A 72089-nucleotide genomic window follows, 5' to 3' on the forward strand; every position below is an offset into this window, starting at 1 on the left:
CATATTTCACTTTCAATAGATATGCGTTATTAGACTATCACAATTCTATTCCAGTTTTTACAAATATTGAGTATTTTTTTAAAGCAATGCAATTTGTATGATTTACTGTGGATTGGTTTGCCTACTTGGAAGTATGATTTACTTTGGATTGGTCTTCATACCTAAATAGCGAATTTTGATTATTATAAAAGCGGGTAAGACAAAATAAAGGGAATATTATACATTTTCCAATTCATCTTCAAATGAATTTTTGAAAATGTGGTAGTGCTGTTCAAATGTAAGTATATTAATGTTTATTTTTTAGAGTGCATGGATCATAAATGAACAATGAATTGAGAGAAATATGACAGTTTGCATAACAATCAATTCTTTATTAAATTTTATGTGGGGGCAAAAAACTACATCCTATAATATTTTACTACAAACATCAATTAGTCTAGATTCCAATAGAGTGTAATGTAATTTAATTTTTATTTTTAAATTTTAATTGTTAACTTTTTTCTATTTTAGCATACACTTCTGTTAATAATTTTTTTTTATAAATGATAAGTTATTTAATATCTGACAGTTGAAATATAAATTCAAAATATTAGTTAACGGTTTCAAATTTTAATTTTTTTTTGTGTTGGCACACCTATTACAACGAAAGTTTTTTTTCGTTAAAATGGTTTGAATATTGAATATTTAATAGAATGTTGGTTTTTGTATTGGGTAAAATTATGAGTGTTGTATATCGTATATTATATACATAGTACTATACATAACACAATAATTCTGGGTTTTTGTATAATAATTTTCACGTTTTATATAGAAACTTGAAAATATTTACGCACATATCTGCAATGTACCTAATTGTAAATAAATTAATTTTTGATATAATTTTTTTTAACACTATTAAGAAATTCAAAATAAAATTCACTCACATTTATCATCTCCTTTTAAACGATAACTTTGTGCTCTATTATTGTATAATGTTGGCCTTTGTGATCCATATTCAATTGCATTATTAAATAATTCTAAGGATTTATCTATTTTACCATCTTCAGCTAATTTTACAGCTTCAATTTCTAATGTTTTTGATTTTTCAATTTCAGGTGTATTCTCTTCAATTGGATCAATAATATCATCTGTTATTTCGGCATTAAAAATTCCTATTGGACCAACTTCACCACCGATTTGATAAGGATTAAAAACAGAATCAAGAACTTCTTTATCTTTTTTACTTAATTGATCATATATTTTAGAATTTGACATTTTAAAGAAAACAAAAACTAACAGTACAAAAAATTAAATATTTGCAAAATTGTAATGGTGTACTGGTCTTGAATGATCAGAACATTCTGATCATAGGTGAATATTTTATTTAAAATTAATTTTCGCTTTGATAATTTTATTAAGATTGCAAATACCTACATAGATAAACTGGTTTAACTTGTGTTTTAATTTAATTTTATTTTGAATCTTTTAAAATTAATTTGCATTTTGAGAAGTGAAAAAGTTGACTGTGGCATTTTGTTTATATTTTTGTTTTCCGAGTTAGATTAGAGCTTTCGTATTTTCGTTCTCGTAAAACAAACTGATTATGAACAGGTATGTGCCATGAATATACATATAGCATATACCTGTTCATATAAATATACTTTTGAAATATAAAAATTTAAATTAAATATTGCAAATTAATTTCAAATACATATATGTAGTTATGTATGGATGTAGATACAGATTTTCCTATACCTTCTTATGTAGTTTGGTAATTTTGAAAGATTTATTCTATTGTAATATCAATACGGGGCAGGATGATCCGGAAGATCAGAACTGGTGTTTAAGCTCTCGTTAAACGATTTCTTGGATAGTATTTTAGAAAAAAAATTGTTTGTGTGGTGGAGGCATAGGCCAGACTCGGTCGTCTAAGAGTAATTTTCGACGCTTAAAGAAAATTAGATTGACAGAAAAATTTGTCTTTTGGTCGATTTTCATTATGCTTGCAACTCTTTCATCTTTTTTAATAGTCTTCTAGTTTGTACTATTTTTCTTGCTTAATTTACATTAATATTTTAATAATAACGAACCTGTTAAATAGTCTCCCTATTACCATTAGACGTGAGGTTGATGACAAAATATGCAAACAATACTTTTTTTACAGCAATCTACAGATTCCTGCCTTACCCATCCTTTTGAGATGGATCATCGAGAGGCACTGTCCAGTTAGTACATCCGCCAAAATCCTAAAATCTTGACGACCAAGTGTGGTCAGTTTCTGTCTCTCCGACCCCAAAGAAAGACGCAAATTTTTTAAGACAACAACATAGCTAAAGTTATGTTGTTGTACCTGTTCAGGACGCCAAGGATATCAACGCATTTGGATTTCACTACATCAGAGGAAAGGGTCCCAGGAACTGCCCTGCTGACCGACATAATAAAAATCCTGCTCCTCCTGAGGGTCCTTATGATGCACTTCAGAAGATTAAATTCAACAGCATATGTCTCAGGCTGAAATATTGATGGATAGTGGCCGAGAGCCTTTGTGATATTTACACTTTTGCTATACACACCTACGTCCACCCATCTGTATAGTTTTTTTGACAAATTCGTATAGAAAAAGTAAGGCGTCATTATGTTTTCGGACCAAAGTCCTAGAGCAACCCCATGTCTCGAATAAAGTTGATTTCCCTAACAATATTAATGTTATCCTTAAGGTCATTAGGATTTGGATTCCAGTATTGTTCTATTCGCTATGCTTCATTCGGGTTCTTGCAAAACCTATTATGTTAGTTGGCTTAATCTAAAAATGGTTGAAATTTGAGTTTGTTTTTTTTTTTGTGATTGAATAAAAATGCCTGTTCGTTTTTTATAAACATTTTTTTTTTCTTTATTTTTTTTTATAATATATTTTTTTTTTTCTTTAAATTAATATTTTTTTTTTAGTCTATTCAGTTTTTGCATTTTATATAATTAAATTTGTTTTATTTTACAAGTTTTTTGTATTTTAATTTTATTTTATCTTCTTCTGTTTTTTTTTTTTTTTGTTTGTTTTTATTTTTGTTAGTTTTGTGTCATTTTATATTTAAATTTTTAATGTAATGATTCTTTTTTATTTTTCTTTTTCTATATATTTTTTTTTTGTATACGAACATATACATGTATATCTAAGTATATTTATGTATATATACAGTTATATATAATACATATATGTATATGTATGTAAATTAGTTTCTATGTGGTAAATGTAATGTTGTTGTTGCTGTTGTTGTTGTTTTTATTAATAATTTATTTTTGAATGAATTTCGTTTTTGGTTTTTGTGAATTTTGAAATTTATTTTTTTTTTTTATATTTTAATTTTACTTTAATTGGTTTTTTTTTTGTTTTTGGTTTTTAATAAAAAATAATTATGATTTCTGCAATTTTGTTTCGGTATAACGCTAAAAATATTTTTTTTTTTTGTTTTTCATGAATTTTTTATAATTTTTGCATATTTTATTTTAAATTTTGCTTATAATTATTTTTTTTTCTCACTTTTAATATTTTTTTTTTATTTGTTTTAATATGTATATAAATTCATTTTTTTTGTTGTTTTCTTTTTAATTTATTTGAGATTTCGAAAAAAAAAAAAATGAAAAATTTTTTTTATTATTTAGCTCGTGTTTTTTTTTTTACTTTATATATATATATATAAAAAAATTGTGAATTATATTAAATGTTTTTTTTTAATTATATTTTATTATATACAAAAAAAAAATAAATATATTTTATTTAATTGATTATATAATTTTTTTTTAAATAAATGGAAAAAAATTTAATTTTAAATATTTTTCTCTTTGAATATAATTTTTTTTTTGTTATATAAAATTTAAATATTTTAAATTTAATAATTTTTATAAGATTATAAATTTGTATATATATATATACAATATAATTATATAATTAGTATTTTTAAACAAATAAATTAAAAAAAAAAAGAAACATATTTTGTCTTAAATTTTAAATTGATTTTTTTTTTGTTTGTTTTATTTTTATATTAGTAATAAAAAAATTTTATATTTTTTTTTTACATTTTTTATTGAAATTTTGAAAAATGTTTGTAAATATACTTATAAGTTTTATTTATTAATTTTTTTTTCAATTTTTTTTTTATTATTTTTAACTAAATTAACAATAACAATATACAAACTGTGTGTATGCCATGTGTGTGTTTATGAGATTAGTGAGAATTTAATTTAATTTTTTTTTATATTTACTTTAAATGTATATATAGGAAATTAAAATATTTTTTTTTTATTAATTTTTTCTCATTATATTTTATGCATATTATATAATTAATAATATTATTTTATTAAACATAATAAATATTATATATATATGTAACATAATAAAGAATTTCGAATTCATCATCATAAAAATTTCTGTTAACAACTATGTTATAAAATTTGTATGAATGTATGTAACAGAGTTAAAAATAAATTTTTGTCTTTAAAACTAGGTTTCATGAGAACATTTTTAACAATATAACAAAAGAGAGAGAGAGTGTGAGAGAAAAAAATGTTATAATTATAGAATACAAGTTTTTCTTTTTTCTGGATGTTACGATAATAATCTTATACGATATAAAATAATAATCGATTATTTATTTTTGATATTCTTGTGACAGACAGTGATTATTGGAAATGTCAAAAATAATATTAAATTAATAATGGGTGAAAATTTAAAACTAGGAAGAAATTTTTTCGGTTCTATAATTAAAAATTATTGAAAATAAATTTTTTTCAATTAAATTTTTAAACAAATGAATTTCATTTTTTGATGATTTTTTAAATAATTTTTTTTTAAATTTAGATAAATCGCATTTCTTTCAATTCACAATTGCACAATTTTGTTGATGATTGGATAATCATATACTTTAGATTGGAAAACTTGTAATTAATTAATATAGATAAATATTGTTTTATAAATATGATAATATTATAATTGTATATATAGTGTAAACAATAATTTCTTGATTTAAATAATTTTGTGCGAATTAAATAAAAACAAAAAGATTCGTATGTTGAGGGTTATTTGTCTCAGAACGTTCAACATCCTACTGGATGAAATTTAAAAGCATTATTTATTTCAAATTAATTAAATATTTTTGACCACATTCAAATTTACAATTAGTTGGATATTTTAATTTAATGTTCTTGTCTACATTTATAATAACACGGTCATACTTTATTCATCATTTTGACATTTAACAATTGGGAAAATCGAAGTGATGGAACGTTGGTTAAGGTTGAAATTATATTTTTAATAATTTTTAAATATAAACAGAAAAAACCAAAGCTTAGTCCCAAAAATATTGAAGATTATTTCATTGTGCCGAGGTTCGTCCTTTTGTGTAATATCAATAGGTATTTCAACAATAAATTTTTATAATAAACAAAAATTATTTTTTTTTTCATTTAATTTTAGAAAACAAAGGGAATCTACAATTAATAAAACAGGAGATATTTGTTGTTCTGATGGATTAAATCGATTTAGAATTTTGTGAGAATGAAGAAGATATTTTTAATGAAAATGAAATTTTTTTACATATAGCAGAAGAATTTTGTCATAGGCTGAAGAAGAATTTTGTCATAGCTGAAAATGAAGACAGTTTAAATAGAAAAAGCACCTGAATAGATAAATGATGCCATTAAAATTTACATATTTTCTTTTTAGGTATTTAAAATTTTCAAGAAGTACCAATTTGTGTGTTTATGATAGAAAATTTTAATAATAAAGTACAATAAATTTACAAAATGGTATAACATCAGAATGTTAACAAGACAACAATATACAATATATATTAATTTTATAACTACGGTAGGCTTTTCACCTACCTAGTAAACTAAATGACGTAAGAAACTGATGTTCATGGTTATCTACAATATCGTGTACCAGCCCTATGCTCCTTCCAGGAGCGAAGTAGGAATACAAAATAAAAATATTTATTTTATTAGAATTATTTAAGCTAATTTTACTTGTATATTTAATATGTAAGTGATTGTAGATGTCACACTAGTTAGTCACTGTTATTAATATGTAGCCCAATTATAATATTATCAATTTATATTACAAAAAAAAATCATAAAAACAAGAAAGCTTGTATAACAAAACAAAAACAGAGTATTAACAATATTTAAAATTTTAGATTTGTTATAAATTTGTATAATTTATAATAATATTTAAATTATTCATTTTATATTTTAAAAATATTATTTAATTTTTAATATTTAATATATATATATATATATATATATATATATAAATGTATTCACTGTTTTTTTTTCCTTTTGTTTCTAATTATTTATATATAAATATTTACAAAATTTCGCTTAAAAAATTATTAACAATTTTATGACATTTTTTTTTTCAATTATTTTATTTACTTTTTTTTTTTAATTTTAATTAATATTTCGTATTTTTTATTATTTTACATATAAATTATATACATATATATATATGTATGTATGCGTATGGAATGAGTTGTTAAAAATGATTATTTTATTTTTATATTTTTTTTTTGAATTTTTCTTTTTCATTGAAATTAAAAATTATTTTTTTTAACAATTATTTTTAATTTAATTTTTTTTTCTTTTAATGTAATACAAATATTTTATTTTTTGTATATTAAATAATTATGTAATCTTAATGTACAAGTATGCAATTTTTATAAAATAATTTCGATTTTGATAATTGAATTTTTTGTTTTTTTTTTTTGTTTATAATTTTTCTCTGCTCTTGTACAATTAATAAATATTTTATGATAAATTCCGAAATTCGAATAAATTTTTTGTCAATGCGGTGTTTTTGTTGTATGTATGTGTAATGTTTTATTTTTTGTTTTTAAGTTTTACCGAAACAATTGTGAAACATGAAATTTTCTTATTTTTTTTGTATTTTTATTTATATATATATATATATATATATATATTTAACACAGTTTTTGTTTTATTTTTTTTTTTTAATTTTAATTTAATAATTTTATTCCTTTATTTTATTTATTCAAGCTTTATTTTTCATATATGGCGGGTGTTTTGACCCCAATTTTTTTTTTTTCATTTTCTTAAAAAACATTTAATTTAAACATTTAGTCAAAAGTGCATAGTGAGTTTTTTTTTGTCAGCGTTTACTAATAATTTTTTTTTTAAATAAAAAATAAATATTTTTTTTATCATAATATAATAAGTACTTTATGAATGTATGTTTATAGAAATATGTAGAATATAATACAGATTTATTTTTATATTAATGTTAATTAAAAATCAAATGGTGTTCATAATTATTATAATAAAATCAATTTAATTTAATTAAAAGTTATTCTTTTATTTTAAATTAATAACGTAAATTTAAATTACGCATTTATAATTTCAAATTGATTTGCAAATGTTAAATAAAAATAATGAAGGGATTTAATGAAAAATTTAAGAAATTTTTAAAATAAAATCGAAACAGAATTCGAAAAATTCGAAAACAGAATTTCATTAACACTATTAATTTTATAATTTTATGAATTTCAAAATACATTATAGTTAAGTTTGAATTAAATTTGATTGTTTAGTATTAAGAAAAATTATTCATAAAATTAAAATAATCTATAGATTACGAATTTAATGAAATTATAATTTTTAATTTTTATTTTAATAAAATATTGATTCTATATATTTAATAATTTTTTTGTTAAATTAAAATCTGAATAAAATATTTACAAATCGGTGGGTTTTTTAAAATAGAAAAAAAGTAAATTGGAAAAAAATTATGAAACAAAAATTGGTGGAATATTGTTAGAATTTTATTTTTATTTAAAAATAATTTTTCATTTAAATTATGAAAAAAAAAAAGAATATTAAATACAATATAATCACTTCCCCATATTTTTTTACATCCGAGACATGAACCTTAACAATGCAAAGATTTTCTAAGTTTTTAACTTAATTTTAAAATAATTTTCTAAATAAATTTGTACTTTAAAGAGTGTAAGCGTATGTTTTTAAAATTAACTAATTTTTTTAAATAAATTCTAAATTAGAATTTTAAATTATAATAATTTTAACATTTTTTTTCTTTAATTCAAAAATATTTTTTTTTTAAAATAAAAATTCATTTTAACAGTTATAAAAATATAAAGTTACATAAAATTTTTTTTTGTTCCTTGTAAAACATTGAAATAGAATTAGTAAATCAATAAATACAGTTGAACCAGGAAAAAGAGAATGGTCCAAGGGTCCTTCAGTATAATATCCAATTCAAAGTGCTTTTTTTTTATACTCTTTTATAAGTGTACAAATGCTAGTGTCTACAAAAAAAAAACAAAAAAAAGAATTAAATTTTTATATTTTCCTAAAGGTGTCGCTTCGATTTTACACATTTACATTAAAATTGAAATGCTTGCAGTTATTTTCGTTGTGTTAATAAATGAAATGTCATTATTATGTCATTATGATTTACACAATAATTAAACATAATTATTTGGAATATTTAGAAATGCAGTCCTGGGCTGGACGATTTTATTAGTTTATTAATTAAATATTTTTATATTAAATTCTTAACAATATTTTACGATTTTTTTTAATTGTAGCTTTCATTTATAAAACTGCGCGCCACCCATCGAATGGTTCGGTCATATTCCTTGTCCATGTTCAACTATATTATAAAAACTTTTGGAAATTGAAAATATAATTATAAAAATTTTAACCAAATTTTTTTTTGGTAATGAAATTCATGAATTTAATTGGTTTTGCTTCAGATGTTGATTGGGGAGGGGGGGGGGGGACAGATGTATTATTTTTTTTAATAATTTGTTAATTATTTTTTTAATTTTAACTTTATGCCAGTGCCGTATTTATATTTTATATATGTATATGATTATAGTTTTTTGTTTTTTTTTTTTAGTTATTTTAAAAATTTATTTATTTAAAAAAAATTAAAAAAGAAAAACGAAATTATCTAATTATCCTTCTTTCGCTGATTAAATTCATAATTTAATTTTTTATTTAATAATGTTTTTTTTTAGTATTATTTTTCAGATGAAATGTTTTTAATGGTGCTTAAATTTTTACGTACACATGCGAATATTTTTTTAAATGCTTAGTTAATGGTAAATTTTTTTGTGTTTTTTTTTTTTTGTTTTCTTGTTAAATTCTTAAATATTTTAATATTAACTAAAAATGTTTTATTTAATTTTTTTTTATTTTCAATTTTACATGCAATTTTCTATTTATTTTTCATATACATTTTCATTTATTTTTTTAAATATTTTTTATAGCTCAATTAGTTTTTTGTTTATAATTTTATATTTTAAAAATTTAATTTTAATATTAATAATTTTTTACAATCAGGTTTGTTGTTGTTTTTTTTCTTTAATATTATTTTAATATTTTTTATTTCTTTTTACAAATATCTACAATTTGTTGTATTTTTTTTTTGTAATTTTTTTTATTTGTTATTTTTTTTTTCTGTTTTTATTTAATTTTTTTTTATTGTTTTTTTTTTTTTGTTTGAATTACTAAATTACGATTTACTCCTTAGATTAGCTAGTTTTGAATAATTTTTAGACAATTTGACAAAAAAAAAGCTGTGCAGAGCTACTTAAATTTAAAAAATATAAATTATTGCTAAAATTGAGATTTCTTTGTTTTTGTTTGTTTGTTGAGAGTTATATAGGAGATATTGCATTTAAAAATAATTTTATTTGAATTTTAAATATTATATATATATATATAATATAATAAAATAAATTTTTCTGTGTTTATATTTATTCAAAAAAATTAAAAGAAAAAAAAGAAATAATAAATTTTTAACCTTTTATTTCACTCTTATTCCGTCATATTATTAATTTTTATTTTAAATATATATTTTATATAAATACGATTAATATATACATATATAGTAATAATAACAGTAATTATAATATTAAGAGTATTAATAATAATTTATTATATTATAAATATAAATAAAGTATAAATGTTCATAAATTATTATTATTCTTGACAGTGTGTAAGAAAAACAAAATGGTTGTAGAGATTTGAAATACACACAATTAAGATTTCCAAACATCTTAACATTTGGGATGGTATCAAATTGGAAAAATAATACTAATAAGTAATACTTCGCAAAAATTTGATAATATTGGAAAAATATCAAATGATAGGTTAAATACAAGTAAGTAAATACTTTGTCTTTAAAATCAAAATTTTATAAAATATTTAATTTTAATCAGTGGTTTATTTTAGGTAAATTGTTTAGATTTCCATTTCGAAAATATTACCGAAAAAATAATATTATTGAAATAAAATATTAAAATTTCAATTTCGAATATTGCTTAATTGTAGATGTAATTGACATGACTGTCAATTCTTTGAAATACTAGGAAACGGTCATATTTAAATATCAAGTATTCAGTATACAATATACTTGCATGTATGTACTTAAAATTAAATTATAAAAACTTATAAAACAATAAAACTTTAATATAGGTACGTTTAAATTAATAAATTAACGTTCTCACAATTTATATTTCAAATAAATGTGTATGTAATAATATTAAAAATTTGTTATAAATATTTTATTCTTAGTTTAGAATAGCACATAGAAAAAAGATTAATATTATGCTAATTTTTTTTTTTTTAATTTTTAATTTTTTATTATATAGTTTGTAATAAGGAAAATTGTTTTTATCATTTCAATTATTTTATAATATAACAGTCAATATAACAATACCTTCATAATATACAACAGTAATAATTATTTACAAAAACAAAAGAAAAAAAAAATATAGAAATTAATATAATTATATTTATATGCTCTTATATACATATTAATCTATATATTATGTATATATATATATACATAGGTATATAAAGTGTTTTGTCATTTTAATATTCAATTTATATATAATAGCTAATATTTTAATTAATTAATATAATAATTAATATTGTAAAGGTAAATAAAATCTTTTTATTAGATTGTATGAAGTATTTTTCTTGTTTTTTTTAAGTGTACACTTTAGTTGATTTTTTTTTTCTCTTTTGTTGTATTTCTTCTTCTTTTTTTTTTATTAGATTTTAATTTTTATATGATTGCACTTATTTCTCTATATTATGGTATTTTGTTCAACTTATAATTTTACCGCTTCTTATTAAATGTTGAAAATATCAAAAAAAAATTTTTTTTTAATTTTTAAAATTTGTGAAATTTTTTTTTAGTTTTGTGATTTTATAATAATATTTTTGCTGTTGTTGATGTTGTTGTTGCTATTTAAATTATTATTATTAATATTTTTATTATTAGAATTTAAATTGTGAAAAGTATTAAATAATTTTCTTAAAATAGATTAAATCTGGTTTAATTTCTATTAAAATCAAACAATATTTGAATTAAATTGTAATTGATAATGATGGCGGCCCTTATTCGTATATAAAATTGTTCAAAATATAAAATTTGCAAATCTAATGAGAGAAATATGAATTCACTCAATTTTTGAGTGAAAAAATAATATATGACATTTGAATTTTTTTTCTTAGTCTTGCTCGAATATTATTTATTAAAATGGTAATTATTTGGATAGTGTTGTAAAAATTTTCAATTGCTTATATGTTTATGGTGAATTTAACAATAATTGTTGTGTGTTTATTAATTTGAACTGAATTTTAATTGAAATATTTTCTATGAGCATTAAATTGTATGTTATAAGTATATTTTAATTTAAAATTAGTAAAGTATTTCAACTTGATCAAAGAAAAATATATATGTACATATATATATACAAATAAATAATATTGTAATCTTATTTAAACTAATAAAATATTGTTGTTACTAGCTTTATTTTTGAATTCTTAAATAAGTTCAATATGAGTTAAATAGAAAATTAAGAAGAAGAGCGAATGCAAAAAATTTAAGAATATAAAACTCTGTAAATATTTTAATTATACAGGTATATTAAAATATAAAAAATTTAAGGTCTTTTTTTACAAATTTAAGGGCAGAAGACAAAAATGGTACACGTGTGCACTCAACGTCCCTAAAAAATAAGTGTGCACTCAAATGGTTAAAATATTTATTAAATTACATATGAATTTTATATGAAATTATAAAATAGCAAATAAATAATTGTATATAGAAGATTTTGTTTAATACATACCAGATTGACCAGATTAATATCGAAAATAATGTAATTAAACAAAATATGTCAAAATTTATGCTAAATTATGAGAACTAGCTGTCAATTATTGAAGTTTTCATAATTTGTGAAGCCGTTTTATTATAATTGTAGTAAAATGCTAATTAAACTTAGCAGTAAAATTAAAAATTGAAAAATTAAAAGTGAAAAATTAAAAATTTCGAATAATTTTTTTTATTTTCTAACCTCCGACAGATTGGGTAATTTTTCACTTTATATTCTTTTTATATGTATATATTATTTGTTTTATAAAATTGTGCTTTTAATAAATATTTTGAAATTAAAGTAAATTTTGAAGAGAATTTTGCACAATTTAAAAAAAAAAGTGTTTACGTTTTCATACTATTTTGAACAAATCAACTACATTTCTAATTCTAATATTGTTTGAATTTTCAAATATTTGGCACATTTTCTTTGTTTTTTTTTTTCCTTTTTTTTTAAATTTTTCGATTTATACCACAAAATATTGCATTTTATTCTTAAAATTTCTATATATATCGTGATAAAATATTTGAATTTTTTGGTTTTACTTTAATTAATGAAATAATTTTTTTTTCTTGTTCTTGTTCTAGATATTAAAGAATAATTAAAAAATTTTCATTTCATTTATTCAGAACTAAATTAATTTAATTTATATAATATTTATTTTCTATTTTTTTATATTTTATACCCTGTCGGCTAGAGTGTGTCAATTAAAATTTTCGTTTCTATGAACTATTTTGTGTTTTTCTTCTAAAAAAAATGTATAACTTTGAAAGAAATTTATAAAATAAGTGTGGAGTGGTTTGTAAAAATTTATTTTAAAAATTTCTTTATGTTTTTATAAAAATTTTCACTATATTTGATTTTCTAAAAAGTGTTTGTGTGCTGTAAAGAAAAGAGTGATGAAAACTTAATATTTTTCACAACTTAATTTGTTTATTTTTTTGTTTTGTGTTATTTTTGTTTTTAATATTTGCGAGTTCTAAGTAATATTATTCTTTTATAAAAATTTGTTACTATTGTTGAATTGATGACATTTTTAAAAAATATTTTTTAATCGATTTTGTTCTCTTTTTTCATATCGCGCGTTGTCGTTTTTGTTTTTTAAATTATAAATGCGTCGTCATTTTAGAATTAGTTGTTCGGAATAAAATTATAACGTACATACACGGCTGTGTATTTATTTAAACATACACCTGTAATACAGCTATAGCTATATTTTCAGTTCTGGAGCAAATAATTAATAAGCAAAAAGCTTTAATTTCACAGATATAATTATCGCAATTGAAAATTGAATGCTGGTAACAACGCATATTTTTATTATATATTTACCTTAATATTTTTGTTTTGTTTTATTTCGCATTATATTTGACATTTCATTAACTTACATACATTTTTCTGGTATTAATATTATAGTTAAGTTTTATGTTATAAGTATTAAAGATGACAAAATATGAAATTGAATTGAAAAATTGTTCTTTTAAAATAAATACAGTGTTTCCGTTATGGAAACAAATAAATGTAGTGTGACCACGATTATTTAAAAATATGTAGAGTTGCAAAAATTTTTCTGAAAGTAAAGGAATGTTTAATTTAAAATGAATTTACATGTAGAAATTTGATACTAAAGAAACATCTGACAATGTGTTATGTTTATGCTGTATTTATGTATTTATTTAGCTGTGGCATAAACTGCTCGAAAAAATTATGAGTAAAAAATTTCTAACTCAACTTTTGAACAACTAATTATGATGTAATCAATTATAATATTTGATTAATTCCAAATTGAAAATTTGAGACTCATTCGATTAGTTGGATAAAGATATCATAGATTCACTCAGTTTTTGAGTGATACACATTTATAACATATATTACGCTATACGATGTTATATAAATAACTGTATTTATTTTTTAAGTAATACATATACACATTATATGAAAATATTAAATATTTTTTAATGCATTACGAAAGCGCAAATCATATTATTTTAAATAAACCATTTAATTATTTTATTTAAATTCATTATAATTACTTAATATTTTGTTTTCTTGTAAAAAAACTTGTAATTATTTTTTTTATATTATGTTTTTTTTTTTTAATATCAAGTTGTCAATAATATTTTGAGTGTAAATTTATATTGTATATTTAACATTTACATTAATATTATTATTATTTTATTGTTTGTTTTATTTTTCAAATTGGTGTCATACACAAGTCATTATCGTACTTTTTCATGTATAGATATATAGATTTTTTGTTGTTATTTTATATAACATTTTATTGAGTAAACTACTCTTTAAAATTACAAATCATAAAAGTCATAAATATATTGAGTTTCACTCACTCAATAACATAAAGGAGTGGCATCTACCGTCGATTACCATCGTTTACGAAGAGTGCAATGTAAAGTGATTACTGATAATAGATTAATAGGGATTATAATTTAAGGTTTACGTGTTAGGTATACTTCATAATAATTATAATTTCTCTCATTAAAGTGAGAGAAATCATAATTTTTAGTAATTATAATGTGCAAGTAGTGTGGTAATTTGTTGTATGACAATTTTTAATTTAGATTGTCAATCAAAATGACATTTTTTAATTTTTGTCAAAGTACTAAATGCACTATCACATAAGTGGAAACGTGGTACTTTTTCCAATTTGGAGTAAATAAATTTAAAACTTCATTCACAATGAAATATTTATATGTCAATATATTATTATGTAATATTTCATATATTTTAAATTACAGCAGTATACATATATATATATACTTCTAAAAAGAGAAAATATTAATTTTTTAGTCTATCTATTCTATAATATGTATTATTAAAATGAAAATGTTTTTTGAAAGAAAATTTCAAAATTTTAGATTCTTTAACTTACGTGTTTACATTTTTAACTTACATTGATTCGTTTACATTAAAAATTTAATTTTATAACTACAGAAGCGGTTTCTTTTTTTTCTATAATTGTTTAACATTGATGGTGGGATTAGATAGCCTTTGTGAACAGTTTGGTTTTTTTTTTATTTGAACATTTTCTATACAAGATCTACTAATAATTTAATTTATAAATCCTGGCGTGAACAATTACTAATATTCTATATTTTTATTTCTATTGCATTTATTAATAAATATTTCATTGTTTCTGCTGTTTTAGATTAAAAAAAAATTATTTTTTTTAATTTAGAAATAATACAAAAAATCTATATACATTTTTTTCTGACTTGCAAATATTAATGAATTAATTTATTTCCCTGTTCCTATACTATGTACATAATTTCAATAATAAGTTTTTAATAAATACATTTTGGAATGGTTATTTTGAGTGTCAATATTCTTTTAATTTTTAAATTCATACTAGGCTTTTCAATAAACCTACTTATATAAATTATGATTTTTCACTAATATATTCCAGACTGAGGAAAATAGATTAAAGAAATTTTACTTTGCAAATTGGATATTTCTTTCTAATATATTTAGCAAAATATAAGTTAAAAATTCAAAATTCGACTCCAAAGTCGAATGAAAATTTGATGTGCATCGGCTTTTTGAGTATCAGTAAAACTAATAACAGTGTTTTAAACAGTATCTATTTTCTTAAATTCAAAAAAAAAGGTTTAATTGTCAGCAAAGCCGAGCATAAATAATACGTAAAAGCCGTTTTGAAACGATGAGCTGAGTTCGATTTTTAATAATTAAACTTAATAAACGTGTTTTTGGAGTCGATACTCTAGATCTTTTAAGTCACACGATAATCAGGACTGGAGTTAGGCCATCATATGATCCGAAATTTGTAAAACACGTTCAAAGATTTGTGGAAACGGTAAACAATTAAAATAGATTTGTCCACCATTTGTCCATCAAAAAAAGCAAGATTAGCTTGAGTAAATTTTCTATCATTGCCTACCAATTTGAAAATTTTCCTTTATTTTCAATTAAATTTTTATTATTATTTGTAATTTGGTAAATAATTTTTTTTTTTCAACATTTTCAATATTTTTTTTTTTTTGGTTTAATTTTTGTCATTATTAAATTTAAAATACAAATTTGGTTAAATTTTTTTTCTTATACAATATTTAAACAGAGAGCAATTCTAGTTTTAGTCGGCAGTGAATTTAATTTTTTCATATTTATTAATTTTTTTTTCAACAATAATATTGTTATACGCAATAAAATCAACATAATAATAATTAATTTTTGGATTATATTAAATGATATTTTATATTTTAGCTTTAAATTATCAAAACAAAAACTAGGAAAATGCTATTAATATTCCTTAATTTTTATATTTATTTAAAAAACTATATTGTTAGATTAAATACGTCAATAATAATTGTAAATGTCAATTGATTGACCAATAAAATGGAAATAATAATTTAATGTACAAATTATGTAAGAATATTTATTTTGGATTGTGCAGCATGTTTTCCAGCTATGTAATTAATTTGACAAGTTTTATGATTTAATTACAACCCTTGTATTTCCATACGTCAATATAAAATTGATAAAAAAATTGGGGCTTGAAAAATCTAAACTTGAAATTTTATAATCTAAATGTTAAACGCGATTCACCTAATTATAATTTACTCAAATTTATCATTTAAGAAATCAATATTTTTGGTTTTTGTCATCAACTACCAGGTGTTACTGATTCAAAGAAACAGTGACATTCAGTAGAATCAAAAGATTTTTAGTAAATTTTTTTTTACAACTAACATAAAATAAATATAAATACTTCAATTTTAAATTTTTTTTAAGCGAGATTTAAATGTTTTTTGAAATAAATTTGATTATGTATATTTTAAGATAAGATAATTATACTGAATTACAATATTATTTATATAGTTTCAAAAAATACAATAAAGAAAAAAAAAAAAAAAAAAAGATTTTAATATATGAAATAAAAAAATTTTCTTGGATAAAAAATGACAATTGTAATATTTTGATTGACGTTTACAAATACAAAGATACATTAATTTTATTTCTTGCTTTATGACATTTATGTTGTTTTTGCTTCGTTTAGTTGTAATTATTTTATTGTATGGCTTATTGAATGGAACAGGTATAAATGTACACAACAATTATATTATATTATGAATTTAAAATTATTTTTATGCAATTACATAATATAGATTTGTATGTATTTTTTTTTGTCAGTAATTTAATGTTAAATTATGTAATTGGTGGTGATTTACATTTATTTCAATTTTTAACATTTTATTATTTGGTTTTCTTTTCTTAATTTCTTCAATTGAGTATCTTTTTTTCGATAATTATTTTTCGTATTTTCATATTTAGAATTTATTTTTGAATTATATGTGTTTAGAAATTGAATATTTGGAGATTTTGTTGTTTAATTAATTATGTTTTTGCTTTCATATTGTTTTCGATTGCATGTTTATTTAGAATGTTTTTATTTTATTCACGATAAGTATTTTATAAGGTTGTGAATTTTAATTTCCTTTTTTTTTTGGTTCTTATTAAATTAATGTTCTTTTTATGCTTTATTTGTCGAATTGAATTACTTTATGTAAATGTATATGTATGTATGCGTGTTTCTAAGTATATTTACAGTTATTGATTTTTGAATTGCATTTTTATGATTTTTTTTGTGTTTTATGTTTTATTTTTCTTTTTTTTTTTTTCAAAAAGTTGTTTTATTTTATAAAATAACAATAATAACAAATTTTTGATATGTTCTTTTGTATAATAATTTCTTGTTCTTTTAGAAATTTTCAATATATTTTTATTGTTTTTAATATTTTTATACTTGAATTCTTAATATTTTATTGTAAATTACTTTTTATATTATTTTATTTTTTTATGATATTGTTTTTGGTTTTTGTATTTGTTTCTATAATTTTTTCAATAAATCTTTGTTAAATTTATGACTTTTTTTTATATTATTTTGATAACAAATGATGAGCGTTCGTCAAGAAGAAATCAGTGCTTTATAAGTAATTGATTATGCAATAATGCAAAATGAAATTTTTGTTTTCTTGGCATTGATAGTTGCAGTTTTTCTTGTTGTTTGTGTTTTTGTTTTTTTTTTTAATTTTGGAATACTGGGAATATAATACTGTCATTTTTTATACTTTTTTTTTTTAATTTTTTTTACATTTTTTTTTTTGGTCTTTAATCTTTTTTGTGTTTAATAATTACTAAAAAATAAACAGAAGTGAAAAAAACAGAAAATATGGACATAAGAAAAATGTTTAGAAAATTTCTCAAATTCATGTAAATTAATTTTCAAATTGAATATTTTAAAAAAAATTGTTAGCTTTTAGAAATTTTAATGTAATGTAGGACAAACCTTTTATAATAATTTTTTAATTGCGGATTAGGAATCTTAATAAAATATTTCAGAAATTCATTTTATTTAGCATACATTAAAAAAGATATAGAATCATTATATTCGAAGGTTTAAGCCTGATATTTATTTGGGAAACATAAATTTTATGGTTTGTTCTTTAAGTTTATAAAATATGTAAAATTAATTTGGGTTTAAAATAACAACATTTTTTACACAAGTTACTTGTTTATGTGTAGTTAATGTGAGCTTAAGTTGAAAAATTTTGGACATTACATAATAGAAATTTTCTAAACCCTTTCAATACAGTTCTATGATTTACAAATTTAAATTTTTAAAATTGCATAAATTTTTCTACTTTCGAAAATTATCAACTTTTAAAGATAAAAAATAATAACTTTAAAAATATTAATCATTCTTTTTTTTTGAAATTTTAACAAATAAGAATATAAGAAAAACTATCTTAATTATTATACAATATTTTTTTAACAGTTTTATATGTAAGAGATTAAAATTAAAAATTTTTTGGATTAAAATTGTATCAGAAAAGTAATAGGAAAATTATTAAGAAGGTCTTAAGAAAAAGGAGCAAATTAAGGTTGATCTGTTATAGCAGCTGGTGATTGATTAGCAGGTTCCTTTTGATTTCAGTTGTTGCTGTTGTAGTGCTTATATTGTTGTAAGTACGCTGGAATTTTGTTTTTAAGGTTTGATGATCGTATAGCGTGCCATAATAATTAATTTTGCAATTATAATATTCTTATGACATTTGTGTAGTTCTCTCTAGATTGTTCAGCATTTTTTTTTTGTATTTTTTTATTTTTTTTTGTTTTTTTTTTTTTTTTAATTTTTTTTTTTTTTTGGTTGTTGAACATTTCATCACACTCTATACGAAATGATTTTAAAAATTTTCTTGCCTTTGTTAGTTGTTTTGGTTTTTTTGTTGTTTTTTCTTTTTCTTTAATGTAATTTGTGAGGTTTTTTATATATAGTTTTAGCGATAACTTTTTGTTAGATCAATACCAGGTTCAGGTGAACTAGAAAGATCGCTAGCCGGCAGGGCAAGTAAGTGTTAGGCCTCCAAAAATATAAGAGCAGTTGGTTTTGGTTCTAAATTTGATTTTTTTGCTTCAACAACTAAAAATGTAATATCAGCCTTGTCACGATTTGCAAAGCATTCAGCTATTAAACGTGCAACTTCCTAAAATTATAAAAATATTGAAAATTTATGAGCGGGTATAATATTGGTTTATTTCATGCATATTGAAAATATCCGAATATAATTTTTAAAGAAATATAAAAAGAAAAATGGAAATTTTTTTTTATAATTTAATGTGAAATACTATAGAGAGAAAGTTTAATATCACTATAATATTGTATTTTACTTGATGATGTAGTCCTTCTACTTTATGACCATCTACTTCCAATATTAATTGACCGACTTCTAAGCCACCAGCATCATATGCAGCACCATGTTCCTAAAATAATAAATTTTTTGTAATTTTTTATTAATAATAAAAAAAAATGTTTGCAATAATACGAAATTTTGTTAAAGTACTGAAGTTGATTAAAATTTATTAATTAATTGAATTAATTTCCATTTTATTCATTTGGAAATTTAAATTTCATAAAGGAATTATATTATGTCTTAATTAGACATATTTATATAGACTATTACACCATTTATTTGGAGCTCTAGTGAGAATATTATGCATTATAGTTTTTATACAATTATCTATGATTAGTTTAATTTATCACCGCATGTTTGCTTAAATATTTTTTAAATGTTTTGAATATTATGATCTGAGAAACCAAGAAAAAAGTATTGAAAAACTTCGTAAGCCTTGTAAATTTTTGAAATAATAAAAGTCATAGAGTAATTTTTATGATAGTAAATTTAAATTAATCAAATATTTTTAATGAAGAGAAAACCCGCGTATAAGAAAATATTTACAAAAAATGCAAGCAACCTAATTTAAAATAATTGTTTGGAAAATTTAGAAAAATAAAATAATTTAATTGGAATAATTTTTTGATGCTATTTAATTATAAAAGAAAAAAATTATTAATGTGATTACTTACATGAATATTAATGATCCTAGGTAAGGGATGCTTTGTATTAGCACCACCTTCAATAGCGATACCTAAAATTGGTTTAGTTTTCTTAACTGTAATATGTAAATTTCCTCTATGATCAGGTACGACGTTTGGGTTTAGCTCATGTGGTTGATCAGTCGTTGAGCCATTCTGTTCACCAGATAAACGCTGCATTGACTGGAATTTTTTTGTTTTGTTTTTAAATATAAATATATAATTATGACAAATAACTGATTTGGTAAAATTATATAAATTTTACTTCTTCTTAAAGTTATTAGAAAAAAAGAATAAATATTTATAAAATATTCAAATTAAAAAAAAATAATGTTATATATATATAATAATAATAATAATGTATTATTATATTATTGTATAATAATAATCCTATATATTAATTATTTTTTAATGGAACTGCATAAATTCGTCTAAATATGTGTATATAATATATAAATGTATATATAATTATATATATACAAATAAAATTTTATAAAATCTTAATTTTCATTTGCAGTTTTTTTTATAAGTTTGACAAAGGTTTTTTCATAAATTGTAATGTATAACTTTCATTCATAACACTGGTTACCTAATTTGTTACTTTGCTACAAACAATAACTGTCTAAATCGAATTTGAGATTTCTTTATTTTATTTCAAGTTCGTACTCTTCATGATTCAATTAAAATTTTGTCAAAATTTGGTTAAGATGTTCCAGTCAGCTTTAAAATTTTGGGTAACTGCATTAAAAAACAAATTTAAAATAATTTGGCTGGAACATTTTGTTTCGATTTAGGTAGTTTTTCCTTAAAACCACAGAAATTAATCTTTATTATAGTTTCGATAGGTGATCTCTGTGTTGTCAAGCTCTGACAATTTAATGTTGTCAGTCATGATATTGTGAATGGCACAATATTATCAGAATTAATCGTGAATATTTTTTTTTCATTTTAATTATTTAACTTTTTCTCATAATTTTTCAATAGATATCTACAGAATTATCTTAACATAAATTCATAAATTTTTACCACAACATAATTTTATTCAAAATTACAACATCCAATCAATTAAATAAAAAGTTATAATAAATTAAAAATAAATTCCACCAATTTAATAAATTAAAAATAAAATTAAAATACTTTTATTTTAAAATAACAACATTTTATTTTTAGAACATGTATATATATATATATATATATATACATATATAAATTATTTATTATGTAAATTTTCAAAAATCAAAAATTAACTAAACAAAAAAATTAAAATAAAAATTTCAAAACAAGAAAAACAATCTCCAACAACTTAAAAACTATAATCAAAAAATTTGACATCTTATTTTCATTTCATCTTATCTAAAAGTTTATGCAAGCAAAATTAAAAAAAAAAAAACTTTTAAATTTTCATTTTGACATTTTTTTGACAAAAATCAAAATTGCACGATCTTTTTTTTACAAATTGAATTCATCATTAAATTATTTGACATTAATTTGTAGCATATGTAAAACAAAAGGTGTATATATCGTATAATAAAGATCAAATGCAAATTAGGCTGAATTTGCAAATCGAAAAAAGTGAGGCTAGGAACAAGTGAAATTTATTTCAAGAGTATTTAAATGTAATGCAATCAATTTCTTCGTGACTCTTCAAATGTCAAATTGAATTCTATAAAATTCCGATAAAAAGTAATATTGAAGTCATAATAATATGTGAATTACATTTCAGAGATCTGTGCGGTGATAACACAATGTCACACATCTTGATAGTAATAATATATTTTTCGAATGAATTCTTATGGAAAACTATATAACAATTACTAACTCAGGGATAAGGAAATATTCTGAACACCATTAAATATCCTACAATTTAAATATATGTATGTTTTCATTTCAATTAAAATATAAAGAGCAAAAATCCCATTTTTTTGTATGATAGAACAAAATAATTCCGACAATCCCGATATGATTATAAGTTTTGTTTTTTGTAATTCGACATGAAGAATAAAAAAAAACCAAAACTTCATAACCAATAAACGATACCATTGGTACCCATTGGTAATTAATAAACCATAAAATTGGTATTTTATCAATGTTTGCTTAATTTCCGTATTTTGATGAGTTTTATTTTTCTGCTCCTTATTTAAAGTTTATATGTATATGTATATAACAATTAACATTATATAAAAAATCCTATTTGTAGTACGTATATCACTATCTAAATTGTAAATTCAGAAAGAATTGCCACAAATTTAAAAAAAATACGTTTATTTTTTAAAGGATTTTTAATTAATAAGTTTTATAAATAAATTGTTGAAAAACTGAACTATATGTATTTTTAGAATTAATAGTTAATCCACAATAATTATGTAATATAATAGATGACTGATCTATGAGTTATACGTATAATTAATTTGTTAAATATTAAACTGAATTTATATTATGTGAGTAAGTACATACAAATATATTTCTCAAATATTTATTTATTGAAATTGGACGAACATTTAAAATATTACAATGGGACTTATTCTGAGTATCGAATCACTAAGTGCTAGTATGTTAATATTTATCATAAAAGTTACAAAAACATTATTATAGATACGAATTATTTGCATGAATTCGTATGTATTTATTATAATAATATCGAACTTTTTACAACAAATTATTACTATCAGTTATTTAGTGATTTGATTATCGAAATAAGCCCTAATATTTACATACATATCTTCCGAATAGTCATATTCGAGATATATTAGAAATTAACCAAACTCTAAACTAAAATATAAGATTCGTTCACACTTTTCGTTAAAAAATTAAACAAAATGTTGTACAGTACAATAAAACATATTGATCAATGTTGTATCGTAAAAATAAAACGAAAGAGTAAAATATACACCTCCTAAACATATGCAATATTTTTAAGATTTATTATTGTTGATATATTATTTACTATACTAGCTGACTAATTTTAAATATGAAATATTTACGATCTTCGAAACGGAAAAATTGCGATATTGTGACAAAATATTTAGAATCAAAAAAAAATTTAAATATTAAGAATGGATCAGAAAATCACCCTGTGGAGAATGATTTAAAAATTTCAAAAAATCGAGTGTCGAAATTTTTCATTAAAAATATTTTCGAAATGTTAAGCATTTATATTATATTTTTACTATCAAATTTAATTATCAAATTATTTTATTTTATAATACGATACAAAATTTTACAGGACTATGAACAGGATTTGAAAATGAACAAGTTTAAGCGAGTCAGTGTCATTCTAATTAATAGTGGACATTTGTTCTAAAAAAATTTAAAATCTTTCAGAAATGTGAAAAGGGTAATATGAACTTTAAGTTTGACATTTTGCTTATATTTTTTTTTTTGAAATTATGTTTAACAAATTATTATTTTAGGTTTACAAAAAGTGGAATTTAAAGTCGAGCTAAATACTATATTTCTAATGAATGTGAGTAAATGTTTCAACATTAAAGGTGTTTTTAAAGTTAGCGGACCATTTTCAATGAGTTCAAGTCAACTACATTATATGCTGTTATTAATAATATCAGAATGCTGTTATTAATAAAATCAGAAAATATACACACTTAATTGCTACACGTGTACTCAAATTTATCCTCATTTCTCTTTATAATATTATATATGTCATATGACATTCTATATATGTAATAGTTTAAATTAAAATTTGTGTTATATTATTCTATATATATAAGGAATTTAAGCTAATCAAATTTTCTAATTTAATTATATTTAATATATTGAATATTATTAAAAATACTACACATTTATATATAATTTTTGTCTATATATATATATGTAGGTATACAATATTTATGTATGAAAATCTAATAAAATAATATACTTGAATTATTTTTCATTTAATATATCTATTGTACATGTAAAGTAAATATGTGTTATGGAAATTTATTTATATATATATCTAATATTTTACAACATTATATAACTAAACTATATATATTCATTTAATTCTATATATATATATATACTACGTATATATGTGTTTATTTTGAATACATAAAATAGAATGATAAATTGTTATTAATTATTATTTAATTTTATATATGTTTTGTATTTAAATGGATTTAAAATTTCAAGTTTTAATCTATATATAATTATTAAATAATACTTTTGGTAATAAATTTAACTATTACATTTTTTTTTTATAATTATCATTATTTAAACAAGCTAAAATTGTTTATCAAATCCCTTAGAATCTCTTTTATATGTAGCTATGTGACAGAATAATTAAATTATAATAAAAAGAAAAAATTGTAAATTGTTAAATTTAATAAAAAAAAAAATACGAAAATGTCATTATTACAAATATATTATTAATGTTCTAACTCTAATTTACTTCAAATGTTAAACAAAGTAAATAATTCGTAATTTTAAATTATTATATATTGTCTATATATTGATAGTTCGTTTTACAATAATTATCAAAATTTATAAAATCATTGACATCCAAAATATTATAACATTATATGCTCATTTGACACATATATCTGTCTTCTCTAAGACGCATCCAGTAGAATATTGTAACGCCAAATTTCAACGTTGATTATACTTTGAAAGCAGCAATTTGATGCATCTTAGAAATTGGTATTCTATAATTTTACTTGTAATATAATTTAATTTTGCTTATAAATCAAGAATTCAGTGCTATAATTATGCTGCAGAATTCAACTGAAACATCCCATTTTCTAAGCACAATTCCAATGTAAAGGTAACACTAAATTTTTAGTCTTTTGTTATTAATAAATAGTGAATTATAATTGAAGAAATTAGTTAATAAAGATTTCAACTACACTTTTTGAAGTTTTGAGTAAATTCACCTTGTTTCAAAGCAAAATAATTCAAAAATGTGACATAACATCGTTTAAAGATAAGTTATCCCTTAAATTGAGTCGATTTTTGAAAAACGGGGTTTTTAATAAAGCCATTTTCGTAAAAATTGTACACTTTCACTCACTCGTGCCCTCAATTGTGTAATAAATAGCAACTGAAGTGAACAAAAATGACTGCGAAGAGCATATATCACGCATTTTGGAGACGTCATGATAATTTTTAAGGGTTTCTTTTTTTATAAGAAACTAGAATTAAGAAATAGACTAGCAAGTTCAACTGGGTGTATTCAACAATTCCTAAACAATGCAAGAATAAATTTTTGATTTTAATAATATTTTCTTAAACTTTAATTTTCTTTTAAATTAAATTCTCTTTAAGTTTTTTTATTACATTTTAATATTCTCAAAACAAATTTAGAATAATTCAAATTAGAATAAATTTCCATATTTTATGATTGGGCAAAGTATAGTGTGAATAAACTATAGTTTATTAAAGAATGATTTATGAATTGTTACACACCTTCATCACAAGAAAAAGTCAAATCATATTTTTTGTTATCTATAAAAATAAAAACTAAAAATAAAACCAACAGATGTCCCAGGATGCTTCCCGTACTCATACAAATAAACATACATAACTAAATATGTACACAAAATTTTTTTTTTTGTAAAAAAAATTTATAACATTAACAAGTTGAGAAAACTTTTTCCAAAAAAAAAAAAAAATTTTTTTTTAATAACATGTCAGAAAATTTGAATTTAATCTTCTTAAGGTCGTCTTAACGTCTCTAGACACCATCAAAAATTATTAAATCATTTTTTTTGTTGTTGTTTCGCTTGTTCCGCATTTGAATACAAGGGTATAGAAACTAAATATTCTAAAAGAAAATATAAAAATCAACAAAAAAAAAATTAAAAGGTAAAACCAATTTTTTTTTTTTTGATTTTATTCTTGCACCCCTTTTTTGTATAACATTATTTTAAGTAGTTTAAAATAACGTTAACTAGAAAGGAAAAGGACAATACAAAGTAATACAAAGAGTCAAAAGATGTTCAGAGATGATTTCGGGGAGAAAATATACAAAAAAAAAAAAAAAATAAAAAATGGAAAACCGTCGTTTACTTGAGAACATCAAAAAGAAAAAAAAGAGAAAAAAAATGGAGGAAAGGTAAAAGAAAAATAGTAAAATGTCCTTGACACCAGAAATTTTTTTTATTTTGTTTTTACAATAATATTTTTGATGAGGAAGCTTTTTCACTAGGGTATAAAAATCTTGTAAAATTTAAAAAATAATAACAAATAAAAAAAATAATAACAACGAATGGAATATTTTTTTTGGTGATTTTTAATTTTATTTCTTTAATACCTTGCCCAACCGATGTGTCATTAGTGAACAGTTTTTAAACTGATCTCATTTTACGAATACAACAAGTGCGTTCCGTTTCTACTTGTATGAAAAATTTTTGACATTTGTATAGTTGTAGAAATTTTAAGTAAATTATTAATGTTATTGTTAACTATTACTGCCATCATCAATTACCGAATAAGTCAATTGTCCGAAGTTGAAAATTAAATTAGCATTTGTAGTCAAAACATTTCTGATAATAATCGCATTTTATAGTGTTTTCGGAGAACGAAATTCCTCTCGAATTTTTAGATAATGAAAAATTTTTATAAATAAACATTGGTAGTCAAAGTGATTTGTGATGAGGTTATTAAAAGAAGAAAAAATTTTATGATTATAGATGACTGATTTTATTTTCAAAATTTTGATCATTTAAAATTTATGATGAAGTTCTTTATTAATTTTATCAGCTTCGGAATTAAGATAGGATTCGAAATTTTTTGTGTTTTTACTTAAATTATCGTCAAATCAAAATACTTTAAAAATAATTTAATAAAAAAAATTATTTTTCATGAATAATTGCCTTTATTTTTGACACTTAATGGAAATAATTCAGAATTTAATATGTTTTGATCGAATGACATACACTTAATTAAATTTTTTGCTTTTTTGTCTTTGATATTGAAATTCTTGACATCAGAATTGTATTGTAGTAGAATAGCTCTAAGCTATATTAACTGATAACAAACTAGAGGGCATGATTTTGTTACTTTGAAGGTGGAATGAGTGTAGCTTATTTAAAAAAAAAGCTACTACGTGACAGTTCTCAAAAAACGAAAATACTTAATTAAAGTTAATTTTAATTAAAAAATTTAAATTATTCCAATCCGATTAAAGACAATATCCAATATTTGTTCTGTTAAAAATATATTTGACAAGAACTATTTTAAGTTGAAAACAGAAGAAGAGCGTTTCCCGCGGCGAAATGTCAAAATTCATATAGAGTACACGTATTTAAATGGAATTGCCTAGAATGAAGCAAAATTTCCGCCGTAAAAATAATCGCTGCGGCAATTACGGCCGGGGTTTTTTTTTTGACATCATCTATTTCCATGTGTGTTTGATATACGTATAATGCCCCAAATAATGCCCCAAATAATGAACGGTTAATTATTGCGTTCCTCTAGTGTTCTCGGTTAACAATGTGCCGGTTAGTTAAACTTTCATATACACGATCAATTTACAACAGCAAATACAGTCGAATTGATCTCATATTTCAGTTCTGTGCGAATTACTGCAAAACACTGCATAAAAGTGCCTTATAGATCGAAATATTAGTGTTACGAGTACATACAAACGGAGAAGAAACAAAGGAAATTTTTGTATTTTAAAAATAATAAAAAAAAACCAAAGGGTTGTTTTTTGTGATTTTAATGCACTCTTGGATAAGTTTCAATAAGAGAAAAAAAAAACTATCATAATTGCAATATATGAAAAGATAAAAAGGACTCAAAATATTTTTTGCTTGATTTTTGTGCTTTTACAATAAAAAAAAAAATATTTCCTTTACAAAAATTATGATGCGTTCGAAATTTTAATATTTTTTAAATAATTTTATTTTACTAAATTCGAAAATTGGTAGGTAAATATTTATTTTATTTATTAATTATTATGTAAAAGAACTCAGATGATTTTAAAATATTCTTATATATTTTTTTTAAACGCCATATTTGTTGTCGGTTGCTGTAGTTAGTTGCTGTAGCAGCTGTGGTTTTCATTCCCATATTTTTGTGTTTTTTTTTTGTTTTAATTTGGATTTTTTTTTTTTTTGGTTTTTCATGGCAACTCACCTGATGTCTCCTAACGCCTTTTTCTCCAAGCAATGTTCCACCTTCTTCCTTCATATCAAAACTTCGTGATAGCTTGGTAGCCAATTCCTAAACAGAATGCAATTGAATAATATTCGTAATGATGAAGAAGGACAAAAGGACATAACAACAACCAAAGTAAAACAAAAATCGAAAACAAACAAAAAGCAAAAAAAAAAACAAAAACAATTTAAAGCACAAAAACAAAAAAAAAAATTTTTAAAAATAAGAAAAAAAAAATTAAAAATACCAAAAAATTTAAAGGTTTTTCTTTTCGTTAAAAGGAAATGAAATGTTCGAAAAAAAAGTTGAAATTTGGCATATCAAAAAATTTTTTTTGCTTTTTTATTTTTTTTTTTAATTTTTCTTTTTCTTTTTTCTTATAAAGAGTGCATTCATTTTTTATCATTTGTTTTTGTTTAATAATTTTTTTTTTTATTTTTGCTACAATTTTTTTTTCTTGCTTTTAAACCATTTTAATTTAATTAATATTAAAAAACAATTTTTGTTAAAATGTTGAAAAATATATAAACATTTTGTTTGCTTTTTTGAAAATTTTTAAAAAGAAATTTTGCAGAGTTCAGAGATATTAAAAAAAAAAAACATAAAGAGTTCGGCAATAAAATTTTTAACAAACAAGAAGAAAAAAACATTCCTGTGAAACACTTGAGTATTAAAAATAGATTTTGAACAACTATATATATATATATATAAATTATATGCATACAAGTATACAAGTGTAGAAATATATAAAAGTATATACGAAGCAATTTTCATTTTTTTTTGTCCTCCGATTTATAAAAAACAAAATAAATTCAATGGCGGAAAGCTTTTATAATTGTTATTCAAAAATTAAAAAAAAAAAATTTTTAAATTATAACATTTAATTTTTTTTTTAATTTTAATAATCAAACAATTTAAATTAGAATTTAATGTTATTTTAATATTTATTCAATTTTTTTCAGTATGTAGGAGTAGTTTAAATTTATTAAACTGTCAAAGTTTAATTCAATTCACAAACCTATTAACGTTAATGTTTGCTTAGTATTTTATTTCTAATGTACTAAGTCTATGGTATTCTTCAGTGACATCTTTAGAGTGACCTGAAAATCTCAGTTTAGTTTTAATTTAACCTCAAAGACAATGACATGAAAAATTAAATTACAATCATATTGCATATATTTCGCTGTAGATGGCAGGCAATTAATTAGGTTTAGAAGAAAACGACAAGTCTGAGGAGAAAAGTCTAGAAATAAAAGAAATATTGAAAATAAGAGCAGTTTTTATTTAGAATACAAAAACTTTGTTTTAAAATAAAATTATTAAGTTGAACTCCAAAAAAATAAAAAAAAAACAAACACTAGAATGTGATTGAACTTGGTTAATAAATCAATTGCCGATTTTGGGTACAATGTTTATTTTATTCAAAAAGTTTTTTGGCAGTGGTTTGAATAAATTTTTGCTAGGCTTTACATAAGTATAAGTTTTTGGGGGTGAGTCGTTTGTCTTAAACTGTAAAATTTATAATGTATAAAATTTTATATTTTTAGCAATAATTATATAAAGGAACATAACCATAATTGTCTTAAGACCAGGTAGCATGCGAGTTAATGGGAGATATTAAAATTTTACGTTTACCTTGTATTATTTTAACATATTACAAAAAGACGAGTAATTGTCAAAATGAATCCATTTTATGTTAATTTTAGGCTAATGTGGAGTACTAGAAAGGAACGGAATTATTTTATACAAGATCAGAAATTTACTTTTGTACTAAATTTATGTTTGGTCATATTCTTGAGCATAGTTGATATAATATATTATAACAGAAGACTCTCAAGTATAAGCTGGTTTGCCATGTACAAGCTGAACAAAAAATTCGGTTTCAAATTCATATAATTTAAAATTCACAAACAAGGTTTTCATTATAGTTAACTATTTAATTTTAATTAATAATAAATTAATATCACGAATAATTTTATGTCTCTTACTCGTTTTCATAATGAAATAATATTATTTTTCTTCAAAATTAATTAATCTATTCGAGTTCCATTATGAATATAATTAAAGTAAATAATATAATTGAAGTTTTTATAATAGCGCGTCTGTTGCACTTAAAATATGCATTATTATAATTTATTATAATTAAAATACTCTTGAAAAATTATGAAAATTACAATCATTAATAATTATATAGACAAAAACTAAAAACAAAAACTGATTTCAATATTATAATTGGAGATCTGATGCAGATGTAAGAGAAATATGAATATTCTTTTTACCAGACATGATTTTCGAGGAAAAAAATATTATTTAACGTTGTGCTCATTCCTATATAATCATGAATATTCTGTATTTTGTGTGCTGTAAATAATGAGACGAAGAAAAAATTTAAATTGAGTAATAGTAAAAATTATTGAAAAATATTTTCTGCTTCGATTTGCACAAAATTCTCTTTTTATTATAACAAATGATTTTATAGAATTCGGTTAAAAATATAGAAAAATTAAAGTATGAGCAAAGTCTATGACGATAAATCAATGGATTTCGAATAAGAATTATTAGATTTTATACTTATCAGGATTTTTAATGTTTGAAAAAAAATTAATTTTATTTTACTTTATTAATTCTTTTTAGAAAGGAAACAGAGTGGATGGCATTGTATGGTGAAGAAGTTTTTGAATTTAACGTAACTGGCATGATAATACTTCTTTATCATTATTTTTTTTGGAAAAGTGGAAAAGGGGAACTATAAAATTTAATAAACTTTCATAATTTTAAATTATTAGTTAGTAATCCAATGAATATTCTTAGGGCATTCCAATTTAGGAAGAAAAATATCAAATCCAAATAATCTTCATGTTCACATCAAATTTCAACTTATTCAGCTTATTCAACTTATTCAGCTCCTATGGAAGAAATATACATTATTAAAGAGAATAGGGATGAAAGTAAAACTCATTTAAAACTCGTGGCAACAAAATTTAAGCTCTTACATTTTTACGTAGAACAATAGCTTTTATTTCTAAAATATTCTTAAGATATTTCTAAATTAAGTAGTTTTCTCTTGAATTAATGAAACCCGAAAAAATCAGTGAAAATTATATGAGAATGATTTAATTTAGATTGCAATTGAAGTGATGAATTTATAATACACTTGAAATATAATTAATAAGCAAAAAAATTCAATTAAGATCGCAATAAAGTTATACAATTAAGTAATATTACCATTACTTAATTGTATAACTTTATAAATTATAAATTATTGCTGATTTTTTGCCATTCTTATGTAATTTTCAAAATATATTTATGGTTTTAAATTTAAGGTTAATTAATCTTTAGGGAAAAATTTTAATGTAAAGGGATTAAGCATTTTTATTTTAATCCACTTTATTGATGTTCAGCTGATTGAAATTTTTATGAAATATGGAAAAAATAAAATGTGATAAGGTTTATGTAATATTTTCACGGTTATAATAATAGTTTTGTGTTACGGAACATAATTAAGAATTTTTGGTTTATTTTTGTTTGATTGCATTAAATATTTGAATTTCATGGGGTATTTTCATAATATACAAAAAACAAGTTTTCCAACACTCAATACAAAATATAATAAATGTAATTTTTAAAGTGAATTATTTTTTAAAAAATATTTACAAATTTTCACCCAAAATAAAAAATGAAAAAAAAATAATAAATATTTTTTTTTGCAATTAATAATTTTTGGATAGATTTTTGTTACCATAAAAAATTTCATAGTATAAATTTGGTTGATTTTATTCTTCAGAATAAAAAAAAAAACCAAAAGTTACATTCAATATTTTTTCGATTTTGAATTTCAATTTAGTTTCTTCACTTTATATTTAAAATATTTTAATTATTTTCTGTTATTTTCGCCATTATATACGTATACAGGCATTATTGTCTCTTTCACCAATATTCAATTTACCAATATTTTTTTTTGTCATAGTATGTACCATCATTAATGAACATTATTAAATAATATTGTTTGTATCGTTGTATTCAATTTAGTGAAAAAAAATGAAATAGAAAAAAAAATTTATTCGCAAATGATTTACACATAAGAAAAAACTTTATTTTAAGAACAACCACCACGGTAAATGAGAACAGCAAAGAAAAATAAAAACAGAAATACAAAAATTTGTAAAAACAAAAAAAAAATTGCTTAGATTTTTTTTTTATTAAAATTAATTCTGCAATTCTTACACAAACAAGTCAAAAAGTAAACTGGTAATTCCAAAATTTTTATTTAGTTTTATAAAAAAAAAGTTCAATTTGTTTTTTATTGGCCAAGGTGAAATTTATGTACATGAACTATTTTTATATATAAGAATAAAATGAAGAACCATATTTTTTAGGGGTCATAAAACAAAAAGAAAAAAAAAAAACGAAAACATTAAAACACGAAATATTCTTTATTTCATGATATCGTATCGGTATCAGCCAAAATAACGGTAAAAAACTTAAATGTTGTAGTATTAAAGGTAAAAGAAAATGAACGTGAAAATTGTATGAAAATCAATATTTAATATGAACACAAACAAATTTATGCCCATTTCTTGTTTTTATATGTATATGTTTTTTTACTTTTGTTTTTCTTACAAAATATAAAAATCTATTATTTATTATACATTATAAATTACTTAACAGGGTTATTCAAAATGAAAATCAACTGCAATTACATTAACTTGCAGGAGGAGTGCCAGACTGCAAGTATGCTTTCATGAGTAAATTGGGTGAATATAATATCAAAGCTTAAGCTTTCTTTCCGAAGATATTTGAACAACGTCGAAGGAACCTACATCTTATGATTGATGTTTAATAGCAACATTGCAGAAGAACTAGCTCACAGGACATCTTATTGTGCAAAGAAACTCATTTATATTGAAAAATGCAAGTAATTTTGAATTATTTCTTTGTGATCCTGTATACTTAAGTGTTAAATTTTTACTCTCAAATTTTTCTAAAACTAATTAACCCTTATATAGTTAATGTAGTTTAGGTCTATTTATTTAGATTATGAAACTTCAAAATTAAGGAAGCTCATCATTTGTACCTCAAATAAATTTCTGAAAATCTAATTTATTATACTTGAATCAAAAATATTTGCAATATTTCATAATATTTGTGTTAATTTTGTATGTATTACAAAGTTTTCAGTTCAATATTAATAGAAAAATAACAAAAGTAAAAATAAACAACACAAAGAAAAAAAATATTTTCATTATTCTGAAATGATGAGAGAATTAAATTGGTCTCCCAGCTAAAATAAAACGCACTGTAAACCAAAAATAATGAAATATTGTACCCAAGTTTATTTGAAATTCAATATATGCATAAATAATTTTATTATTGTAATTTACATAATATTATTTGGTAACTTCTTTCGAATTTACCTTGTGCATACTCTAATTTACCATATATATATATATATTCATATAGTAATGTGAACGTATGTATATAGTATGATTTATAAAAATCAATTTATACAACAATTCAAAATGAATAAAATCAAAAAAAAAAAATAAGCGTGCTCAAAATCATTATTTTAGTGGTAATAAAAAAAAAACAATCAACTATAACAACAACAAGGAAACACGATTAAAACAAGAAATTATTTTATTTTGATAAATATGAGCCGTTTATTTGCATAATTTCAGGCGTATACTATTTTTTTTTTTATTTGAAAAGTAAATTACAATAAAAATAACGAGACTCGAAATAATTGAAGGTTATGTGCTTATTTCAGAGGTTAAAAATTTAAATAGTAAAAAAATGCAAGGGAGGAAGGTGTAAGAGAATAGAGAAAAAGAGAATTTTGTTACAAAAACCAATTATTCGTATTTCTTTAAAGTTTTCGTTAACCTTTCCTTGAAATTTTCTTTTAAATTAAAGATAAAAAAAAATATTATAAAATAAAAACTGAAAATTGTAGCTGGTACTAAACAATTATTTTTAATAGAAAAAAAAGAAAAATAGTACAAATATTAAACGAGAAATTTGAATTGTTTGTCTTTCTCTTAAATATTAAAAAAGAACATTAAGAAAATACAGAGTGCAATAGTGTCGAATTAAAAACGTAAGCAAAATATATAAAAAAAAAAGGGGTTGTATGAGTTCTGAAAATAAAATTTTTATTTTCGTCAAAATTGTTAATATTGATTTGAGGTTTGAATACATTTACGATAAAGTTCAAAAGTATATTAGGTTTTGCAAATTGGTGTGTGTACAAGTGCATTATAAAAGTAAAACTTTTTTTTTATTAAGGTTTAAATTGTAAATTATGCAACACTAAACAATTTTGGTAAACTTCTTGAAAAAACGAATCAATTATTGACGTATTTTGAATAGTTTTTGTGTTATGGTTTGAAATTTTTTATTTATATTACGTGTAAATAAATTAATTTTCTATAAAAAGAATAGATCAATATTCAAAATTTTGATTGTACACAACAATGAAATTTGAATTAATCGTTAGTACAGGGTGGCGCAAAAAGAACGATATGTTTTGAATTCTTGATAACTTTTTTATTTATTAATTTTTTTTTTTTTTTTATTTCAAAATCTTGTAAACAAGGCTTGGTAAATTTATAATGGAGCAGTACACAACGCAGCAGCGAATAAAAATCGTAGAATTTTACTATCAAAATCACAGGTCAGTTACTTTAACTCGGCGAGCATATCGGCGATATTTCAATGTGCGGAATCTGCCCTCTGCAGCAACAATAAACTGCCTGGTAAGACATTTTGAAGAAAATGGATCAGTAAGAAACGTACAAATTCGTGGAAGACCGTGTACGGTCCAAACGGAGGAAAATGTTGAACGTGTAGTCAACAGTGTAGATGAGAATCCAGGAACATCAACAAGGAGACATTCGACACAGCTGGGACTATCACGAAGATCCCTTCAGAGAATTTTGGCCTCAATACGCATGTTCCCATATAAAATTCAGCTTGTGCAAGAGTTGAAGCCGATAGACTATCAACAAAGGCTTGATAATGCCATTTCTTTCCAACAAAAAGCAGAAAAAAATCTAAATTTCATACAGAATTTGATAATGAGCGATGAAGCTGTATAATTGATGAAATATTGATTTATTTTAATAAAGAGAGTGTACAGAGTGTGAGCAAAATATTTGGATACCAATAAAATAAATTATGTTTAATTTTTTGTCATTTCTAAATTCTGAATGAATGACATTTTAAATGCTAAATTTTTCAATTTTAAAATAATTTTTCATTATATTTAAACGTGTGTGTGCTCAAATAAAGTGCAGACTCGTTTGAAATGCAATCCTTAAAAATAAAATTAAAAATTCTTTCTGTTCGAACTAAATATTTTTTCGCATTATTTTTTAAACATGAAAAACCTCAAGTTTCTTGCAATATACTTGTAAAACAGAGCGAGATGCCGGGAGTAACGAAAAAGTAACATGATTTTAACATAAAAATTTTTTTATTCTTTTATACACGAAAAACATAAAATCAAATAAATCCTACTTCTTTTATATTTTTTTATATATAAATAAAACGATAAAAATGAAAAAAAAAGAATAAATAAATAAATAAAATCTTTTCTATTTTAAAACAGCTAATCGTTATCCTTTTGGGATAAGCGTATATAAATGTACGTAAGCTCTTCAACTCCAAAATTTAATTTCATGTTATATCCCTCTTAAATATTATGTGTTACAAAAAAAATTTTGGGGAAAATTCCCAAATTATAAATTTTGTACAAAAAAATAAAATAAATACAAAAAAAAAACAACAAACAAAATTCCTCAATTCAACAAAATCTATTAATCTCTTGAGATCTTTCCCTTTTTTTATTTTGTTATTTTCTTCTTTTGTTATTTTGATTCATACCACTTTATTATAACTATAAAAATATAAACTGAAATACGTAATAAAATTAAGTTTCAGCTTATAATGGCAAAATCGAATAATAATAAAAATAGAGTATGAAAATAAAATATTCAATTTCATTTTTTTGCATATTTATAGGATGAAAGTGACATTTAAAACTTAATAATTTGAGTTGCCGCCCATCAATAATTTGTTATGATAAGGATAGATGAAAAAAATAAAACTCAAGATTACAGTTTGATGCAACTGAGATTCGAGAATCGAAATAAGATTTAAGACTTTCAATAGAAATACTGATTGTTCTATCAAGTAAACAACGAGTTGAATATGCAGTTAATGTTATGTTTGAAATGCTCAAAATAGTTGAAATCATTTTTGTTTAATTACAAGATTCTTTTATTATTTTCTTAAAACTGATTTGTGATTGTCTAGCTCATCCCTCAGCATTAGATTCATGAGCTAGACGCTCAACATTATTCTGCAATTATATTTAATTACACGTAGTTTACTTAAAATCTGAGAGGGTAGTAGTTAATGTACATAAAATTAATTTTTAACAGGAAAAACAAAAACAGTGTGAGACAAAAAAATGACTCAAGAATATTTGACGGTTGATAAGGATTTTATATTTAATTAAAAATTGCATACTTTTAGACGTTTTTTTTAAAAAAAATGTTTATTGCATACTTTACAGGTTTAAGATGTTTGACGTCTGAGAAGAGAAAGAAATGTGATAAATAATTGTAAAATAAAAATTTTTTAACATAATACAAATAATTACACAAATGAAAACTAAAAGAGAATAAAACAAAAACTCATAGAAAAAATTTTAAAGACGCTGAGAAGCTTTAAGAAAATAAAAGAAAATATAAATTAAATATTAGTTAATTGCCGGAAAATTTATAAAATTTTAAGAGTGTTCACTTAAGTGAAGGTAATTTCCAAAGTAAATGCAAAAAGAAAAACAAGGCAAAATTTTAAATTGTAAATTTGCAATTCTCTATATGAAAATTAATGTATTTAGTGAGCGTGTATGTGTTCGTTTACTATAGAAGAGACAGTAGGAACAGGATTCAAATTGTATGTACGTACGTTTGTCTAAAAGCATCTATGTAGTTATGCAGTGGGATTTTTATAAGGATTTTCTTTATTTCAAAAAAAAAATTCTTTTTTATTTTTGATTTTCGTTTGTTCTTAATTCTACTCTTCGTAATTTCATACTTGCACAAATATTTTGATAAGAAAGAGTTGGTAGAAAATGAATTCTCTATTTACTTTTTTCTTTCTATTTTTATTTGAATTTCTTAAATTTTATTATTGATATTTTGAAATTCGAAACGAATATTTTGGTACAAGCCCAAATTACACAAAAAAATTTTCGAATAATAATTCGAATACTGTAAGCGTATTTTTAAAAGGTGGATGACAATTTTATTTCCTCTCAGTAACTGTACTAAGTGACAGAGCGGCTTTGTCAGATTTCTGAATATTTGAAACTACAAATTGACTTCTTGCAAATTAATTAAAATTGAAAAAAATGATTAAATTTTGTGAAAATTAATTATTTTAATTAAACTTTTAAAAAGTTTTATTAAAGTTACAAACTATAAATAGTGCAAGCGTTTTTTGGTAAAACATGTTTTTAATGATGTTTAATTTTTTTAAAATTCTGCAACTTCAAAAAAGCTATATTTGAATTTTATTCAATTTCATTTCAATTTGCTTTGTTGCAATTCTCTTTAATGTCTTGATGTTATTCAATTTATTTCTCATATACTACGTAATGTTTGCGATTCAGTCATGTTACGATTACGTAAATTTTATTTAAATTGAAATTTTTTGTTCATATTATGGGGCTCTCTAATACTAATAAAACGTTTATGGCACATACAAGCAATTAAAATGTAAAACTAGTTTCAAATTGAATTTACCTTAAGTAGAAATTGAAAAAAAATAAAAGAAAATTAAATAGAAATTCGAAATTAAGTTTTTTGAAAATCTTGCGTTTATTTACAAATTTAGATTACGCCAAATACTTAGTTTATTTTGTATTGCTCAACTTATTTACTCATTCTAAGTTATTTATAAAATTTAAGCAAATTTTTAAAAATTTCAGTCAATGTGATAAAATTCAAATATTAATCGGTGGTCTTATTACAAAAGATCTTATCACTTGTTATTCCCATATATAAACATAAGTAAAAAGTATTATTTAGGACACAAACCAATAGGAAATTTGATTCGTATTTAGGGTCTAATATGTACATTAATAAAATTAAATTTCTTGAACATATTGTTAAAATTTTTGACCAGCGACACAAGAACGCATCATTTTATAAATTGAGTTGTCACTCAATACAATTTTATCCTCGTATCTCATAGATTATTGAGTGCATACAGCTCATATGTGTGTTAGAATGTATATACTTAAATTTTCATGAGTTTAGTTGTGTTTTCGCTCTTATTCAATACTCTTGAGAGTTTTTTAGTTACGTTTCATTTTAGATACATGCGAGATGTGTGCATATACCTGCAATAAATGACTTTAAATGTGAAATTTAAATATTTCTCTTTTAAAATTTACTTTCCATTTTGGTTCTTTGATTTTCGTTTTCTACATTAAATATTTTCTTCACAATTTAATTTTCTCGATATGATATGGTAACAAGGTGTGAGGATCGGGTTATATAAATATTTTACATAGCGAGTACAGTATAGAAATTATTAGGTTACAGGATAAAATTTCATTTTTGAAGATTTTCGGACAGGATGTTTGCGCTTTCCAAAAGGACATCGGTAAGTGTTGTAAATTTTTTAACAGACTGGCTCAAAACTAACTCTTTCTGCAGAAATGACAACGTACCAGATAAAAGAAAAAAAATCACGTAGCACCTGCTTGTATTCCTGGCGACCGACAGTACAATCGTACCTACCATTTTCCGACGGTTTTTGTTTGAAGTGGTTTCGTTTGAGTCGAAGTTCTGTCAGACTCTGCCTACCTTTTTAGTTTGATATTTAAATTTGCATTTCTAACCGCCGAAAAATAATAACCTTTGAGGCAGTCGGTTAAGTGTAACTGATAACAGTTGAGAAAGTTTGGATTATCCGTTTGTATTCCAAGTTCGGAATGATTATAAAGTGTACAAAGTTATTATCCTTTTTCCTCTTTATATTTAAAGAATTAAGCGCATTTTATTTTCGATTTCTTTTATCTTTTGTTTTCTTTTTTTTTTGCTTTTTACCATTTCATTTTTGGAAAATTATTGATCAAACAATAAGAACGAAAAGTGTAAGGAAAAAAAATATCGTAAGATTTTCTCCTTGTAATTTTGTAGATTATTTGTTACCGACCACATTGCATACAATAAGGGAAGTTATGTGATGGCACCAAAATTTGAATGTCGAGTTTTCATGAAAAGTGCACTTTGCTATAATAGGAAAACGTAAACCTTTTTCTGGAGAGATGTTTGTCTGTCATTCTATTCGTTTGTCGGGCTGTAGGTCAGTCTGCTTGTGTCTGCGGGCGTCTCAAGTTTGGCTGAATCGATTTTTATGAAATTTTATATGTGGGTTTATTTTGGTTATATTTGACATATTTTGGTTTTTGGTTATGTGTCACGAATTGCTTAACTTTTGGAATATGTGAGACCTCGAAAACTGGTCCTTTTGCGGACAGCTTTTACATTTTTGTGCATATAAAATGAAATAATAACCAATTTCCTTCAAATTTAATAATTAAATTGAACACCTTCAAAACAATGAACCTCTAATTTTTTTTGGAAAGATAAGGGTTCGGAAACGAAATGGGGCCGATTTTACAATTTTTAACGTATCTACGGACAGATTGATGGAATTCCTTGAAATTTAATATTTAAGTTCTGGTTGTTATCGAAACATACTGGTGCACTTTTCAAGGAATTTGAACTTTCACTTAACTAGACAATAACAATTGCGGTCGGTTATGTGCTGATCACATCACATTTTTTTTTGTTTGAGGGGAAGACGCCTTCATATAGGGAAGACGTCCTTCTTGTCTTTTTATTTTTCTGTTTTATTTATTTTTGTTTCTTTTATTTGTGCAGAATTTTTAAGTGAATCAGGATTTAAAGGGTACTTGAGAAAATTCAAAATGTATGGGGATTTTATTTTTGGATATCGAAGAATGTAAAAATATTTTTTTTTTTTAGTTTTCATTGTTTTTGTTTTAATGTTTTGCACTTTTTATTCAACTACATGGTTCACATACCTATACACGTGGGTTGCACTAGTGAGTATGCATGGGTTTTATTTTATTTTTGTGTATTCTTCGAAGTACACTTAAGGTTATGATCAAAGGATTATTGGTAATATTTATTTGGTTCCTTTTTTAACTTATTTATTTTTTTATTTATTTTTTTCCTTTTGCTTTTATTATACGTGAGACCGTTGTTTTATGAATAATATAATGTTAAAACTTTGATTATTGATTTATTTCGAATTTTATTTCTTTAAATGCAGTTTAATAAAATACTAAATTGTTGTCTTTAAAAATGGTTTTAAATTTTCTATTAAAAAGAGATTTTTAATTTGTAAAATGACTAATGCCGGAGCAATATATAAATGTAGTTCTAATTTTGGTCTATTACTTTCGGTTAATGGAAATAATGACAAAATGGTCTCCTATGCGATTAGATATTTGGGAGTTTTGAAGTAGAGCTAATATATAATTGAATCGTATGAAGCGAGACGGCCAGTTTTATTCAGGCGATGGTTAGTAATAAACTCTTCTCAATCCTAAAAATAAAGGATCCTTCTCAATCCCAAAAATAAATAATTACATTTTCAACTCTTTCCTTACTCGACTCGAATTCCAACTGGAGATTTGACGTTGACTCTATTTTCGTTCGAACTGCGATTTTGAATTAGTCTTTATTCGAACTTATCTTCGAATTTTGATTCGAATTCTTAAAAATTCGAAAATTCTTATTGTGACGCCAGCCTTGACTCTAATTTCGAATTCTAGATTTGAAAATGATCAGAAATCAAACGTTAAATGGTTCCAAAAAAAAATCTGTTTAATAATTTTTATTATTAAAATTTTTCATTGCGTTTTCCATTAAGCGTTTTACTCAACTGAATACAAAATTATTCACGTTTTCATTTTTTGTTTTTTTATTTTGTTGATTGCATTTTATTTTTCCCCCATACATCGTTCAATTATTAATTCATAATTTTCAATATTTATTCAGGGAAACAAAAAATCCCCTAAAAGAATTCAAAAACAGTAGAAAAAAAAAGGAAACAAAATGACAATTTTCATTTACAGCGGAGCAATTTTCATCTTATTACATAACGATTTCACAAGAATTCCTAAAATGTTTTTTTTACGTGGAATCATTTTTATTTAAAAATAAATTGAAATAGGGATCCTATTAAAAACAGAACACCAAAATATTAGAAATTGTTACATACGGCAATGGAAATGGAAAACTGTGGGAAAATTAATTTCCTATTTTTATAATTTTGGTTTCGGTTTTTTTTTTCATCCCCACATACATACGTCGGTATGTAAGTATGAAGAATTTCAAACCCATTTAAATTCAAAAAACATAAAATTTAATCGTTATATCATTTCCAGATCACAAAATTTCAATAAAGGACTGAGCAACTCAACAAAAATAGAAAATTTAATGAAAACTGAAGAAAATTTAAAAAAAAGGAAAAAAAAATGATTTTTATGAAATATATGGAAAAAATGACAAAAAATTCCATTAGGAGTTTTACAGCAATAACATTCGATGTATTCATCTTAGTCCATGAATCAAATCCTTTCAATTGTAGTATATCATTCACAAAAAAGAATTTTTATGAAAGTGGAGCAAAATTTTACCTCAAATTACAATAACAAGGCGGCTCTGATTTATTTGGTATTCAATCGATTGTTAACTATAAAGGAATAAGTGAACTATGCAAAAGTAAACAATTTTGAATTCACTTTCATTTTATAACAAAAATAGATTATCATATTATAATTAATAAATTTAGTTTATAACACAATCCTATTTCCAAATGTGGTTATGATTAAGACACTCATAATGTACTCGAAAATTCTTTTTATAATTACAGCCATAAAGGATGTTGAATAGCATAAGTTAAAATTTCTTTTTACAAAATTCGGTAGTCTCACCACAACTATATTGCTTATAATGTGACGAAATCATTTAAATGAAATTACCGCTAAAGTTTAATTTAACAAAATCAAGAACTAACTGACAAAACAAAACTAGCTGTCAAAACAACTCGATAATATGATTGGGGTTAACTCGATAAATTGTAAGCCAGCACATTTCCTTCAACATTTTCTTTCCAAATTTTTAATTATATTTAAAATTTTCATTTTATATCATACTTTTAGGAGGAAAACATATTATTATATGAAGAAGACATTTTACATATTTGGCTTTGATACGACTTTGGTGGAGTTTATGATTTCAAAGAAGTGGGTCCCCGAAAGTTATTTATAAGATGTCAACATTTCATTCCAAATTATTAAGCAAATAGTTTTCCAAATTTCCAAATTTTCTTTAAAACTAAGTTTTTTCATATGAAACGTTGGAGATATTTATTTAAGTGTTATTAATTTTGTCAATTTAACAATAAGTTTAGAGACCCGAGAGATTTGTTTTCAATTTAAAATGTTATTTTATAAACCTGATTTAAATGTACTCTTAATTTTTTTATTGTGAACACTTTTCTTTCTCGTAAGCAAAAAGTGGTTCACTAAAATTTATAAAAGACGTAAAACACGATTACCACTTACACAATTTTACCCGATTAGATTAGATCAGTGCTATACTGGTTTAATAAACTAGAAAAAAATGTGTTTTACTTTTGTTTTTTCAAAATAATTTTTAATAAGTTTTTTTATTCATCTGTCTGTTTCCGTATATTATTTGCTCATCTTATTTGAATTTCATTATTTGAATTTTATAAAGTGTTATTATAAGATTCAAAAATTTGAATTTGAAGTAGGCTATGTCCCAGTATCAGTTTTCAGCAGAATCGATTAAAATAAATTGATAAAATCGATTATACCTGTGCTGAATAATTAAAGAGCATCATTTAGTAAATGACTCTTTTCTATATATATTGACAATATATTTGAAGTATTCTTGAAGATAGTCTTGTTTCTCTTCGATTAAATACTATTTTAGAATATTTTAAAATTCGAATTTTTAATTGTAGCAAATTGAAGTTCGTCAACTAGGACGTCTATTTATTTTTTTTTAAATTTTTATTTAATTATTTTTAGTTAGTATGTTGTGAATTTTTAAATTTATAGTGAAAGTGTAAAAGAAATTTAAAAATACTAAAAATGCTTTTATTTATTTGTGTACAATAAAAATCATTAATTGTCAATAGAAAAATACTTTTTATACTCTTAATCTAAATAATGTAAATCGTATACGTTTCAATATTTGTATAAAGCAGGCTTATTTTACTTTCCCGAGAAGGTGACAAAGTGTGTGATAATGGGATTAAGAAGTCATTAAATATTAAATTTTTAATAAATCTCGAATTATTTGATTTTTATTTGGAAAGAGCTCATTGCAAGGAATGCACATTTTGTTTTGAATGACACGTGTAGTTGCTGTCAAATTTTTAAGTTTTGCCACCTGTCACGATTTCTATCAAATTTTTTAATTATTTTGTACACACGTATTTGCATTAGCTACAAAATTTTGCATCAGTGAGAGAAGAAAAAATTACAAAATATAAATTAAAAATGGGGAAAGTTACGCAATGCAGTTTCTTTTTTGTAATCTACTAGCTGGTATGAAAACAAGCTTTTTTGCTAGACCAGACGTTGTTTACATTTTATGAATTTATTTTCAATATGCATTACAATGTGTAAAAATTGAAAAATAATAAGGAAAATTTATTTACTTTTTTTTTCGAAAAAGAAAGAAAAATTCAATTGAATTAAAAACCAGTTAAATTGCAACTTTAAAAATAATTATTGAAGTTGTTTAGTGTTGTTTCCACTATTAGAAAATTGAACTGGTGCAGTTAAAGAAAAACATACAAAAACTCGACAAACGAAAATAAAACTTTTATTGCGATTTTTTTTTTGTATTTTTCATCAATTATGAAATAATATGGGTTATTCACTTAAATTCAAACAGCGTAAATAAAAAAACAAGTAAAAATTATATGGAAAATAATTGCTTTCAATAGAAAATTATAAGCGAAATGAGATTAAATGGATTTTTGCTGCAACAAAATTGTATACGAACAAATTATCATACAGTTGACAGTGAAATTATGTAGCACAACAACTCTACACAAAAATAACAATATTATGCAGTAATGCCGGAATTTTCAAAGAAAATAAAATTATTTGAAAAATATAAAAACAAAAATAATTTTTACTTTTTTGTTTATTTTTTTAAATTAATTAAAAACTTTTAATTGAAGTTTTTGTTTTTTAAGAAAATCGAAAACTTACAGCGGGTCAAATTGAAAATATTTGAAAATTGAAAAAATAAGTTTTGTTTCTTAAAAAAAAATTGAGTTTAATTAACAATTTTATTCTATTATTTTAATAAGGCTTAGGGTGTTTCAATCAGATCAACAATACATACAGGAGCATACACGATTCTTTAAGTGTTTATATTTTACACAAACAAGTCTAATAAAACAGTCTGATTTTATTGCAGAAGATACCACTTGTCAAAAAATGCGCACTTTTGAAGTTGATATTTCGTACCTTTCAAATTGCAGTAAGTCCGTATTACTACATAATTTACAACTCATATAGGATAAATTGTATACGCTTATACGGTTTTAGTCCGATTTTAAAATTAGGGATTCGTACATATTTTGACAAGCTCAAATATAATTGGAAACATTACAAGGGTTTTTTTAAATCACATATTTTTAAATTAAGAATTACGAAATAATTTTTTAAAATTGATATATTTTTCACTTAAATTTCCGAATGAAGTTTGACAGAATTAATATCGGAACGTCAACCGTTGTTTTAATACCTTTCTTTTATGCATAAATCGATTGTTAACTCAATTAATTCATTGCAGTATATGATTTCAGTAATATTATACGTAATGTATATGTATGTATATACTTTCAAAAATTATCAAAGTAATTCAGGTAGATGCATTATAATTATATGACACAAATGCAATTAATTATTTTTCCATTTAATATATTCATATAGTTATATTCAACTTTTATTTTTCGCTAATTTGCATAATTGATATTACGATATTTAAACTAGATTATTGATAATTTAATTGCCTATAATTATGCTATACATATTATTATTATATCCGTATCGAACTTTTTAAATGACAATGCAAATAAATTGTAAAATTAAAATTGAATAATTCAAGAACATATAGATAGTTAAATATATACTTTTCAATATTGAATTGCTTAGCAATGAAAATTAATGTTCATATAATTATTAAAATAGGATATTCATAATATAATATGTTAACTATATAAAAAGAAGAATATTGATTTTGTGGAAAACCTTATTAAAACGAATTCTGTGAATAAAACTTAAATTAACGTCAAATACAATATATGTAACGTAAATGAAGCCAGTTTGTGTTTGCAAATGCATCTTTTCATTCAAGAAAACCAAATAGACTGACAGGCACTGTCAAAAAAAACCACAAATATTAAAATCATTTCTATTGAACTTCCATTTTAAAATGTAGACCTTTACATATTTAGATAACGCGTATTTTAAGCATTTGACCCAGAATTTTATATAAATATTTTCAATTAAGTAATAATTGAGAACAAGTTATAATTTAAGGTATACGATAATTAATAATGCGTGAAATATAAATGTATTTCATATACCTACATATACATACAAAATGTCGCCGTATTATACAAGATGTCACGTGAGAACAAATACAAAATGTAAAAAATTAAAGTAAAACGTGCGAATGGTTTGAGTCTACGATTAGTTATTAATTCGTATAGAGAAATTACAAGTGCTTACACAAAATCTGTCAGTTTGACAAAATATTATTAATGAGTTTTATGAAATAATTGTTAATTATTAAAAATGTCAAAAGAACGGTAAACGGTGCGTTTTTTTTGACCAAGAAAAATTTAATTTTTTGCGTTCATCAAAAATATTTTTCTCATATTTTCATTTCTCTACTGTATCATTTCACACTCTGTAATAAACTATAATAATATACAAACTCATTACCTATAGTGTGTTCATATTCTTCACATACATAGTCATATCTCATATTATAAAGAATATAAAACGCACGAAATGGAAAAAAAAAACAATAAAAAATCAAATTAAAAGCACAGAATATGCTAATAACCTTTTTAGATTTCTTAAAGCTTTACATGTCAACCTATTTCACATTGTTGTCTCTACGTGAAGTTTACATACTCGTATAAAACTGAAGTGCTTTAGAATGCGATAACTTAAGTGCTAAACAATTAAATGTTCAAAAAAAAGAAGAAAATAAGAAAAAATCTCAAGCATATAAAATGGTTTTTATTTATTTAAGAAAATTTTAATGAAATATTTTTTCATTAAACATTTATACAATATTATAAGAATACATACTTATATTATTGTATTGGTATTCGTATAAAAGTTTTTGAAGAATATTATTGTGAATGGTGATGATGAACTTTTGTAGAGTAAAATAAACAAATTATTAATGAAAATTAAATGATTGAAATTTTTATTTTTCTTTCACCTTTAAGGTTTTCCACATATCTACTCAAATATACTGAAATTGTTCTATATATGCAGAATTTTTAAATGACTCGTCTGAGGCAATTATTAAGACTATTGAAAATTATATTTTGTAAATTCAACTGAACTAGATAAATTGCATTGGAAAAGCAAAAATTAATGAACAGTAGAGTTTTGTTTGAGTAAATTTGGTACTAATAAATAGGAAATTTTAGATTTAAATTTATATTTAAAATTCTTGGTATGAAATTCTTAGAGGTGAAGTTGTAGATTTATTATTTATCTAGGCTTTTATTCATTAAATATTTTAAATTGAGGTTTTCATTCAATTTCAGTTCATTCATTAAACTTTTCTCTGTTTTGCTTTCTATTTGACAATTTATAATAGGCTGTTTACTTTGTATGTGACAAATTACCTGTCATACACCCTATTGTATGACAGATTCTAAAATAGATTTGTATTCCATTGCATTATTTTTTTTTTTCCTTCTTCACTCCTAGGAGGAGTATAGGGCTAGTGCATGATATCTATATCATGCCCTAGTTTCTATAGTCATAGAGAGTTAGCTCTAGGTAGGTGACTAGCCTACCGTAACCATTGCATTATTAGTGATAAATATAAAATTATTAATTTGTAAATCGAAAATGTATTTATTTATTCAAGCATTAATTGGTCAAACTACTATGAAATCTGTTTTGTGCAACAATTATTGCTCAATAAGTGAAATTGACATGACTGTGATATGACGTAGATTTTGGAAAAAGAATTTGAGAATTTTGTTGTTTTTTTTTTGTTTAATTAAAATTTATTCAGAAAATATTTTATTGAAACAATGATAAAAATTTAAATAATTATTGTTCAATGAACTTTTACATATTAATTAATATTTCAATGCATGGTTAAAAGATAAATTTGTTAAATTCGTCTGAACAAAAAAACTGTTTTTAAGAATGCCTTTGTCTTTTGATTTATTAACCACAATGTTATGAACAATTAAAAATTGTGTTACATTATAATTATGCATATATTACGTACATATGTATGTATATGTATCGTGAAAATATTGGAGCTGATTGTGACGTATGAAAATTAAATTGATTTTTCCTGTTTTACACGTGCTTCATTATGTATGTGGTTTATTGTGAGTATAATATAATTTGTTTAACATTTATAATATTCTTAAAGAGACTTCAATGTCATTTCTCTGTCAATATGTGAGCATATTGCTCGTTTTAGATTAAGCATTCGTTTTGAAAATAGTGATGTCATTCTACAACTCAATTTTTTGTTTATTGAGAGAGAAGAGAGCGAGTGACTACCATATTATTGTATTCGTACCAGCGTTCCCACTTGGATACAATTGTATCCATTTGGATACATTTTTGCTTTAAATTTGAGCTTGGATACAAAGATACTCAAATCTGCTAAAATGCCGAAATTGGCTACATATTAAAATTTTGCTGAAATATGGATACATTTTTTTTCAAACACTAAATAAATATTACAAAACAGTTAAAATGCTGCTAATATTAAATCGCGAAGTTGCTTTATCTTCAATAAATATCATTTGCTGACTATTCTAAGCAGGTTTCCGAATTTTTTACAAGAAAGTAAAAAAGATGCTTTATTAACTGCCTCTTCCTGTATTCAAATTTAGAACATTTATACAAGAACGTACCAAAAATATTTTAGTGTTAGCTAGATGTAATAGAAAATGCATTGGGTGTACATATTTTTTAAAATTTGTCCGTTTTCATGGTCAATCGTCTTTACCGCATAGTTCAACAACTACAGAAAGCATATATGCATATGTTTTTTCTGACCTTAACTTTCACATTTAAAATATAATAGAAGTTGTATGTGATTTCTTAAAGAATTTACTATAAATAACAAAACTCATATTGTGGAATAAAGCAAATTAATATTAATTATGGGTTAATTTGCACAAAATAAGACGACTTATTATAATAATGCTATTTTACGAGGTTGGATACATTTTGGATACATTTTTTTCTCGAAATTGGATACATTTTGTTTTTACCGAGTGGGAACACTGATTCGTACAAAGTAATTTTCAGTTGAGGAAAAATTTTCATATCTATCTCGATTTTACTAAAAAAATTTTATCATCATTCAGATATAAGTTAAGTCGATATTTTAAAATCTTTATTGACAAATTAAATAAAAATATTAAAAAATTAGAATCCTGAATTGAAAGTGCAATGAGTGTCACGGTGACTTAAAAAATAGGTGAGAGAACGTGTATACCAATATTGAGTCTTAAATATTTTTCCAGTACATAGATTATATCCAAAGAAAACTCATACAAGTGAATTATTATAATATTAAGTATAATATTTAGTATAATATTAAGTTGAGTAATTGTACGCTTGCAATATTTCATATATTAAAATAAAATCTGTTCTGCATTTCGATTTTATTTAACTAGATATTTTGCTTTTACATAATTTATTAAAATTACAAGTGGTAACTAGTAAATCACATGTTTAACCGGAAATTATCTTAAATCTTTTTAAAAACACCATTAATTTAAGCTGAGTTTAAAATTTGTACAAAAAATATCATTATTTTGCTTATTTTTTTTTTTAGTTGGTTTCTGTGAACGACAACTCAATTATACACGCATAATTTATAGACATGATTATTAAATTATTAAACTTATGAATCATTCAACCAAATTAAATTAGGTAATATTAAAAGCATGGTTACCAGACAAAATACTTTTAAGTGTTTAAAATATTGGAAAATGTTAATGATTAAACTAAAACGCAATTAAAATAATACGCAGTTTTAATTGCTTGTTATTATAAAACGTTTTATTCGAAATTTTACTATAGTTTTAATGTTACTTTTGCTTTAGAAGAATTAGGAGAACTAAGACTACTATTGTAGAAGACAAATTACGTGTCAAGCGGAATAGATTTATTCTTTACTTTTAGAAAACTACAACTCGAATTGGAGCATGCGCTAGGAACTAAGATATCACTCTGTTAAAGTTCGTAGACGATTCCTAAAGCAAGGACTTAAATAATGTCGCATTATTCATAAAGTTAAGTCAATAAAATACAGATGACACTTTGACAATATAAAACAACAAAATAATAATCGAATACAATATCTACACAGAAATACAAAATTTCTACGTAAATATTGTTCTTAAATTTCATACAAAGTAAAAAAATCTACACATATTTATTGACAATTATTGACATTTTGTCACAATTCAAAAAAAAAACTGTAAAACAAACATAAAGAAATTTTGCACTATTTTGACATTAATTCGATAATTGACACTTAATATTTTTTTGTATAGTTATTTTGACATTTTGTTTACTTTTACAATTAAGTTTGTGTAAATACCTTGTTTCAAGCAACAAAATACGTTTTCTGATTTTACTTTATACAGTTCGTTGGTACGTTTACGGGGAACGCGAAATAGTTGACATTTTACTGCTCGTACAAGGACTGTGGACAAACGACTCCAAATGGGCGGAGTAAAGCAATTAATTTAATCAGACGCTCTCTGGTCATAAATCTTGTATAAATCTTATTTTCTTCTTGTAAATCGAATTTTACCAGTTGGTTGAGTTCTTTTTATTTTGTAATAACACATTATCAAGACTGTTATTCAACAGTTAAAAATTTCGATTCAATGACAAAATTCAGATTTAATTTTTTTTGATACAATTAAAATTGGGTTATATGATTACAATTCAACTCATTTCAATTTGAACTCAATTCAAATTATATAATATTTTTCAAGAAAATATTGCCACGTTTATCAGTTTTTATTTTTGAGGTTAGATCAATTTTTTTTAAGATAAATTTTAAATTTCTACAGTATGAGTTTAATAACATCATTTAATTGCTATAAATTTTTAAAAACAAAATCCCTATATTGTTGTACATATATTTTTTTCTTTAAAATTCAAAAATTCATTCAACATTAATTAATTATATTTTTTTGGTTTTTTAATTCAAAATGCTTATACTACAATCAAAAAAGAAAAAAAAATGGCGTCACAAAATTACGCTCTACAGCTACACTGACAAAATCAAACTTTTATTTTTTTGTATATAATATATATATATATATAAGAATATATATACTAAAAATAAAAATTATATTATTATTATGTTTATATTCTACGCAAACACACACAATACATATACATACAATATTTAATTTTATAATAATTACTATAATAATATGTAATAATTATACATTTATAAAAGACTATGTATATATATAATTAAAAAATATTATATAAATAGAGAAAGGATTTAAAGCCTTATAATTATAATATATACTTAAGAATATATATATATATATATATGTATAGGCGTATATATGTACACATATATGTAAAAATATTTCAATAAATTTGAAATTTATTTAATAAGATTCTCTTGTATATTTTATAATATAAATTACACATATATACATATATACATATATATAAAATTAATATTCAATTAATTCTAAATAAATTAAAAAATTAAATGAAATTAAAATAAAATGAAGAAAAGAAAAAGAAAGAAATAATATTTTTGTGAATAAAATGAAAAAAAAGTAAAAATATTCAATAAAAACGAAAAATTTTTAAAGAGTGGTTTACACGTGCTATTTTTAAAGTGCAATTATATTTTTTTTAAAGCTAAGATTATTTCTGTTGCTTTTTTGTTTTTGGTTTGGTTTTTTTTTGCTATTTTTCATTTTCATAAATTTATAAACAAAAATTTATACATATAGATTTTTTTTTTCAAGTAATTTTTTATCAATTTTTCTTTAATTGTTTTTATAAAATTTTTTATTTATGTTTTATTATTATAATTGTTATTTTAAAATAATTTAGAATTCGGGTATTATATTAGCGAATTTTTCATTAAAATATAAACACAAATTTAATTTTAAGTTTTTATTGTCATAAGTCAGTTATGACAAATTCAATTTGAGTAATAATAATAAATATTGAGTGTCAGTAGATCTTGAGTAATAATAAATGACTCAATAAAAAGAATAAAATGACTCAATTCATTCAAGTGTAAACATATTCATTATATAACATTTCCTACTCAGAACTATTCCGGAATGTATTTAGGATAATTAAGAGTAGTTTGTAAATGAAGCCATTTTATATGAAATACTGATGTTTAGGAGTAAAAACACTTAAGCTAAAAATTAAAATATTAAAGTGTTGCCGCCGTGACGTTTTTTTTTTTCATATAAAATTTTGAAGCCATCTACGAGAATAAATTCTGTTAGTAACTCCTCTTGCAATTACTTTTTGGCATAAAGTTGTTTATTTGATATATAAGAACATGTCATATTCTACAGTGTTATACGTTTGGATAGATTTTCTTTACTCCAAACTTATTTTAAATTTAATATTAAGTTTTTTGTTTTTGTAATATTAAATTACTAAAAATGCAATTACTCGTTCATTAAAAAAAAAAAAATTACTCGTTTTAAAATAACAAATCCAAATATTTTAAAAATTAAACAATGACGTTAAAAGACATCAAAAAATTGTTTTTTTTTTATTAATTTCCATTTCGGTTTATTATAATCGATTTCGGTATATATCAGTTTTATTTTATTCAGTTTTTATTTTATTTTCATTAAATTTAAAAAAAATTCTTCCCATGTTGTATTTTAATTTTTTGAAAATTCGGAAATATGAAATCCAATTTTGAAATGTCATTTCAAAAATGGTAAAATTAATTTTTTTTTATTGAAATTTCAATTTTATTAATTTGTTAATTTAAAAGGATTTTACTGGGAATCAATTCATTATTATACATAAATTTAAAATTCTTATATGCTTTAATTTTTAACAATAAGAATAGTGCATTATAATAAAGAAAAGAAAGAGTTGAACATAGTTGAAAGAATAGGCTATAGTAAAATAAAGAACAGCCGGGTCAAGTTTTCATATATTTGCATTTTTTGATTTAATTTTATTAAAAAATTATTAAATTTTTAATTTTAATTTAATATTAATATAATATTTTTATATTCTATGCAATCCATTTAAATATAGAACAATATCTAAGATAAGAAGAATTTCGAGGTCTTTTGCCATTCAGTCTCTTGTATTTTATGTTATAAATTTGTTCTTCATAATTCTTATTCTATTAATATTAAATTAAAATTAAATTTAATCAAGTCAAATTCATTTCAAATATTATTTTTTGTAAAATATTTAAAAGGCTATAGGAATAATCGTAGCATTAAAAAATTAAAAAAGGAAAAATCGCGTGTTTTAAAGAAATGAAAATAAAAAAAAAAAATTATATATAAAAAATTTAAGGAAAAAAAAAATTAAAATAAAAAATAAAACTTTCTTTTTGTTTTTTTTTGTTATCTACATTGTAGGTATAAAAATAAAAACTTTTGAATTTTTTATAATCACAAGAAAGAAAAATGTAGAAAAATTTTTCGTTTCCACTTTAGGAGAACACATTTTCCTCGAAAGAAAAAGAAAAGAAAAATAAGAAAAATGAAAGTAAAATAGAACAGAAAATTTACTGTTTTTTTTTCTAATTTTTTTTTTTAATAAACTAATTAAAACAAAATTTTTTTTGCTCTTATTTAATATTTGAATTTAATTACGAATAAATTGAAGCAGAAAAAAAAAATTAACTATGACAGCAGAATCGTTAAAAAAAAATGTTTTTTTTTTTTTGTTTTTAAGTTTTATATTGTAAAATTACATAACAATATCATTCAAAAAGAAGAAACAAAAAACAAACAAAAATGAAATGACAAAAAAAAAAAAAAAAAAAAAATAAATATTCCTTAAAAAACAATTTTTCACATTAAGGATATTCACGATTCGTTATTAAGAAAGATTTCTTTAATAATGTTGAGAATTTTTCTATTGAAAGCAGAAATAGAATGTTAGAGAGGGAAAAGATATCTCGGAGAAAGGTTCGGGAGAAAATAAAATGTGAGAGAAATATATGAATTTCATTTGCATGGAGAAAATAAGATTAAGGAGAAAATTCGGTCACAAAATTCAGATATAAAGGGTCCATTTAGAAAATGATAAATAAATATTTTGAAACCATAGTTGGACAGGAAAAATTTCATTTATTTATTAATAAGTACAAACGTTATGTGCCTGTTCATTCATCGTTCTGAAATGATGTTATAAGTGACGTTAAGTGTCATTCATTCTATTTTGTAATTGTATGAAGATGTTTTTTCTCTTTATTTGAAAAGTACACTTACTCATGTTTCACCGAAATTTAATATTATTTTGAGGAAAAACAATATAATATTTTTTCGTATTTTAATATAAAAAAAACTTTTCTAGAACAAAAATTTTATTGAAAGAAAATAAAACACCTATGCAAAAAAATCTGTCATTCAAATAGTGTACTACGGTAACACTTTTTAAATTCAATAATATTGCATGTGTCAAATTATGCAATAATAGGAAAATTAATCAATAAAAAAGTTGTCAAATTATTTGTAAGTTTTAAATTAAAATATGTCAATACGAGCTTTTCGAACTTATTGCTCCTATGCTATTTAAGCTAATAATTTCATTTTTCCAATTCAAATTTTTCAAAAATTGAAACTTTAATTATAAAAACAAAATTATCAATATAACAATATCGTGAATACACCCTAGTAATGTTTTATTTCTTATTATAAATATTATAACAAATTTATTAAAAATCATTTCCAAAAAAAAAAAACAAAATTAAAAAAAATTATAAGAGAAAAAAATTTGTCAAAAATAACGCATTCGCCTAACGCATTTTTTAACTTTTAATTTTATTTTTTTTTTTTTATTTTCTTTATCTACAAATTAAAATTTTATTTCATTTTCAAAACTTAATTGAAAGGCTTAAATTCATTTCATTCAAAGAACATTTTAAACAAAAAAAATAACAAGAAACTTAAAGACTTAAAATCAAATTTTTCTGTCATTAAAAGTGTTTTGCTATTTTGTAGTAAAGGCTTAGCAATGGTTTGAAAACTATATCTATATATATATTTATATTTATATAAAAGTATAAAGTATATGGCTTATAATATAATTTTTTAACAGAAAATCAAAAATAAGGGGGCTGCTTCAAAAAATACGTAACGCAATTTTTAAAAATCGTAATGTACGTAATGTGGTGATAAAAAATGAGACTAAATATCGAAAATCCAATTATAACCCAAATCACAATATATTGTGATGTTCCCACGCGTTAGCATTACATATTTTTCGTAAACAACCACTATGCATAACAAAAAAACCAGAAACGAAAATAATTATTTTTCAAAAAAAAAATTTTATATCGCTGTTTTCTAACTTAAACAACTTCTTTTTTTAAATAGAATTTAATTAGATCTAAAAGTTGGTTTGTTTCAAATAAAACAGAACAAAAACAGAGAAAAATTACTAAAGCAGAGATTTTTTGGTGTGTCTTGATTTATACATTTTTTTTAAATTTATTTTTACTATATAGTTTAAAAAAAACAACAAATGAAAACCAAAAAAAAAAACTAAAACTAAAAAACAAAATTGTAATTAACAAAAAACAAAAGAGAAAAAAAAATATTTATAATTCAGCGAAAATAAAAAAAAATTTAACACAAACGGTAACACTAAAATCAATAAATTAAAAACAAAAGAAAAAATCATAACAATCAACAAAAAAACAAAATCATTTTTAAAACGAGATTTTTTTTTAATTTTTTTAAATTTTTTCATTTATTTTTTTTTTTTTTGTTTTGTAGAAAAAAAAATACAATTGCACTTACAAGTGGTCTTCCCCAATACCATGATTTGACACGTTGCGTTAAACCACCCAAATGTGAACGAAGTCCATCTAGGTAGCCACCCTGTAACAAATACAAATCGGGAGAAAAAACAGGAGAAATAAAATTCAAATAAAAAAAATCTCTCTTACTTTAAAAAAATAAAACAAAAATTAAAAAATTATAACTATAAAAAAATTAAGAAATTTTTAAGGTAACTATTATACAAAAAATATTATATACCAAAGAATTGGAAAATATTATGCAATTTTGTTTTTAATCAGTATTTTGTTGTTTTTGTTTTTAATAATTATACATAATATAATTTGTTATATTTTTAATATATAATTATTAAAGGAAAATTTTATATGGTTGACATTATTATTGTATGTATAACAAATTTTATTAAACATTTTACATAAAAATACAGACAAAATTTATTAATACATTTGCTTATATGAAAATGTAAAAATTTTAGCGCAACTACATATTTTTATTAAAAAAAATTTTAAAAAGTCAAAAAATACTTGTAAATTATAACAGTTTTGTAATATAACAATTTGTAAATGTAAGGGTATCTAAATGCAAGCGTAGTGCGAACAAAATGTCAACGTGACTTAATAAGTTGTAAACAGAATATGAACGATTTTCCGCGGCGAAATGTCAAAATTCATATAGAATAATTCATAAATATAAAAATGGGATGGCCCGGAATGAAGCGAAATTAACTTCACGAATTCAACCGATACCGGTAAAATGGTCTAAAATATTGTTCTAGTATTATTCTGTGTTAACAAAGGCAATCATCCGACGTCGCCGTAAACATAGTACTTAGGTGTTTGTGTATCAGATAAGAAGCACTATCTCCCTGGCAATTGGAGATAATCCAATATAATTCTTTAAATATTATCTAATTTTTTAATAATAATGTTTAAATGCAAAGCGAAAATCTCATAATTACATAAATAATATTTCAAATTCATAGAGTCATTCAATTTTTGTTACTTGCCACTCTCGATCTCCAATCCTCTAACAAATAATCTTATAATCTTATAAGCGTTCGCAATAAAAACAATCTTATCAAAATTTTTGCTTTATTATAGGAAATAAACGGCAACACTACCAAAGGCAAATATAATTGAAGTATTCCTGTTAATGAAGATTTTTTGACTTTTTAAATTCTTTTGTTGCATTTGCTCGTTAATTTAAGGTAGGTAATTAATATTTTCAAAATATATTTTTTTATTTATTATATTTTTAATTATTATTATGCCAAAATATCTACAATTTCTACAATGTCAATAAAAATTAATTATATTTTCTTGTAAAAAATAAAAAATAAAAGATAAAATACATAAATATATTTTATAGGAGGCAGAGAAAAGACACCAGAATTGAGATACGGATTTACAAAAACAAAACATAAGTATGTATATTGAAAGGACATTTAACAAATTATTCTCGATTTAAATACGAGTAAGTATGTAAATAAAATAAAAAACTTTTCTTTATAAAACATAGAAATAGCACAAAAAATTTCAAATTAACAAAAAAGTAAATTATAAAATAAATTATGAAAAATATTAAAAATATAATTTTGTTAAACATTTTACATTTAAAAAATTTCATTTACAAAACTGAAACAGCTTTTTCTTTTAGCTTTTTGTAAGCCTCAATACTCGTATATCAGTGAAATTGTCAAAATATTTAACAGCAAAAGAAGGAAAAAATTATCAAAACTCCTACATACCTAGTTAGGACATTTAATATTTATTACCACAACATTGAAATTTCTCCAAAGGCTAAATAAAACTGGTTAACAGATGAATATTCAGATCACGGGAGGAAGGTCTACTTTGGACCTAGTTGAAACCATTGTCAGAACAAACAATTCAATACAACAACTAACAGAAGAGGCAGCAGAAAAATTGTTTCAATAATTATTTTGGATATCAAAATGCCTTTACCTCACCAAAATGAGCAATATAACCTAAATTTATTGCAAAGTACATATAAAATCCCTGACCATAGTATAGATCTATTAAAGCTCATAAGCTGGCATAGGAGAATTAAAATGGAGTATGAAAAAAGAAATAACAACCGAAATATGGAAACGGCAATTCGTTGATATACGAAAGTATGCTAAAAAATAGTAAAGCACTCAATTGGTGGGACAATTCTGATCAGTTGTAGAGTGGTTATGGCACAGGTCGTTAATTGAAGGGTCTCGAGTTCTAGCATTGCGAACTGAGACTCTTAGGTCCTTCTCACGTCTTCCGAAGTATCTCAGTTGTCGACCTAACGCCTAACATGCACACAATGAGTTCTCAATTGCTTCATCCTATTCCAGACAGAGACGGTAAACCTAGTCCTTCACCTTTTCCATCCGTTTCAAAAAGATCATCAACTTTCAATGTTCACTGAGTACACCCACAAATAGCCTCAAATCTGGACGACCAAGTGTAGCCAGTTTCCATTTGCCGCTACCAGGAATGAGATAAGCCTAGGTAATTGTTTTAATTATCAAACCTGACCCGTTCCTCCCAATCGTTCATGGCATGCAGAACAATTGTCCTCCAAAAGCATAGCTCCGGCGCAATAAAAAGTTGTTCCTCCCCTTCGGGCGAGATCATTAGCTCTCTCATTTCCGTCAGTGCCGTAGTGTAACGATATGAACACCAAGGTTACCATCTTATACATAGCCAGGAAGTCAAGAATATCAACGCATTCCTTTAGCAACGCTATAGTGTGAATTCTACCGTATCAGATGAGAGTCCTAAGAAACCTTCTAATGTCTGACAAAATAAAGATCCCGCTCCTCCTGAAACTCGCTCTGATACATTCCAGAGCACAGAATTCTGTCGCATATGCTTTAGCCTGAAATATTGATGGATCCGAGGGCCCCTTTGAATCAAGTGGTTAACGCTAATGCCCCCAGGTCCCAAGTGGAGTAAGTCAAAAAAGAGGAAGGACAAGCATATAAAGTCACAGTGTTATACAGTGTTACACAGTGTTGACACGGGGAATAAAGTAAGCACGAATCACGTTGAATTGAGGTTGGACATGTAAATAGCTTGTGGATGAATTTTATTTGAACAAATAAAATTAGCGATAGCTAAAAGAAAAACATCTAACATCATGAAAAAAATAATGTAAAAGTTAAAATTATTTCAAGCGGACACGGAAGGGATTCAAATCCAGGAAGCAGTAAAAAAGTTTAAATTTATATTGTTGACTACAAGAGAGTAGCATATTTAAAAAGTGACGAATTGATTGTAAAAATTGGCCAACCAGCGTTTTTTGAAAAATGTGCTAGTCAACTGATTGCTATTCCACTTTTTTTCGATATTCTAGTAGCATCTAGCATTGAAACAATGCAGAGAACTACACAGGCTATATACTGCTATTGTACGAACTCGGTAATGGAAGGCACAATTAATATTAGCTTACTAACACTACAAAAGAAGAGCATATATACAAGGAATTCACGACATGAACATGCAGTTGCAGACATGAAAATTAGTGTCCAACTAGGACTTGTATTTATAAGTCCATTGATTTTTTCTTGTCTACCTACGTAATTGGGGAAATTTTTTTAAATCTAAAATTTTAATTATTATTACTATTTACACTTTTAGGTCGTCATCTGAATTCAATCAACTAATTCTACTGATGAATAATTATTCTACTAATAATGCCGGCCAATTGAAAGGACGAAGCCATATAATATATACATTGATAGTACATTATATTAAATTTCTATTAGCCTTTTTATATTAGCCTTTCTTAATTAATCATTGTCATTGAGAAAATAATTTCTAAATATAGAAATTATAATGTAAAATCTTATGAAACTAAACTAATCCTTATACGAGTATATGAAAGAAATCCTTGATAAAAGTTTCCTATCATATTTATATTAATAAAAACACACACACACCTACGCGTCTATTATAATTCCACTAATCATTTAAAATAATTGCTAAGGCAAATATTTTTTAATAACTTTAATTTTTTTTTCTTCTTTTGACTCATTTGATTTGTTTTAATTTTCTTTCAATTAGTTATGAAAATATTAAATATTTTGACAATTTACCAACCACACATACATAATGTACATGTATATAATTATATAATGACATATAACATGTTCTTTTCGAAAATCAAATACACGTTTCATTTATTTAAAGGCAAAATATTGCGTTGACAATTACTTAACAATCATTTTAATCATATATGCATGTATATAGTTTTACTAGGTGTATGACGTATGTGTATTTTACGTGTATTAATAAAATAGTTTTCTTATTGTTTTGATTCTGTTTGATGTGGATTAATGTTAGAAGGTGTTATGGGTGAATGGGTGTTTTTATATGGGTGTATTATTTAATTTGTATGTAAATATATAAATAAAATAATAATAATATATAAGTATATGTACAATTAGATGTGCAATGAAAAATTTGTATGGGTAGGTAAAATTATGTGTTATTAATTTATTTGTATGTATGTATATTGCTATAACATAGGTAATACATAATTATGTTACAAAATATTTACAGCCTCTTTTAAATACCTAACAATACAAATGCGACATTTTAACAAGATGACATATAAATGCGTGTACTTTTATATTTGATCCTTTTTCAAACAAAATATTTGCGTCATTTCATAATTATTTAATAGGTAGTTGTTATGAAAATAATAAAGAATACAAAAAAAATAAAACGAAATAGTTATGGGAATCTAAAAATAAAAATTAATTTTGCAAAAAAATTTGGAAAATTTTTAAAAATTCTTGGTTTTTTATTTCTAAATTAATTTTTTTTTATTTACGATGTTTTTCTATAGCCTAAATAATTTTAAATAGTTTTTAGTTTTTATAACATTAATTATTTTAGTCTGCTGTCATCTATATATAATTATTAAAATTTAATTAACTAAAATAATATTTATTAATATTTATACTAATTTATATATACTATATAACAATTTGGCTACGAAAAAAATTAAAAAAATTTTTGAATAAAATAAAAATAAATTTAAACTATTTAGATCATATGCAAAACGAGTGAAAAATTCGATCGGGTTATTCATATAGTTTACAATTCTAAATAAAGTTGATTCGAACCAATGGTAAAAGTGAAAATACTGTTGTTAAAAACAATCTATTAAATTATTCAAAATTACATTCATTCATATACCAAAATATTTAAAATTATTGCATAAATTTAGGAGGAGACAAGAAAAGAAAAAATTGTAAATGGCGTTAACATAATTGTCAAATGCAAATGTGACTTTAGATAAATACTTATATTTCTTGATCGAATGACATTCGCTGTTAGCCGGCTGCATTAAATTTGAAAAAGCTTGTAGTTTTGGAATTATGCCGAAAATTCAAAAGGATGGAAATTTGGAGAGCCGATAACTTGAGAAGCAGCTAAAAAATCTTCTTCTGACGAAATAAACTATTTATATCTATTATCTGTCTAGTATCTAATTATAACTAGTATTTAAAGGCTGCTAAAATTCTAGATTACTATACAACTTACGGTGTAAAATAATGTCAAAATTAAAAATAATGTCAAAAATTTGAAAAAAAAAAACAGATTTTTGATAACGGCCATTTATCCATGCTTATCCATATTATGCCACTGTAGATGCATCCAGCTACTATTTTTGCGAAAATCAAATAGTTTAGTTCATAAAACAGTATTGCCATAATGTTTGAAATCACTATAATCAGAATTTTTATCTTCATTTCAATGGTAGCGGCCTCTGTTGTCACATAATGTGACATGAAACTTTTATTTCTTTATAAATTTACCACAAATATCAGCGTAACACTTTTATTTCGTTTTGCATATGATTTAAAATTTAATTGTTTTTATGAAAAAAAGAAAAAACAAAAATTTCTACACTACAAATTAAAATTAAAAAAAAAAAAAAAACTTAAATGAATTTGTTCACTAATTGTATAATTGGAAATTTTAAAGAAGAAACCTAGAAGTGTTTTCAACAGTGAGTCTATTGAATTTTGTTAATTCTAATATTAAAAACTTAAACAAAATAAAAATTGAACAATGAAAATAAAATCTGGCTAATTAATTAATACTATAATGTAAAATTTTATTTTTAACTAAAAAATTTAGGACTCTTTAGGTGTATTTAAATTTCCCTACAACCTACACTCTAAATTATATATAATTTTATAAAATATTTTCAATAATTAAAATATAGTCTACAATTCTATATTTTGCTATATGATTTTTATTTTAATATTACATTTCTATTTAATTTAGCGAGAATTTTAATATAGATTCATTATTTTTCTACAACATTTTACTTAATTTAAAGATCAATTTTGATAGTTTAAAATTTTTGAAATTTTTTTTAATTTTTCCTACATAAAACTATTAGTTTTTAAAATAGAAAGTGTTAGAATATGGGAACTGTTTACATTGATTTCTAAAATTTAAAATTATTATTCCCTATTTAGCATATTTTACATTAATTGTATTTCCTAATCGTATTACTTACTTTGACTTTTTTTTTTAAACCTATTATAAATTTTGAATCACTTTTTGTTAAAGTAAAAGACAAAATTCACTATTTCAATTTTCTGTCACTTTATTACTTAAGATTTTAGATTTTTATTATAACACTTTGTTGCCCTCAAGCATGTTAATATTTAAAGTATTTATAATATGATATAAAAAGACGTTTTTCCGACATTTTGAAAACATATGTATATATATATGTACATATATAGAGTTTTAAACAAATTAAATGTATATATACGAGAGGAAGATCATATATGAGAATCTAAGGGTAAAATAACTCTTGCTTCTAATTAATAGGCAACACTTAAATTATTTTGTTATAATATAATTTAATGAGAATTAATGTCAAATTTAATGTGACATTAATGTCTTTTAATAAAAAGTTTTAATTGTATAAAATTGACATTATTATGATAAATTGACATTATTGACATTATTATAAATTATTGACATTATTATAAATTACATTATGATCGACGAATAATTTAGAATTTTAATTTCTTTCGTCAAGCTTGTCACACACAGCATTTTCATTCAAGTGTTTTGACATCCCATTCTCTTGAAATTTTGTTGAATTTGGTGATCATAATACTAAAATTTCATATTCGCTAAAAATTTCATTCGCTTCGCCGATCATTAGGTAAACTTAAAAGACGGGTAAATTTTTACTCCTTGTGATATGCAATTTTTTTGTATAAAATTTAATTATTGAAAAATCTTTTCTTCTTCTTCAAGAAAAGTGTCAAACTATTGTGGTGTCAATCAATTGTAATTATGTTGTAAGTAAATATTTTGAAATATCATAAGATTTTAAAAAAAAAAATATTGTTTCGGTAAACATCGGAACCATTTACTTATTAAACTGTTAAAATATGACTAAGCTGTTATACAACTTCTCTTCTATAAATTTAATGTGTGTATACATTTAATTGTTAAAAAAAACTCTTTATATACATACATATATACATCCTTTATTAATGTATGTATTTAAAAAAATACAACATTTGAGAGAAAAACAAAATATAAGAAAATAATTAATAAACAGAAAATTAAGAATAAGCGTAATAAATATATAAATTAATATACATATATATATAAAATATTATTATGTACAAAATTATATTATATATATATTTATATATGTATACATAAAAATTTAAAAAAAAATTTTTATAATTTTTTAAGAATTTCAAAGGCACATAGAGAATTTAAGTAGCATTTTTTTTATTTTTTTATATAAGGATATAAGAGTTGTAGATAAAAAACAAAGTAAAAAATAAAATAATAAAAAAATATAAAAAAAATTCGGATTTTGACATATTCATTTTAAAGAAAAATTTGAAACATAGAATTTTCAATTCAATTTTATTATTTAATTTTTCGCATAAATTAGAAAAACTAAAATTTTCCATTTAAAATTGGTTTTTTTTTTTAAATTATAAAAGAAAAAATTTAGAAGCTTCTCTGTTTTATTTTTTAAAAAAATTAAGCGTTTTCTTACCTGATCCTTTTATATTTTATTGATGTTTTTTCATTTGTTGTCATATGAAATTGAAGTTTCGGGAACGCATGCAAATATAAGGAAAAAATAAAAGAGAGAAAGAGAAAAAAAGAAAAATATTTTTTGTTTTTTAATTTTTACAAATTTTTTTTTTGAAATAAATTTAGTTGTAATTTAATTGAGAAATTAAAAAAAAAATGTCGTAAATATTTTTTTTAATTCATAAATTCATTAATTACAAAAATCAAGATTAAAAAAAATTAATAAATTTAATTTGAGCTTGAGAGGTGATTGGAAGAGAAATTTTAATTTTAATTTGTCACCCTCTTTTGGTTACCCTTCTTACTACATAATTTTCCTTAAAATTTAAATCAGTAAAAAAAAATGTGGGCGTTTACACTTTCTGTTTACAATATTCCTGCTTCATTTTCTCATTGTACTGCACTCTTAAATTTTGATATGAGGTATTCTGAGCTCATTTTTTTTACATTTGTGGTAAAATTGTTCTGAATATGTTTGAATATCTTAATTGGGTTTTTTTTTAGGACTTATGAAAAATATTAATGGACACATTGAGAATAATGAATGAAATCAAGAAAAAAATCTTAAATGTTTAGATTTTTTTTTGGAAATTCAACTCCTTAAATAAGAAGTATATATTCTGTATACAGATTAAATGTAAGGTGTTAATAAGCTTTGTATTTTTGACATTGAAATGTAAGGTACTTTTTACATATCAGACTGAAATTATCTGATGAAATTATTTGGGGCAGAGATTTTATGTCGAAATTTATTAATTTTCTCCATTTGATTTTTAGAAAATCTGATGGAAATAGAATAATTTCTTTTCCATTAATAAATTTTCCATTAGACAAAGTCTGACATCAAACTACGTTTACATATACAACTTTCATCAAACTAAAATTAAATCGTAGATTTTGTCGTATAAGTATAAAATAAGTCATTTTCGGAAAAAACAAAACGTATTTTCACAACAAATTGCCAATTTTGACATTTGAAACCGTATTAAATATTTACGACATTTTTTGTTTTAAATATTATTTATAAAGAAATTGTTAAAAATATTTCATAATTTTTTTTTTTTTAGTGTATAACAGAGATAAACAAATTTTGTATATTATTATAATATTTAAGATTTTAAATGAATTCAATAAATTTTACGTTATTAAATTACGATATTAAAAATAATTACACATTTTTATTGCTGGAGCATATACAAACAAATAAACAACAATATTAACTCATATACTTACATACATACTTAAACATAAAATAATTTTAAGTACAATTCAAATTTATCTACACTACATACGTACATACATACATACATACATTTATTTCAACATTTATATATGAAAATTACAATAAAATAAAATAAATTTTTTTTTACAAAATTATAAATTGAATCTCATATGTGAGCTAGTTATTTTAATAATTGCAATTTTGCAAATTATTAGGAAATTTTTACACATTTGTAAATTTTCCTGTAATAATAATGAATGTTATGTGATGATGGTTTTACTTAATTATTATTATAATTATGTAAATATGTAATTTTGTTTAAAATTAATTAAAATTATTTAAAATGGTTTTTTGAAGGTTATACTGGGCAATTATAATACAATTGTTTTGAAGTCGTATAAAACAAAGGATCAGATTTCAGATTAAAGTGTTGTATTGTTACATGAAATAACTTAACTGTAATACATATAATATTTAGTGGTGTTGTGTTAGTTTAAACCTATGGGCGATTCAATTCTTATAGTTTTCAAGACAAAGGTCTCGCAATGAATTTTTTTGTACGGATTGTCTAAAATCCACTTTATTGCAATTTGGTAATAAGAGTGAGGTTGTGCTATTGTGAGGACGTTATTCGTTTGCTTCCACCTATAAATTGAGAAGACTGAAGATTTCATCAAAATTTGATATTTGGAGGGTATAGTTATTGACATTTATTTGTTTGGACATTGTTTTGTCTAAGCATTTTTGTCGTCTAACATTTTTGTGTTATGAACAAAGCAAACTGTAGTACCAGCAATGCACTGAAAATCAACTTCTATTCCTGTCATCCCAATCAAGAGGAACTCCGGATTACTAGTTGATTTTCTTGCTTAACGTCGCACTGGAGGAGAATAACGCGATGGAATTTGCACATCCGGAGATTGATGTCTTTGGAATTATGGAAAATGACTCAATGGGACGATAAGTTAAAACTCGACTGATGGAGTGATAAATGTATTGGAGTTTTTCAATATAATTTTAAAAATAAATTCATTAATTATACCCGTAGGAACGTATGTTCGAAGGGTATACTAAATTTGCCTTACCGTTTGTAACGCTAAGAATAACGGTGTTAGATATAGACTCAAGTGTATGTTTTTGATCAGCGTCAAATTCTGAGTTGATTTAGCTTTGTCTGTCCGTCCGTCCGTCCGTCCGTCCGTCCGTCCGTCCGTCCGTCCGTCTGTCCGTCCGTCCGAACGATAACTCAAAAACTAATTGAGCTAAGTTCACCAAATTTTCACAAATGATTTATTGTAGTAAGTGCCAGAACCCTATTTAAATTGGACGTGATCGGGGTACCGGTTCGGGTAGCTGCCATACAACTTCAAAATTTATTTGGCTATATCTCTGAAACTATAAAAGTTGTGGTATTGAAATTTTACACAAAAGAATATATTAGTAGGGCCAATGTGTCTCATAAAAGTCGTTGAAATTACTTGGCTCCTTCTGGTATCTGCCATACAACTTCAAAAGTTATTTGACTATATTTCAGAAACTATTAAAGCTATGATATTGAAATTTCACACAAACGAATACATTAGTAGGGCCAATGTATCTCATAAAAGTTGTTGAAATTACTCGGCTCCTTCTGGTACCTGCCATACAACTTTAAAAGTTATTTGGCTATATCTCAGAAACTATAAAAGCTGTGATATTGAGATTTCACACAAGTGAATATATTAGTAGGGCCGATGTACTTGATAAAATTCGTTAAAATTTCTTGGTTCTTTCTGGTAGCTGCCATACAACTTCAATAGTAGTTTGGCACAACCAGTATTTTGATAAACACATAGTACTAAAATTTTGCATAAATTAATATGGTAATACGGCAACTTAAAGTAATAGTCTGCCCCATAGTTAGTTATGGCACATTAGTTATTCGCACATAGGATAACAAATTCGTACGGGTATCACAGAGTTGACAAGGTCAACTCTACTTTTTTTCTTGTTTTTAATTTAAATTTTTGTGCTTACAAAATTCCATGTATACAATGTTTGTAGCCGAAAATGTGTGGAAGCTAAAATAGTTTCCCTAATATAAAAAAAAAATTACAACGTTTTTATTTCTTAACAATTTTTAAATTTCATTTGCAGTTCCCATGGAATTCATTTTTTTTTTCTTTTTGTCATCAAAGATCATTAACACGAATTTATTATTCTTCTTCATAAAAACTTCTTAATTACGACAAAATTAAAAGAAATTCTTTGGACCTTTTATTTTTTGTTAATATTTTTGTATATTTATAATTTTCCTTATTTTCCACATTTCGAATCAAAAATTTATTTCTACGCTATCTTCTATGTTACTTTATGAATATTACGTACCTATATAGTTACTTGGACTCTGGCCGATTACATTGAACCTGTATATGTCAACATATATATATATATATACATATTATTTGTGTATGCAACAGATGACTGCAAAATATTTCAAAAAGGCATAATGAAAAACAAAATAACATAAACTTTTGAGACAGAAAACAAAAAATTAAAGTTCTTGGGAATAAAAATATTCCCATTTTTTTTTTTTTTTTGTGTTTTTCAATAACATCAATATTGCAAGTACCATTACTGTCGTTATCAACTTCAAACCATCAACAACCACATCATCTTCATATAATATTATCATCATTTTAGAGACATCAACAATATCGCGAACACCATAACGTCTGAATATTCATATATGCCTACAGTTATACTACATACATATATAAAGCGAATATATAGACTATGTGTTCTTATTATTGTTTTTAAAGCTGATGAAGTGCAATTCAATCTGAAGTCATTTGTATATATACATGCAAACATATAGTATAATATAGAAATCGACAAGAGTTGTAAAAACTATAAAAGAAAAAAAAATTGAGGAGAAGAAATATAAGTAAGAGAATCAAAAGATCCCATCATGATAGTCTTCGATATATTTTTAATATATTGTGTGTAGGTACCAGTGTACACCACTATTCGAATATTTTCGATATAAACTATAAGATATCATTATCGTTTGAAGCGTTCTATTCATTGACAAATCGACATCAATGTAGGTCGCTTTGCTTTATTAATTTGTCTTTCTTTCTCTCTCTCTCCCTCGCTCTGCTTCTCTCATTTCTCTCTTCCCTTTCAGTTTTAATGTTTTCTATGCCGTTCGGTCCATAAAATCGCATTTTTTTTTATTATGTTTTTTTTTTATTGCTGAATTTATTTTTTTAAGTTAACTAGTTTTGTCTTAAAAGTGAGTACATTATAAATGTACATAATTATGTACACTTATAATTCTCCGTATATGTATATATGTTATATGAACGTATATATGTATATGAATTTTATTTATCGTTTAAGTTAAATAAAAGATTAAGAGGACGCACATTAAAATATTCTGCAGCATAAAATTAATGTTAGTTACCTACAAACAAGCATACGAGTATTGTGAATAAAAAGATAAAAGTATTAAAAGCAGTAACAACAACAGCAACAACAAGAGAAACGTATGTTTAGAAAAGCATTTAGTGGCTATTTATGTATTTTAGATTTTATTTATTTTTTTTTTGAATTTTTTTTATTTGTAATGTGGAAAATAATGTTTTTTTCTCGAGTTTTGAATTTTTCATCTTAAACTGACCGATTCAAAAATATTTGGTATTTATTTTAGTATGTATATATATACAAAAAATTTATGGGCCGTAATTTAATTATTTGTGCAAAAAAAAAAAATTGAAATATGTAGTACGATATTTGTTAAACCGATATTATGGCAAACAATAGGCGGATGGGGGGGGGGGGGGCTGTGATCACTCTTAATTTCTCTAGTGTAATGAAACCTTAAATTCGGTTCCAATGTGATAAAGAAAAGTCTGTCGGGCAATCAGTTTATCTATCTGTTTGCGTACTCTTCTGTATCTTTATGTAAATGTCAAGAGCGAGCAAATGGACCTTTGTTTTAAGGTTTAAATATATTTTTTTTGGGAATTTTTCAAATCTGGTTGACAATGAAATAAAAATTTTTTGATCCGAAACTCAAATTTTGAGTAGAGCCAATTTTGATCATAGCAAAAGAAATAATTACTGCGAAGTTTCTTCGCATTAAATGTTTGAATTCTGTGGCAACGAAACTATTCACAATAATTGCTAATAATAAGTGGGTATTTTTTTAGTGCATTGAAAAATTAAATTGAAGGCATTTTATTCGACGATCAAATAAGGTGTTTTAAGCCTATTTCATAAATTCAATCGTAATAGTTATTGAATTCAAAATTATGGGCAAATTAATCACATGTCTTCCTCAACTTTTATTCAAATAGATCTTTACTTAACAAAAATTCGATTGTACAAATAATTACTGGGCTCCTTGTGGTGGTATTTGGTGGTTCTTTGATCTGTTAATTTTATGTTTTTTTTTTTTATTTTTCTTTTACTGCTGAAAATTATATTTCTCAAATTACTTGATTTTGGTTTTCTGTTTTTTGCACTTATTTTCATATTTTTTTATTCTTAGAGCGTTTATCTAGCATTTTATTACAAACACATATACATAGGCTCTATATGCAATTTGATTTCTTTTTATCACAATCATAGGACACGATGGATGAACATGAATACAACGCCGCTCTTTAAAGAATAATAGCAAAATAATAAAAAAAAAACGAAATACCCACCGTCTAGTTGCTTTTTATATTAGGACTTAAACTATATACGAGTATAAAATATGTGTGTATGTAGAATGTACTCGTAAGTTAAGTTTTATATCAGGATAGTATAAATTTTGTGTGTAATTCATATATGTACATTGTGAAACAAAATTATTTCGATAACTTGTAATTTGATATGAAAATTGTATAATGATAGCATAATGTATGGGAAAAATATCAAATGTTGACATAAATACTTAATTTTTGTTATATTTTAATGATTGTATAGATTTCAGAGAATTTGTTGCTAATATAAAAGAGTAGTCGACTCAATTCATGGTATTTGAAGCAGCACATTTCTCCTTAATAATTTAATTTTAGAACTTATATTTAAAGAGCTACTTAGTTTTAGATTTTAATAATGGATATTATATAGAATGGATTTTGTCGTAAACAATTGCATATGTTTAGGAATGAATTTGGAGCAATAATGTTAAAAATATATTTTTGCTTTTTACTTTTTTAATTTTTTGAAGTAGTGAAATTTTTCACTATTTTGAAGTAGTGAAAGTTTTCAGCTACTTTTAGGGCACTATAGCAAAAAAATTGTGCTGAATGAATAATTATAGGAATGCGTAAGCAAAATGGAAAAGCAACATGTATTTTGTAACCAATTTTAATAACACTGCAGTTAAACAATTTTTTTAATAAGTATGGCGCAAATTTAAGTATTGCTTTCAATATTATTTGCATTAAGGTGAAAACAGAACAAGATCGATTTTCTGCACCGAAATGTTAAAATTCATATAGAATACACATAAATGATACTTTCCAGAATGAAGCGAAATTAAAGGCACGAATTGAAACAAAGACGAAAAATAACGTAAAATCCTGTTTTATCCTAAAATACAAAACAGCTGATTTTGCCGTTCTGCCATTGTTCTGTGTTAACAACGAGAATCGTTCGACATTTTTATTTTCTACTTTTGGTCTGTTTTTAAACTTACATAGCCTTATATTGAAGCCTGATATACTAATTTCACTACACCTTGTAATATTTTGAAAAATAAAAGAAATAGGTAATAATTTCTATTTAAGTTTAAGTTAATTTAAAATGTTTAACAGAAAAAATTTTTTATGTGTATACATTTTCGAATATCTCTCTAAGTCGGTCTCAGTCCTTCGCATTATTTAAAACAAGTTAAATTTCTTCTTGGCTTAAAAACTATTATGATTTACACTTATTTTTTTTTACAAAACAAAAAAAAAAAAATATTTATGTATCATTTGAGTCGTCAGCTTCAGCCGGTTCATGAACGCAAACTGAAAAATAAAACAACAAACAATAAACAAAAAAATAATAAAGAAAAAAATGAGAAACTGAATGAAAACTTTAGATTTTTAGATGAAAATGAAAATAAAAATAACAACAAAAAGAGAACAAAATATAAAATTCTCGCACGTGATTTCAAAACTTTACTTAAATATTGTTAATCTCACTCATTCAAGTCGGCTTCGACTCTCAATGATGCGCATGCAGATTACTAGAGTCACAACTTTATATATGAGTATATATATAAATATTATTTCTTTAAGAAAATATGGTATTTTTGTGATAAATACCAAAAAAAAACGAAAAGAAATAAAAAATAATTGTAAAAAAAGGTAAAAATTAAAAAAAAGTGGCTTTTAAAATCTGCAAAATAAAAAAAATTTTCAAGTCATGTTTTTTTGTTGTTGTAGTTTTTAAGTCGCCGTCCATGAATTTCTTATTTTGTTTTCTTTAAAAATTTTGTTTAAAAAACTTCAGTATACTTTGAGTACTCGAGCGGTTTGGATGTTTTCTTAAATTGTTATCGTAGTAGTAAAACGTTTTGTAATTTTCTGAATTTTATAAAATTTATAATTTTTCTTCTGTAAGTGAATTAAATTTTTCAAATAATTTTTTTATTAAAATTTAAATAATCTAAGTATGTTAATTTTGTTATGGAATTT

General features: G+C 23.0%; 2 protein-coding genes across 2 annotated transcripts in view; both read right to left on the reverse strand.

The window, feature by feature from the left end:
* LOC129613556 (tetratricopeptide repeat protein 36 homolog) overlaps positions 1-1326 on the reverse strand; it is a 3234-nt gene extending 1908 nt beyond the window's left edge. Inside the window, exon 1 of the mRNA XM_055527671.1 lies at positions 924-1326. Within this exon, the coding sequence (XP_055383646.1) occupies positions 924-1254 (331 nt within the window). The 5' untranslated portion in view covers positions 1255-1326. The remainder of the gene's footprint in view (positions 1-923) is intronic.
* A 17441-nt stretch (positions 1327-18767) lies between these two features.
* LOC129613470 (whirlin-like) lies at positions 18768-56178 on the reverse strand. The gene is made up of 5 exons (XM_055527551.1): positions 56101-56178; positions 28660-28746; positions 20575-20766; positions 19878-19970; positions 18768-19693 (listed from the first exon to the last, which is right to left on the reverse strand). The coding sequence occupies exons 2-5, from the start codon at positions 28711-28713 to the stop codon at positions 19565-19567; spliced, it is 468 nt and encodes a 155-aa protein (XP_055383526.1). The 5' UTR covers positions 28714-28746; positions 56101-56178; the 3' UTR covers positions 18768-19564.
* Between the last annotated feature and the right edge of the window lie 15911 nt (positions 56179-72089).

Source organism: Condylostylus longicornis, unplaced genomic scaffold (assembly GCF_029603195.1).
Source record: "Condylostylus longicornis isolate FDR11 unplaced genomic scaffold, ASM2960319v2 ptg000084l, whole genome shotgun sequence".
In the NCBI taxonomy this organism is placed as follows: Eukaryota; Metazoa; Arthropoda; class Insecta; order Diptera; family Dolichopodidae; genus Condylostylus; species Condylostylus longicornis.

Coding starts and splice junctions, on each gene's coding strand:
- LOC129613470 (XM_055527551.1), bottom strand. CDS start 28,713: ATGAAGGAAGAAGGTGGAACATTGCTTGGAGAAAAAGGCGTTAGGAGA. Junction 20,767..28,659: donor AAGGCGTTAGGAGACATCAG/GTGAGTTGCCAT, acceptor AAAAAATTCCAG/TCAATGCAGCGTTTATCTGG. Junction 19,971..20,574: donor CTAGGATCATTAATATTCAT/GTAAGTAATCAC, acceptor TTATTATTTTAG/GAACATGGTGCTGCATATGA.